This window comes from Hemitrygon akajei, unplaced genomic scaffold (assembly GCF_048418815.1).
Source record: "Hemitrygon akajei unplaced genomic scaffold, sHemAka1.3 Scf000126, whole genome shotgun sequence".
NCBI lineage: Eukaryota > Metazoa > Chordata > Chondrichthyes > Myliobatiformes > Dasyatidae > Hemitrygon > Hemitrygon akajei.
This window is the reverse complement of record NW_027332012.1, coordinates 1698696-1770784: the sequence shown is the minus strand read 5'-3', so window position 1 is coordinate 1770784 and position 72089 is coordinate 1698696. Positions and strand designations below refer to the sequence as shown.

Genomic DNA, 72089 nt, shown 5'->3' with positions numbered 1-72089 from the left:
CGGTGCGCACGGATCTGGTGATGCACACGGATTCGGGGGAGACCACTGAGTCTGCGTTAGCATACGGGTTTGCGGGTGTCCGCAGATTTGAAAGTGCACACAGATTTGCAGATATGCGCAGATTTGAAAAACCCGGTGGATCTGGAGGTGTGACGAATCTCAAGGTTTCTTCATTGATACATACTTTAATAATTATTGCAACTTGAACCTTGACTTCTGTTCTTGCTGTTATTTGGGGTGGAGGAAGATATTTTGTGATCTGCTCGAAATAATTCCTGCTCTGCGATAATCTAATGTGCCTGTGAGGGTGCCGGCAGGTTCGGGGGTGCACACCGATTTGGGGCTGCAGACGGATTTGAGGATTGCGTTGATTTAGGGGTGTTTTGGCGAATGTAGGGTTGTACAGTGAATTGCTGATGTGAACAGAAATGGGGATTTATCAGTGGATATGGGGGTGTCAGTGGATTTGGGGGCACCCATTGAAACGGGGTGAAGATGGGTTTGGGGAGGTGCCCAAATTTGGGGATGTCAGCGGATTTGGGGTTGCAAAGCTATTTTGATAGCTGTTGGATTTGGAGGTGTTCATGGATTTGGGGTGTGCACGCTTCTCTCGGTTCTCTGTATGTGGAGGTATGGCGAATCTAAAAGTGTTTCATTTTTAGATACTTTAGTAATAAACGCATCTTAAATTATTAAGGTGGAACTGCTTAAAATGACTCCTCCTCTGGGATACTCTGATGTGCATGTGGGTGGTGTTGTCATAGGGTGGGCGTTGGGAGCGGACCCAAATGCAAGACGCAGACACTGAGCTACCAGCAACAGGACTAGGCGTGAGGAAGAAACAAGGAAAGTGAGGAAGAAAGGACGCTGGACATGACACAGGCCCTGGACGAGACAAGGAGTCCGGGCCTGGGCAAGGACTTGACAAGGATAGCGGAACCAGCACATGGAACTGGGAACTAGGAGCCTGGGCTTGGACTCCGAGCCAGAGACTGGGCAAGGACCCAGAACCTGGGTCTTGACTCGGGGTCGGACTCCAGAACCAGGCGAGGGCAAGACGCGGCTACAGGACGAGGAATGCAACAGGACTGGACGTGACAATCCTGGACAAGACAAGAGAACCCCAGCACCTGTTTGGGCAAGGTACTCCTGGGCTGGCCGAGTAACACGGATAAGACGAGAACACAAAGCCGTGGCTTGGACTCGACAATGTTCTTGGATGTGGCTAGGACTGGACGAGACCCCGAAGCCTTGACTTGGTCGAGGAAGAGACAGGAATGCAGAGTCTTAGTCGAGGGAGAGACAGGAACATTGACCTCAGAGCCCGGACCCCTCCTTGGATACGGGATGCAGGGCCGGGACTCATTACACAGCATGCAGTATACGACGAGATGGTTCCCAACACAAGGTACCAGCAGACGGCCGGATTTACCTAGCGAAGGCGTGGACACAGAGAGTTCCCAACACTAGATAGCGGCAAACGGCCGGACCTATCTAGCGAAGGCGTGGACACAGAGACAGTTCAAAACAGCGAAAGACAGTTCCTATCTTTCTCCAGTGGTTGAACTTATCAGCGGTGAAGGCAAGGCTCCAGGCGAGCCTTCAAGCGAGGAGAGGCGAGGCAAGGCTCCAGGCGAGGCGAGGCAAGGCAAGGTAAGGGAAGGCTCCTGGCGAGGCGAGGCAAGGTAAGGCAAGGCTCCAGGCGAGCCTTCAAGCGAGGAGAGGCGAGGCAAGGTTCCAGGCGAGGCAAGGCGAGGCAAGGCAAGGTTCCAGGTAAGGCAAGGCAAGGTTCCAGGTGAGGCAAGGCAAGGTAAGGCAAGGCTCCAGGTGAGCCTTCAAGCGAGGAGAGGCGAGGCGAGGCGAGGCAAGGCAAAGTTCCAGGCGAGGCGAGGCGGGGCAAGGTTCCAGGCGAGGCGAGGCGAGGCAAGGTTCCAGGCGAGGCGAGGCAAGGCGAGGTTCCAGGCGAGGCGACGCGAGGCAAGGCTCCAGGTGAGGCGAGGCGAGGCGAGGTTCAAGGCGAGGCGAGGCGAGGCAAGGCAAGTTTCCAGGCGAGGCGAGGCGAGGCAAGGTTCCAGGCGAGGCGAGGCAAGGCAAGGTTCCAGGCGAGGCGAGGCGGGGCAATGTTACAGGCGAGGCGAGGCGGGGCAATGTTACAGGCGAGGCGAGGCGGGGCAAGGTTCAAGGCGAGGCGAGGCGGGGCAAGGTTCAAGGCGAGGCATGGCAAGGCAAGTCTCCACTTGGAAGGTGTATGGACAGACGGGGGTTAGGACAGGAACAATCCAGCTGGTTTGAGACCAGCCCAAACGAGAATCCGCTGCCTCAATAGAAACTGGGGAAAACCGGAAAATCTGGTATAAGGAACATGGACCAGACCGTGAACCGTAATGCGGATTTCACTGACCTGACCATGACAGGTGTTTAACGTGTGCACGAAATTGAGGTGCACACAGATTTACCGACGCATACGGATTTGGGGAATTGCGCTAATTTAGGCCGCTATTTTGTGAAGTGTTTGAAATGATTCCTGCTCTGGAATGGTGTAATGTGGAGGTCTATGCACGGATTTTGGTTGCGTCCGGATGTAAGTATGTGCGCAGAATTCGGGGTAAGTCAATGAATGTGTGAGTGCACTGGGAATTGTGGTGTGCGGATTTACAGATGTACGCAGATTTAGGGGTAAGTCAATGAATGTGTGAGTACACTGGGAATTGGGGTGTGCGGATTTACAGATGTACGCAGATTTAGGGGTATGTCAATGAATGTGTGAGTACACTGGGAATTGGGGTGTGCGGATTTACAGATGTACGCAGATTTAGTGGTATGTCAATGAATGTGTGAGTACACTGGGAATTGGGGTGTCTGTTTCTTGGCGGTGGACACTGGTTTGAGGGTTGAATGCGGGTTTGCCGGTGAGCACAGGTCTCTGGGTGAAGTCTGATTTACAGATATGTGCAGAGTTGGGTGTGTTTGCAGATTCTGAGGTGAAAGTGACTTCGGGGAGCCGGTGGATTTGTAGGTGAGCCGAATCGCAAGTTTATCCTGTTTATACAGATTTTAATGCAATATGATCTTTGACCCCCGTCCTCGTTTTATTTTATATGGACATAGCCATTTTGTGAACTGTTTGAAATGCTGTTGCTGTGGGGTAATTTAATGTGCATGTGGGAGGTTCAGCGGGTTTGGGTTTCACACGGATATGGAGGTGTAGACGGGTTTGGGAATATGCGCTGATTTAGGGGTGTTTCAGAGAACATGGGGTGCACAGGGATTTGGGGATGTGCACAGAAATGGCTTTTTTACGCGAAAATTGGTGCGCGCAGAGATTCTGGAATGTCTGCGGATTTGAGGGTGCACACGGATTTTGGGGAATCGGTGGTTCTGGAGCATGCTCATGGATTTGGGAGTGTGCACGCATTTCAGGCTTCTCAGGATATGGAGATGTGGTGAATCTCAGGATTGTTCCATTTGTACATACATTAGTAATAAATGCAGTTTCAATGCTGACCTCTGTGTCTGACAAATAGTTCCCTTGAAGTACATCTTTACATTGGAAGCACATTTAATTGATGAAACATCTCAGAAGGTTCAATCAAAGTTTTTTTGTGACAAGCTATCTCCCACAAATGTTCTAAATATTAAATCATTAATTTCATCACAATCTGACACCGCGGGGATTTCGCCTGTCTGACGTAATCGGTTTGTAAATAATTTAAAAACGTTTATTTTTAAATATCTGGAAATCAGTCCCCGTGGAGCCGCTGAATTGTATTTAGAAACCCCAGGCATGTGCTGCCTCAACAGTTCATTCCGAAAGATCGCCTGGAGCACAAAGGGACACATCCCTGGACAGAGAAAATGGCTGAAATGTTGGATAGGTACAAGAGTGTGGAGAGAATATTGTACGTGTTGATTGCTGTCGTTGGAGTTCCCGGTGAGTGAGCTGAAGAATTCATACTTGCTGTTTCTGTGCGTTAACCGGCGTGAAGCTATCTATGATCATTTGACAAGCTTCTATCTTGATCATTATTGTACAAATACCCGTCCGAGATATCGGTCCTGTCAGTTCAACACTCTGATATTTTTCATACTTCATGACAAGCGGAACTAAACTTCTGTCTCCCCCCTAACTAATGGGATCGACTCTAATTCATTTCCTTGAATGGGACCTTGTCCGGAGTTGCTCCAGGGCGGGGAACAAGCACCTCACCTGGGAGGATTTAAATGGGACCTTCTCCAGAGTTGTCCCAGCGTTGAGGGCAGGAGAGTCTCCGGGAAGGTGTGATTGGTAGAGTATTAATGGGAATTTGTCGAGATTTTTCCCGGTGTTGGGACAGGCAGCTCGCTGGGAAGGTGCGCCTGGGAAGGGTTTACATTTCAAAGTAAACTGGTTCTCAGTTATTGATCAGAGGGAACCCCTGGTCCTGCGGTTTTATGTCTCCCTCTGAAGTCTGTCACAGTCTGTTGGTCAATAACTGGGTCTGATCACCTGCACCCGTGTCCGCGGACCTGCTGCTGTGCATTATCGGACTGAACTGCGCTGTAGATTTAATCCATTAAAGGAACCACTCAGTCTCAGGTCACTAACTTGTTCCTGCTTTCCCCCTGAGACCCGTCGTAAATCGGGGCACCACCTCGTCCTGATGAAGGGTCTCGGTCCGAAACGGCGGCTTGTTGAAGGGGTGGCTGGGAGGGTTTTAATGGGAATTTATCCAGATCTGTTCCAGTACTGGGGATAGGCAGCTTTCCAGGAAGGGGTGACGGGAGGGTTTTAATGGAAATTTATCCAGATCTGTTCCAGTACTGGGGATAGGCAGCTTTCCAGGAAGGGGTGACGGGAGGGTTTTAATGGGAATTTATCCAGATCTGTTCCAGTACTGGGGATAGGCAGCTTTCCAGGAAGGGGTGACGGGAGGGTTTTAATGGGAATTTATCCAGATCTGTTCCAGTACTGGGGACAGGCAGCTTTCCAGGAAGGGGTGGCTGGGAGGGTTTTAATGGGAATTTTTCCAGATCTGTTCCAGTACTGGGGATAGGCAGCTTTCCAGGAAGGGGTGACTGGGAGGGTTTTAATGAGAATTTGTCCGGATCTGTTCCAGTACTGGGGACAGGCAGCTTTTCAGGAAGGGGTGACTGGGAGGCGTTTACATTGTAAAACTCTCTGTTTTTCAGTAATTGATCAGAGAGAATCCCTGGTCCTGTGTTTCACGTCTGCCTGTGGAGACTCTCACAGTCGGATTCCACTGTCTGTTGGTCAAATATTGGGACCGATCAGCCGAACCAATCTGCTGACGTGTGTTATTGATCTCACCTGTACGGAGCCGCTCAGCCTCAGGTTGCCAAGTTGTTCCTGCTTCCCCTCTGAGACCCGTCGTAAATCCGTGCACTGCTTCGCCCTCAATAAGGATCTGGCCCGAAAGGACAGTTTGTACAATTCCACGGATGCAGCCTGAACAGCTGAGTCCCTCCAGTATTTTATGTGCGTTGCCCCCGTCTGTGTCCATTCTCGGCCGCATCAGATGCTGAGTTTCCAGAGGCTTGCTCAATCAGTGAAACCGGCCCCATTAGCGACTGGAAACGGCATGATCGTTGTTGTTCATCCAGCTCGTTTTTATCGCCGATCATTGTTCACGCATCGTCTTATCCCAAAAAAACTGAGGAAAGCAGGTGACCCGTGTCTGATGTCGTAGACAGATAGCACTCCTGATCTTTACTTGAAACCAGATCCGCTGTTAATTACCGCAGAATATATGTTCAGTGATGCCCAGTGTCTGTTCTCTCTTTCTCTCTCTCTCTCTCCAGTGAATTTAGTGGCGATGTTGATCTTGTCCCGGGGAAAGTGCGGCCTCTCTACCTGCACCACTCGCTACCTGGTGGCCATGGCAGGGGCCGATTTATTGGCCGTTGTCACCAACGTAATTTTGAATCGAATCAGAACATTTTACTTCCCGTGGAGTTTTCTGAGCATCACCCCTGTGTGCAGTGTTATTGAGGTACTGATGTTGACAGCCACAGACTGTTCTGTCTGGTTCACCGTCACTTTCACCTTTGATCGGTTTGTCGCCATTTGCTGCCAGAAGCTGAAAACAAAATATTGCACCGGGAAAACTGCGGCTGTGGTTCTAACAACAACCGGCGTACTGTTCAGTCTGAAAAACGTTCCCCGATATTTCACTCGGGAACCCTGGATGATTATCGACAATGTTCAGTGGTTCTGTAGACCCGTGGACAATTATCTCACTGACCTCGGGTGGGTGGGATATGACTGGCTCAATACGGTTTTAACTCCATCTCTCCCTTTCGCTGGGATCCTGCTGCTCAACGCTCTGACAGTCCGGCACATTTTAGTGGCAAGTCAGGTCTGTAAGGGGCTGAAGGGTCTGAGCAAGGGGGAGAACCGCAGTGACCCGGAGATGGAGAGCAGGAGGAGGTCTGTGATTTTACTCTTCACCCTCTCCGGCAGCTTCATCCTCCTGTGGATGACGAACGTTGTAAATGTCATATATTATCAGGTCTTAGGATACGATTTCAGTGATTCTGAATGGATCTTTTACTACGTCGGTGTTTTGCTGAAGAATTTTAGCTGCTGTACAAACACATTTATTTACGCGGTGACTCAGTCGAAATTCAGGGAGCAGGCGATCAGCGCGGTGAAATATCCGGTCACCTCGGTGCTTCAGTTCAGTCATAAAGATTCGTGTTAGAACCATAGAAACATAAAACATTACAGCACAGTGTTACGTGCCCCGTAACTGGGTGTCTAACCAGCAGAAACAGAAGAATCCGTTGGAGTCTGGTGGTACTATTTCAAACGTGTTTATTAGTAAAATAAGCAAAACAATATCAATAATGCAAATATATAAATAACACACGTTAGCAATAATAAACCTAAAAGTGTAGGAATAATAATAAGCAATAATAAACAAGCTCTATAAATGTCTAGGGGTAAATAATTTGTCATAGAAAAGTATAAAATTCAGGTCAGTTCATGCACGCTAAGGTAGATATTGGTTGTTGTGTTGTAATCATGAAAGAGAGAGAGAGAGAGAGAGAGAGGAGAGAGAGAGAGAGAGAGAGAGAGAGAGAGAGAGAGAGAGAGAGAGAGAGAGAGAGAGAGAGAGAGAGAGAGGGGGAGAGAGAGAGAGAGAGAGAGAGTGGGCGAGCGAGGCGTTACAGCTGCAGTCAGGCAAACCTTGTATTCCTTGCTTAATCCGTCGTGTCGTTGTGGCCATTCAGTTATGACCCCTCTGTCATTCAGCTAGACCGTTCTTCTGTGGTGGACTCGTCACTCTGGCATGAGTGGACACGCAGCATTTTGAGGTCTATATTTGTTCAGCACAGAGACCACTAATTGTTTATACGGATCACAGCCCCTTGGTGTTTTTGGCAAACATAAAAAATAAAAATAGGAGGTTACTAAGTTGGCCCCGCTGTAACACTGTGAGTTTAACTGACCGGTCTCCTGGCTCGGTCTCCGATGGCCCCCACCTTCCTGTGAGGGTTACCAACACTCAAACAGTGTCCACTAGTGTGTCTCCCGGTGCGTCTGAAGGGTGTTCCTCCAGACCTGACTTTTATCCCCACTGACGGGGTCTCAACCATCAGTGCACTTTGAATGACTGTGTCCATCACCTGGCCACTCCTGCTGTCCTCTGAGGAATGTTACCGAGCAGAACAGCAGAAGACCCATAACCCTTGCAGGAGTCATAATACGGTAAATCAACAGTCTCTCTCCCCTCTCTTATCTGTAGCAGATGTTCTTGCATGTCTGCCATTTCATCTCTCTCCCATGAGCAACATAGCAACAGTAACAGTCCGTGTTCTCCCGGGGGTGGGGAGGGGAGATGGGTAACTCTGCACCCTATTGTCCATCAGAACTGTTCATCACTTATAAGACCCCCATCCTTCTGGGAATTTTCACCAAGGTGAAAATTAACTAATAAGGCATACTACAGAATTTCAGAGTTTAACAAAAGTACAGAAGTTGTCTTAACTACATTAATACAGGTACATGTTCAAATTACAAGCAAGATAAACAATCAGCGATTACATTGTCACTCCTCTTTACATGTTGTATTTTAATATCGAATTCCTGTAACAACAGACTCCAACTTAGTAACCTCCTATTTTTATTTTTCATGTTAGCCAAAAACACCAAGGGGTTGTGATCCGTATAAACAATTAGTGGTCTCTGTGCTGAACAAATATAGACCTCAAAATGCTGTATCGCCAAGATATGTGCCAACAATTCTTTCTCCACAGTGGAGTAATTTCGCTGATGCACATTGAACTTTCGAGAGAAATACGCCACTGGGTGTTCCACTCCATCCCCTGCCTTCTACAATAGGCCTGCCCCTGTAGCCACATCACTTGCATCAGTCGCCAGGGAGAAAGATTGTGAGAAATCAGGTGCTTTCAGCACAGGGTAATTGCATAACATGGTTTTCAACTTCTCAAAAGCTCCCTGACAAGAACTACACCACTCAAATTTTTCCTCCTTCCATAGGAGTTTTGTAAGCGGGAGGGCAGAATTACAGAATTTACGATGATAACCTACCATGCCCAAAAACCTTCTCAGTGCCCTCTGATTTGTTGGGACAGGAACCTCGGAAATAGCCTGTACCTTAGCCTGCACCAGAGCCAACTGCCCCTGTCCTACCACATACCCCAGGTACGTGATCGTGGCATGACCAAATTCACTCTTTGCGAGGTTCACTGTGAGATGGGCTGCAGACATTAGTTTAAACAGCCTCTCTACAGCCTCAATGTGCTCATCCCAAGTCTCACTCCAAACTACTACATCGTCAATGTAAACTTTTGTGTTTGGAAACCCTCTAATCACTGCATCGATCATTCTCTGAAATGTCCCTGGAGCGTTTTTCATCCCAAACGGCAACACATTGTGTTCATAGAACCCGGATGGGGTGACGAAGGCTGAAATTTCTCCAGCCCTGTCAGTTAAAGGAACACACCAGTATCCCTTTAGCAGGTCAATTTTAGTGATGTATCTCGCTTTACCCATTTTATCAATACAATCATCCACTCTAGGGATAGGAGAAGCATCTGTTTGTGTGACGACATTCACCTTTCTGTAATCCGTACAGAATCTTATAGTACCGTCCGGCTTCGGTACGACCACGCATGGAGATGCCCATGCAGAGGAAGATTCACGAATTATACTAGCAGCCAGCATATGCTCAATTTCTTTTTCCACTAGCTTTTTCTTTTCCAAATTCATCCGATAAGGTGATTGCTTAATAGGCTGGGTTGAAGTAACAATAACATCATTCTCTGTCCCTTTACATCTCCTTGGAACATCTGGGTATAAATCTACATGCCGTTTAATGAGCTGTGTCAGCTGCTCTCTTTGTTCAGGTTCCAAGTGACTAACTTTATCGGTAAATTAGCTAAAATAACAGAGTCCTCTAGTCTGGTAGGTATCATGCTTATCTTTTCAAAACGCACAGGCCCCTCCTTATCAATCCTTCCTACCTCCTCAATTCTCGTGACAGCACCGACCGCCGTGGGGGTCGCTTCATGATAACCCTTGCGCATGTTAACGTGAACCAACTGGCTCGGCTTTCGTCTATCAGGTGTTTCGATCACATAATTTAGAGAGTCTATTTTCTTTATCACTTTGTACGGGCCTTGAAATCTTGCTGTAGGACCAAAACCCTATCGCCCACTTGAAATTCTTGCTCTTGGGCTCGTTTATCATACCATTGTTTCATTTTAGTCTGGGAGTCTTTTAGATTTTGCTTTGCCAGGTCGCATACTTTATGGAGTCTTTCACGGAATTTCAAAACGTAGTCAATCACATTGACTTGAACGTTCGAACTAGACCATTTCTCTTTAAGTAAGGTTAAAGGTCCTCTGGGCCTATGACCAAAAACGAGTTCAAATGGACTAAACCCCAGAGACTCCTGAACCGTATCTCTCACTGCAAATAACAGAAGTGGTAATGCATCATCCCAGTCTCGAGTGTTTTCCTGACAGTAAGTTTTAATCTTGGTCTTTAAAGTCGCTGGAATCTTTCCAACGCTCCTTGAGATTCCGGGTGGTATGCAGAGGCTAAAATTTGTTTAACTTCTATCTGTGTTAAAATTTGCTGAAATGCACGGGATGTAAAGGTACTCCCCTGATCCGACTGTATCTCTTTAGGTAACCCTACCGTGGTGAAAAATTTAATGAGTGCCTTTACCACCGCAGGAGTCCTAATGTTTCCCAAGAGCACAGCCTCCGGGAATCGAATAGCCGCACACATCATGGTCATGACGTACTGTCGCTCGCTCGCAGTTCTAGGCAAAGGACCCACAAAATCCACGATGATTCGGGACAAAGGCTCCCCAAAGGCGGGTATCGGTCTGAGAGGTGCCTTAGGGATAATTTGATTCGGCTTTCCTACCACCTGACAAGTGTGGCATCTTTTACAATATTCAGCAATATCTTTCCTCATATTTGGCCAATAAAAATCTTTCATAACCCTATCCACTATCTTCCTTACTCCCAAATGTCCACCTAGAGGTCCCTTGTGCGCCAAGTTCAAAATTTCATCCCGATAAACTTTCGGAACCACCACTAGGTGTACCACCGCCCAGTCCTCATTGACTGGCACCGTGGTCGGCCTCCACTTCCTCATTAACACTCCCTCCTTCAGGTAGTAGCCCTCCGGTTCTTTATCAATCCCTACTTCAGAAAGAGCTGACACTCTCAATACCACAAGCACCTCATCACACCTCTGCTCCTTTACAAAGTTCCTCCTTGCTAAGGATAGATCTACCCCCTCTCCTTTACTCTCCTTCGCTCCACTATCGTCCGTTTTACCACCCTCTAACCCCTCGGTACAGGGTGGATAAAAACGTCACAGCTAAATCAACACTGGACTAATTTAAACTGGCTGTTTTTCCCAGCTGCCTTTCTAGACATGCTGCGGGTATTTGTGCATGCGGGATAGATCTTAGAATCTAGGGGCGGGTCCTCAGCACTCACAGGCTTGCTTGTTAATTTCAGTGCTGAACACACATCACCACCTGCCAAATCATTACCACGTAGAACATCCACAGCGTCCCTCGGTAACTTCATCCTTTCCACATCCACATCCCTTCCACGGTTTGATAAGTTTCAATGAGATCAGCCCTAATTCCTCTGCTGATACAGGCTCAGGCCCATTGAACACTCTTCATATGACAATCCATTCAATCCTGGAATCTGTTTTTGTGAACATACTTTGAACTTTCTCCAGCTTCAGCACATCCTTTCCAAGATAAGCGGCCCAAACCTGTATTCCAAGTGAGGCCTCACCAGTGATTACCAACTTCCCAAATTACATCCTTGCTTATATATTGTAGATCTCTGGAAATGAATGCTGACGTTGCATTTGCCTTCCACACCACAGACTCAACCTGCAAATTAGCTGTCAGGGAATCCTGAACATGGACTCCACGTGTCCCTTTGCACCTCAGTTGTTTGGTATTTTCTGCCCATTTCGAAGAAGTTAACAATTTCATTTCTTCTACCAAAATGCATGAACATACACTTCCCAGCACTGTATTCCATCTGCTGTTTTTTTCCCCATTCTCTAAATCTGTCTCAGTCCTTCTGTACCCTCTCTACCGAAAACTACCTGCCCCTCCTCATGTCTTCATATCGTCTGCAAACCTTGTAACAAAGCCAGCAATTCCGTCTTCCAAACTATTGGAATATAACACAAATCACCAGTCCGAACACAGAGCCCTGAGGAACACCACTAGTAACTGGCAGCCAACCAGAGATGGCTCCCTTTATTCCCAGTCTTTACCTCCTACCATTCAGCTTGTCATGGTCCGGTCCGTGACGTCTGCGTTCCAGTTCACGGTCCGGTCCGTGGACTCTGGACTCCGGGTCTTCTGGCTGTCCATTGTCTCATTTGGGCTTAATCACAGGCACCTGATTCTCAAATTGGGGCTGGAATATAAGTGGCCCTGGGTTCGAGTGTAGGTGCGGGTTGGTCTTGTCAGTATCCTGTCCTCGCCTTTGTGGGGTAGATCAGGCCGTCTTTGCCATTACCCTGCGGTTGATTCTGTCCCTCCCTGTCCTCGCCTCCGTTGGGTAAGATAGGCCGGCTTTGCCGTTACCCTGAGGCTGGAATGTTCCCTTCCCTTCAATCCCTTCCCCTTCTTTCAGCAAACCACGCCTGAAGCCTTGCCTGCGTCATCGCCTGTATCACCATCAAGTTTAACCGCTGGAGTGAGACTGGAGCCTGGCCCCGCCAACAGAAGAAACTATCTATCTAGGAGCTTGGAACTGTCTCTGTGTCCCCGTGTTTAGTGTCTGTGTATGAGGCCCGGCCCTACGTCCTGTCCCCAACGAGGGGTCCTGACTCTACGTAAAGCCCTGGCCCTATGTCCTGTCTCCAAGGAGGGGTCCTGACTCTACGTAAAGCCGCGGCCCTACGTCCTGTCCCCAAGGAGTGGTCCTGACTCTATGTAAAGCCCTGGCCCTATGTCCTGTCTCCAAGGAGGGGTCCTGACTCTACGTAAAGCCCCGGCCCTACGTCCTGTCCCCAAGGAGGGGTCCTGACCTTACGTAAAACCCTGGCCCTATGTCCTGTCTCCAAGGAGGGGTCCTGACTCTACGTAAAGCCCCGGCCCTACATCCTGTCCCCAAGGAGGGGTCCTGACTCTGTGTAAAGCCCCGGCCCTACGTCCTGTCTCCAAGGAGGGGTCCTGACTCCATGTAAAGCCCCGGCCCTACGTCCTGTCCCCAAGGAGGGGTCCTGACTCTATGTAAAGCCCCGGCCCTACTTCCTGTCCCCAAGGAGTGGTCCTGACTCTTTATGTAAAGCCCTGGCCCTACGTCCTGTCTCCAAGGAGGGATCCTGACTCTACGTAAAGCCCCGGCCCTACGTCCTGTCCCCAAGGAGTGGTCCTGACTCTACGTAAAGCCCCGGCCAGACGTCCTGTCCCCAAGGAGCGGTCCTGACTCTATGTAAAGCCCTGGCCCTATGTCCTGTCTCCAAGGATGGGTCGTGGCTCTGTGTAAAGCCTCGGCCCAACGTCCTGTCCCCAAGGAGGGGTCCTGACTCTATGTAAAGCCCCGGCCCTACATCCTGTCTCCAAGGAGGGGTCCTGACTCCATGTAAAGCCCCGGCCCTACGTCCTGTCCCCAAGGAGGGGTCCTGACTCTATGTAAAGCCCCGGCCCTACTTCCTGTCCTCAAGGAGTGGTCCTGACTCTATGTAAAGCCCTGGCCCTACGTCCTGTCCCCAAGGAGGTGTCCTGACTCTACGTAAAGCCCCGGCCCTACGTCCTGTCTCCAAGGAGGTGTCCTGACTCTATGTAAAGCCCTGGCCCTACGTCTTGTCCCCAAGGAGGTGTTCTGACTCTGTGTAAAGCCCCGGCCCTACGTCCTGTCCCCAAGGAGGGGTCCTGACTCTATGTAAACCCCGGCCCTACGTCCTGTCTCCAAGGAGGGGTCCTGACTCCATGTAAAGCCCCGGCCCTACGTCCTGTCCCCAAGGAGGGGTCCTGACTCTATGTAAAGCCCCGGCCCTACTTCCTGTCCCCAAGGAGTGGTCCTGACTCTTTATGTAAAGCCCTGGCCCTACGTCCTGTCTCCAAGGAGGGATCCTGACTCTACGTAAAGCCCCGGCCCTACGTCCTGTCCCCAAGGAGTGGTCCTGACTCTACGTAAAGCCCCGGCCCTACGTCCTGTCCCCAAGGAGTGGTCCTGACTCTATGTAAAACCCTGGCCCTATGTCCTGTCTCCAAGGAGGGGTCGTGGCTCTGTGTAAAGCCTCGGCCCAACGTCCTGTCCCCAAGGAGGGGTCCTGACTCTATGTAAAGCCCCGGCCCTACATCCTGTCTCCAAGGAGGGGTCCTGACTCCATGTAAAGCCCCGGCCCTACGTCCTGTCCCCAAGGAGGGGTCCTGACTCTATGTAAAGCCCCGGCCCTACGTCCTGTCCCCAAGGAGGGGTCCTGACTCTATGTAAAGCCCCGGCCCTACTTCCTGTCCCCAAGGAGTGGTCCTGACTCTATGTAAATCCCTGGCCCTACGTCCTGTCTCCAAGGAGGGATCCTGACTCTATGTAAAGCCCCGGCCCTACGTCCTGTCTCCAAGGAGGTGTCCTGACTCTATGTAAAGCCCTGGCCCTACGTCCTGTCCCCAAGGAGGTGTTCTGACTCTGTGTAAAGCCCCGGCCCTACGTCCTGTCCCCAAGGAGGGGTCCTGACTCTATGTTAACCCTGGCCCTACGTCCTGTCTCCAAGGAGGTGTCCTGACTCTATGTAAAGCCCCAGCCCTACGTCCTGCCCCCAAGGAGGGGTCCTGACTCTATGTAAAGCCCCGGCCCTACGTCTTGTCTCCAAGGAGGGGTCCTGACTCTATGTAAAGCCCTGGCCCTACGTCCTGTCTCCAAGGAGGGGTCCTGACTCTGTGTAAAGCCCCGGCCCTATGTCCTGTCCCCAAGGAGGGGTCCTGACTCTATGTAAAGCCCCGGCCCTACGTCCTGTCTCCAAGGAGTTGTCCTGGCTCTATGTAAAGCCCCGGCCCTACGTCCTGTCTCCAAGGAGGGGTCCTGGCTCTGTGTTCTGTGTTCCTGTGCTCGAGTCCAAGGCTCAGAAGGAAGACTGTTTGCCGCTACTCGAGTGGACTGTCGTTGTTCGTCGTTCCGTGTCCAAGTCCAGTCCAAGTCTCAGGCTTCGAGTCAAGTCCATTCCGGGTCAAAGTCTCCGAGGAGGTTTCCAGTCCATGTTCAAGGCTCCGAGGAGGTTCCCAGTCCTGTTACCTTGCCTCGTCCAGTCCTCATCTGGATCCGGAGTCCGAGCCCGAGTCAAGACCCAGGTTCCAGGTCCCCGTCCAGTCTCTGGCTCGGAATCCTTGTCCAGGTTCCTAGTTCCTAGTTCTTAGTTCCTCGTCCAGGTCACACCTTCCTACTCTAGTCCTAGCCCATGCCCTGTCTCCTAGTCTTGTCCAGGGCCTGTGTCATGTCCAGTGTCGTTTCTTCCCCACTTCTTTCCTGATACACCTAGTCCTCTCCCTAGTACTTCAGTGTCTGTGTCTTGTATTTGGGTCCGTTCCCAACGCCCACCTTATGGCACAGCCACTGTTTAATCCATGCTAGAGTCTCCACTGTAATACCGTGGGTTTATTCAGCAGCCTAGTGTGTTGCACCTTGTCAAAGGCCTTCTGAAAATCCAAGTATACAACATCTATTTCTTGATTCGGGTTGCTTTTCCAGCTTCACGAGTTTCACTTGAGGAAACAAATTCTCCTTTGTCGATCCTGCTTGTTGCTTCTTCCAAGAATGCCAACAGATTTGTCAGGCAAGATTTCCCCTTGAGGAAACTTTGCTGACGTTAGAGAAATAGAAGGCTCTAAGACAAATAGAGGGCTATGGGTAACCCGAGGTAATTTCTGAGGTAAGGGCATGTTCGGCACAGCCTGTATTGTGCTGTAGGTTTTCTATGTTTCTATGGCATATGGTCTTCAGTCGAAGATTAAAGGCGGAGCCTTGCAGCAGTTTTTTTCCGTTGGACCTTTGAGCAGCGGCCAGTCAGCATTTGGGTTTGCTCAGCAAGAACTGAAAGTTGTGCAGGAGCGTGTGGAGCGGTCAGTGTCAGAGTGAATGGAGTCCGAGTGGAGATTCTGAGGCTTTAGCTGTCAGTGATGGGAGCCTTCAGTCAGAGAAGGTGTAATTAAGCTGAAGGTAGAGATTTTTTGCCCCCTTCTTTTCAGTTGCTCAATGAGAACAGTAGAGATTACAGACGGGGTAGTGGAAAGCTCCTCTTGTGGGATGTGGGAAACCAGGGACACCTCACTCACTCATCCACCCTACAGAGACACCAGCTGGTTCACACTGGGGAGAGGCAGTTCACCTGCTCTGAATGTGGGAAGGGATTCACTCAGTCATCCAACCTTTTGTCACACCAGCGAAGCCACACTGGGGAGAGGCCGTTCACCTGCTCTGAATGTGGGAAGGGATTCGCTCACTCATCCACCCTTTTGACACATCAGCGAAACCACACTGGGGAGAGGCCATTCACCTGCCCTGAATGTGGGAAGGGATTCACTCGGTCATCCAAGCTGCAGAGACACCAGTTAGTTCATACCGGGGAGAAACCATTCACTTTCACAGATTGTGGGAAGGGATTCACTTGGTCATCTGACTTGAAGCTGCATCAGCGAGTTCACACTGGGGACAGACCGTCAGACCATAAGATATAAGACCAGAATGAGGCTGTTTACCCCATCGAGTCTGTTCTGTCATTTTATCGTGGCTGATCCAAATTTCCCCTCTGCTCCAATCACCTGTCTTGCCCCCGTATCCCTTCATGCCCGGATCAATCAAGATTCTATCCACCTCTGCCCTAAATGTACATAAAGAATTGGCCTCCACACACAGCTGCCTGTGGCACGGAATTCCGCAGATTCACCACTCTCTGTCTGTTCTCAGTCATCTCCGTTCTGAAAGGACACCCCTCTATTCTGATGCTCTGTTCCCTGGTCGTAGACTCTTCCACCACAGGAAGCATCCTTTCCACATCCACTCTATCAAGCCCTTCCACATTTTGATAAGTTTCAATGAGATCAGCCCTGATTCCTCTGCTATACGGGCTCAGGCCCATTAAACACTCCTCATATGACAATCCATTCAATCCTGGAATCTGTTTTTGTGAACATACTTTGAACCTTCTCCAGTTTCAGCACATCCTTTCCAAGATAAGCGGCCCAAACCTGTACTCCAAGTGAGGCCTCACCAGTGATTACCAACTTCCCAAATTACATCCTTGCTTATATATTGTAGATCTCTGGAAATGAATGCTAACGTTGCATTTGCCTTCCAGACCACAGACTCATTAGCTGTTAGGGAATCCTGAACATGGACTCCCCGTGTCCCTTTGCACCTCAGTTGTTTGGTATTTTCTGCCCAATTCGAAGAGGTTAACACTTTCATTTCTTCTACCAAAATGCATCAACATACACTTCCCAGCACTGTATTCCATCTGCTGTTTTTTTCCCATTCTCTAAATCTATCTCAGTCCTTCTGTACCCTCTCTACCGAAAACTACCTGCCCCTCCTCATGTCTTCATATCGTCTGCAAACCTTGTGACAAAGCCAGCAATTCCGTCTTCCAAACTATTGGAATATAACACAAATCACCAGTCCGAACACAGAGCCCTGAGGAACGCCACTAGTAACTGGCAGCCGACCAGAGATGGCTCCCTTTATCCCCAGTCTTTGCCTCCTACCATTCAGCTTGTCATGGTCCAGTCCGTGACGTCTGCGTTCCTGTTCACGGTCCGGTCCTTGAACTCTGGACTCCGGGTCTTCTGGCTGTCCATTGTTTCATTTGTGCTTAATCACAGGCACCTGATTCTCAAATTGGGGCTGGAATATAAGTGGCCCTGGGTTCAAGTGTGGTTGCTGGTTCATCTTGTCAGTATCCTGTTCTCTCGTCTGTGGGGTTCGTCTTGACAGCATGCTCTCCTTGCCTCCGTTGGGTAAGACAGGCCTGAGGCTGGACTGTTCCCTTCCCTTCCCCTTCTATCAACAACCCACGCCTGAAGCCTTGCCTGCAACCTCACCTGCGTCCTCCCCTGTTATCACTGTCAAGTTTAACCGCTGGAGTGAGACTGGAGCCTTGCCCCGCCAACAGAAGAAACTATCTATCTAGGAGCTTGGAACTGTCTCTTTGTGTCCCCGTGTTTTGTGTCCGTGTATGAGTCCCAGCCCTACGTCCTGTCTCCAAGGAGGGGTCCTGACTCTATGTAAAGCCCCGGCCCTACGTCCTGTCCCCAAGGAGGGGTCCTGACTCTATGTAAAGCCCCGGCCCTACGTCCTGTCCCCAAGGAGGGGTCCTGGCTCTATGTAAAGCCCCAGCCCTACATCCTATCTCCAAGGAGGGGTCCTGACTCTATGTAAAGCCCCGGCCCTACGTCCTGTCTCCAAGGAGGGGTCCTGGCTCTGTGTTCTGTGTTCCCATGCTCGAGTCCAAGGCTCAGTAGGAAGACAGTTTGCCGCTACTCGAGTGGACTGTCGTTGTTTGTTGCTCCGTGTCCAAGTCCAGTCCAAGTCTCAGGCTTCGAGTCAAGTCCAGTCCAGGTCAAAGTCTCCGAGGAGGTTTCCAGTCCATGTTCAAGGCTCCGAGGAGGGTCCCAGTCCTGTTACCTTACCACGTCCAGTCCTCGTCTGGATCCGGAGTCCGAGCCCGAGTCAAGACCCAGGTTCCAGGTCCCCGTCCAGTCTCTGGCTCGGAATCCTTGTCCAGGTTCCTAGTTCCCAGTTCTTAGTTCCTCATCTAGGTCTCACCTTCCTACTCTAGTCCTAGCCCATGCCCTGTCACCTAGTCTTGTCCAGGGCCTGTGTCATGTCCAGTGTCGTTTCTTCCCCACTTCTTTCCTGATACACCTAGTCCTCTCCCTAGTACTTCAGTGTCTGTGTCTTGTATTTGGGTCCGTTCCCAACGCCCACCTTATGGCACAGCCACTGTTTAATCCATGCTAGAGTCTCCACTGTAATACCGTGGGTTTATTCAGCAGCCTAGTGTGTTGCACTTTGTCAAAGGCCTTCTGAAAATCCAAGTATACAACATCTATTTCTTCATTCGGGTTGCTTTTCCAGCAGGAGTTTCACTTGAGGAAACAAATTCTCCTTTGTCGATCCTGCTTGTTGCTTCTTCCAAGAATGCTAACAGATTTGTCAGGCAAGATTTCCCCTTGAGGAAACTTTGCTGACGTTAGAGAAATAGAAGGCTCGAAGACAAATAGAGGGCTATGGGTAACCCTAGGTAATTTCTGAGGTAAGGGCATGTTCGGCACAGCCTGTATTGTGCTGTAGGTTTTCTATGTTTCTATGGCATATGGTCTTCAGTCGAAGATTAAAGGCAGAGCCTTGCAGCAGTTCTTTTCCGTTGGACCTTTGAGCAGCGGCCAGTCAGCATTTGGGTTTGCTCAGCAAGAACTGAAAGTTGTGCAGGAGCGAGTGGAGCGGTCAGTGTCAGAGTGAATGGAGTCCGAGTGGAGATTCTGAGGCTTTAGCTGTCAGTAATGGGAGCCTTCAGTCAGAGAAGGTATAATTAAGCTGAAGGTAGAGATTTTTTGCCCCCTTCTTTTCAGTTGCTCAATGAGAACAGTAGAGATTACAGACAGGGTAGTGGAAAGCTTCTCTTGTGGGATGTGGGAAACCAGGGACACCTCCAGTGCCCCCGATCACTACACCTTCGAGAAGTGGATCCGGCTGCAGCTTCTAACAACCTGCATTAAGAGGCTGGAACTGGATGAACACCAGATCATTCTGGAGGCTTCAGGGGTGATAGATGGGATGTTTAGAGAGGTGGTTACACCCAAAGTGCAGGACACAGGAAACTGGGTGACAGCCAGGGAAAGGAAAGGGGTGAAACAGCCATACAGAGTACCCCTGTAGTCATCCCCACAACAACTGGGGTATCGTTCTGGATACCGTTGCAGGGTGTGGGGGTGATCCAGCCAGGGAAAGTCACAGCCACTGGGTCTCTGTCTCTGTGACTCAGAAGGGAAGAGGGGAGAAGAGTCGAGCTGTGTGATAGGTGATGCATCCATTAAGGAAACGGACTGGATTCTGTGGGTGAGAACGAGATTTCAGGATGGTCCTGTGTGCCGTGGGTCCGGGACATCTCTGGTCGAGTGTTCAGCATTCTTAAGGAAGGGGAACAGTGAACGTGGTGGTCCATGTGGTTACCAATGATATGGGCAGGTGGAGTATTGAGTTTCAACAAAAGGGGTTCGGGGAGTGGGGTGCTAAGTTCAAGGGTTGTAATCTTAGGATTGCCACTGTGCCACGTGCCAGAAACAGGCGAACTAAGGAATCGGTGCAGGAGGGAAGGTGTAAGATTTTCAGATTATTTGAGCCAGCGAGGCTTGCGGTGTTGCATAATATGACTGCATTGGGGGAGAGGGTGGCATCGTTGATGGAGGGTGGAGCAGGCAGGTCTCTCTCTCTCACAAAAACATATGCAGTGTGGGTATGGAGCGTAAGGAAGAGCGGGTTGAGTGGGAGAAGAGTGAGAAGGGGAATGAGGAGGATGAGGTTAGGTCTCCTTCTCAAAGACCCAGACTCACCCACCCCTCCCCCTCTGGAATTGGTCCCATTCCGTACCCCAGGCTGGGGGTGAGCATTGAGTTGCCTTGCCAACCAGAAAATGAATGGTTCAACAACATCTGGTTAACACACTTTGATAATAGATTTACGTTGAGCTTGATCATTGAAATGTACTGTTTGTAAAACATGTACTGATGAGAAATGGTCTCAGTGAAGGTCCGAGAGTGGAAAATGAACCGGTGTTCAGCCCCACTGCTCCGTGCCGGACAAGAACCCCTATCTGAGTCTGTCCCATCTGTCTGTGCTTGACACATCTCCCTCTAATGTTTCCTCTCTCTGTACTTGTCCCAGAGTATTTTATTTCCCTTTTCAACCCCTTTCTCCTGTCTTCTCCCCATAACCTTTGACATCCTTAATAATCAAGCACTGATTAACTTATGTTTTAAATAAAACCTGTGATGAGCAAACCAAGCTGAAATGGGGTCGAAAGTTGACCCCCCTGTGAACTATGCTGCTAATGAGAGAGAGAGAGAGAGAGAGAGAGAGAAGAGGGGGGGGGGAGGCGCCCGGCACAGATGAGAGGCAGAGAGACATGATTTAATATTATGGCTCCTTGGCTGATTGTTTACCTTTGCTCCAAGGACACTTTTGCCTGCTTGTAAGATTCTTGCACAGTCAGCAAGGCGGAGCCGGTTTGATGGACAGCCGGTGTCCAGCAAGTGATGATAAAAAGCAGCTCTGCTGAGACACAGGCAGACACACCACGGGACACTGAAAGAGTGTTGTGCACCCATGTGAAGGTGGGGGTTTGGAGGATCGATCAGGGGCTCACTGTGTGTGAAAGGTGCGACCGGTGGGGGCTTGTTTGTGTGTCCACCCTTGCCTGGGTGACAGGTCCAACACTGAAGAACGGTCGTACATGGTCATAGTCGATGACCACAACAGGACAGGAAGCCAACGGACAGTTCGATGGTAACGTGTCTCTCTCCCTCCACCTAAACTGAACTGAACTCTTCACCATTGTAAGACTATCCATTTACCACTAAACTTTGAAAGAGCTTGGTTTTGATTCCTATTTCCACACTTCTGTACATATTGCTAACCTGTTTCACATATTTGCATTTTTATAGTACTGTATTGCTTAGTTTACTAATAAACACTATTAGCTGCAGTAATACCAGACTCCAAAGTGTGTTTCATTTCTGCCGGTTCGGTAACCCGGTCACGGGGTACGTGACAAACCGATGACTTGGCCTCCGAGCCGGCCATGACAATGAATTTCACAGGATCACTACCTGCAAATCATTGTGGGCAGGTGTTTTCAGGGAAATGCACGGCAGAAATGTCGCAAATGTTCAGGGAACACTGGCATGGCGTTCTGCACAGGTATGTTCCATTGAGGCAGGGAGCACACGGTGGGGTAGAAGAACCATAGTGTACAAAGGATGTAGAAAATCTAGTTGAGAAGAACAGAAAAGCTTATGAAAGCTCCAATAAACTGAGTGCAGATTGATTTCTAGAAAATTACAAGGTTACATGGAAGGAGTGTAAGTGTGAATTAGGAGAGCCAGAAGGGGCCATGAGAAGCCCTTGGTGAGCAGGATTAAGGAAAACACCAAGGCATTCTCCAAGTATGTGAAGAGCAAGAGGATGAGCAATGTGATCATAGGACCAAAAGGATACAATACCTGAGTTAGATCAGGTAGCGGAGGTACTTAATGAATAGTTTGCTTCAGTATTCACCAGGGAAGGGGACCTTCACAATTGTGGGGATGACTTACAGCGGATTGAAATGCTTGAGCATACAGACATTAAGAAGGAGGACGTGCTGGAGCACTGGAAAGATATTAAGTTAGACAAGTCGCTGGGGCCAGGTGAGATATACCCCAGGCTACTGTGGCAAGAGAGGGAGAAAATTGCAGAGCCTCTGGCGATGATCTTTGCATTATCAACCAGGACGGGAGAAGTACCAGAGGACTGCAAGTTAGCAAATTCTGTCTTCAAATTTGACCAACCAAATATTAATGGTGAAACTCTTGGCAGTGTCGAGGATCTGTGTCCAATAGGAGCTCAAAGCTGCTGCGCAGGTTGACCGTGTTGTTAGAAAGGCGTATGGTGTGTTGGACTTCATCAACTGTGGGATTGAATTCAAGAGCCATGAGGCAATGTTACAGGGATATAAACCCTTAGTTCCACACCACTTGGAGCACTCTGTTCATTTCTGGACACCTCACTACAGGAAGGATGTGGATACGACAGAGAGAGTGCAGAGCAGCGTTACAAAGATCTTGCCTGGATTGGAGAGCATGTCTTATGAGAATAGATTGAGTGAACTTGGCCTTTCCTTCTTGGAGTGACGGAGGACGAGAGGTTACTTGACAGAGGTGTATAAGATGACGAGGGGTTTGATAGTGTGGATAGCCAGAGGGTTTATCCCAGCGTTGAAATGGCTAACACAAGGGTGCATCGTTTTAAGGTGCTTGGAAATAGGTACAAGGGGAGATGTCAGAGGTGTGTTTTACACACAGAAGGGAGCATGGGACGCATTTCCAGTGAAGGTGGTAGAGGCGGATACAACAGGGTCTGTTAAGAGACTCTTATATAGGTACCGTACACGGAGCTTAGAAATAGAGAGCTATACGGTAGGGAAATTCTGAATTAGGATACATGGTCGACACAACATTGTGGGCAGAAGCGCCTGTAATGTGCTGTGGATTACTATGTTCTATGGTCACTCTCCCCTGCTATCAGATTTTTCTTCTCCAGCCCTTGACCTTTCCCACCCGCCTGGCTTCAACTATCACATTCTAGCTAATCCCTTTCCCCTCTGATTATACTGCACACCTTTTGATTCTGGCATTTCCCCCGGCCTTCTCAGTGCTGAAGAAGGGACTCGTCCCGAACCGCCGGCAGTTTATTCTTTTGCACAGATGCTGCCTGAGCTGCTGAGTTCCTTCAGCGTTTTGAGTGAGTGGCTTTGGATTTCCAACATTCGCAGACTCTCCCGTGTTCGCTCCGGGATTCGCCATGACCAGGAGATCACATAGGCAAGCGTAAGGGTCGAAACCTTCCCGAAAATCACGCCTGCGCTCGGTAAACGAAAGGCTGATTGACACGGTAGCATGTCGGAGCGGCGCCACGGGCGGAGATTTCCCGCGACTGAGGGACAATTACTGTGAGATGCCGACACACCATGGATCCGCATCCCGGGACAGTCCGGGTCCTTTCCCTCTCTCTCGGCCCCACGATCCGGATGAATGAATTCACTTTATTTCTGACATCCTTCTCATACATGAGGAGTAACATTCTTTTTGTTAAAGTAATAATAATAAATGAAATAAAAATAATAGTAATGAACAAATAAAACAATTACAGTATACAGATATTGAAGAGATTTTAAAAATGTGCAAAAACAGAAATGCATTATATTAAAGAAGTGAGGTAGTGTCCAAGGGTACAATGTCCATTCAGGAATCGGATGGCAGAGGGGAAGAAGCTGTTCCTGAATTGCCTAGTGTGTGTCTTCAGGCTCCTGTACCTCCTACCTGATAGTAACAGTAAGAAAAGGACATGCCCTGGGTGCTGGATGTACCCAGAAGAAGCCAGAATAAAAATATGGGGAGGGGAAAGAGGCTAGCTGGAAGGTGGCAGGTGAATCCAGGTGGGAAAGGTCAAGGGTTGGAGAAGAAATAATCTGGTCGGTGAGGAGAGTGCACCAGAGGGGTGAGAGAGAGGGTGGAGGGGACCCGGCGGATGTAGTAGGCAGGTGAGAAGTAAGAGTGTGGAATAGAGGAAGTCGGGGGTGGGGGTGGGTTTGGTCTATCAGAAGGCGAGATCAATATTCACGCATCAGGTTGGAGTACTCAGACCGAATATAAAATGTTGCACCTCCACCCGGACGGGGGATTTCATCCCGGCACAAGAGGAGGGCATCGAACGACATGTCAGAACAGGGATGGGAATCAGTATTGAAATGTTTGGCTCCGGGAGGTTCTGCTCGGGACGGATGGTGTGAAGCTGCTCCACGAATTGTTCCCCTAATTGATGAGCTGATGCTCAGGAGGGAGGAGCAACACCTTATATTCCTGGTTCCCTCCAACCTGATGAGCTGAACCATAGTGCACCAGTCTTGTCCGGTGAATCCAGAGCCCCAAGGGAAGCTGTCTCTCCATCTGAATGATGGTCTTTTTGACCTCCTGAAGACCTGATTTTGAGTAACAGTAATGTTCCGCTGCTCTCCTATGCCCACTTCCCCAGCTGGTCTCCATCCCACTGTAACCTCAGACAACCCCCACTTAGCCCACACACCAGTTCTGGTGTCATCCACAATCTCACCAATTGTTCGATCTGCATTCCCCTCCAAATCATTCACACACGTGACCAGCACCAGTTCACTGCAAGGAGACAGAAAGAAGTGAGAGTAGAGCTCAGCTCAAACAAAGAAGACAAACGAAACAAAGAGCAGGAGAGTAGTGGTGGAGGGGAACTCATTGGGTGTCCAGAAGGAAACGGAGAGCTCTGTGACTTTCCTGGTGGGAGGGGGAGGTGTACATGAACGGGGTATCCACAGTGACAGTAAGATGATCGCAGCCAGGGAACTTGAAATCGTCGAAAAAATTTCTCCTGTGTTGCTCGGATTTCCAGCATCTGCAGATTTTCACCTGTTTGTGACCGGGAAATTCCGTTTGTTGTGGACAGAGCAAAGGTACTTGACAAAGTGGACTCCCGATCTACATTGGGCCTCACTGACGTAGCGGAGGCTGAACCAGCAGCATCAGGTAGAGTAGATCAACCTGACAGACTCACAGGTGAAGTGTTGACTCACCTGGAAGGACGAATGGAGCTGAGAGGGAAAGAAAATGGGAGCCTGTAGAACTTCCCTCGCTTACAAGGATATGTTCCAGGAGGGAGATTAGTGGGAAGAGACGAATGGAATCCTTGTGGAAAGCAGAAAGTGAAGGGGGAAAGTAAAGATGGGAAGGTAGGAAGAGGTTTAGTGAAGATCACCATGCAAATCGATAGGTTTACTAAATCAGTCAGTGTGAATGTGTTTTGTGATCCCCTGCCACCTGCCACGGTCGGTGTCTTTCTCGGGCCAGCTGTCACCTGAATGTCTCAAGGTGGATTGTGGAGGGTTTTGTGAGCCCTGCCACCTGCCATGGTCGGTGTCTTTCTGGGGTCAGCTGTCACCTGAATGTCTCAATGTGGATTGTGGAGGGTTTTGTGAGCCCTGCCACCTGCCATGGTCGGTGCCTTTCTGGGGCCAGCTGTCACCTGAATGTCTCAAGGTGGATTGTGGAGGGTTTTGTGAGCCCTGCCACCTGCCATGGTCGGTGTCTTTCTCGGGTCAGCTGTCACCTGAATGTCTCAAGGTGGATTGTGGAGGGTTTTGTGAGCCCTGCCACCTGCCATGGTCGGTGTCTTTCTCGGGTCAGCTGTCACCTGAATGTCTCAAGGTGGATTGTGGAGGGTTTTACAGAGATGGGGAGTGGTGTAGGGTTCATGTGGTTTTACAGAATGGTGATGAGTGTACGGTCAGAGGGTTTTCACAGATGGTGGGGGCTGCAAGGATCGGAGGTGTTAACAGAAATGGGGAGTGGTGTCTGGGTTGGAATAGTTTTCACAGGGGGCAAGGGATGTAGGAATGCTACTCCACCTCTGTGGAAATATACTTCAGTACCAAAATGGTATTTTTGTCTGTAACGAGCTGGAACCTGTATTGTATCAGATTGCTTTGCTAATAATCTTCGTGCAACATTTTGCAGATGTTTAATGCCAAACACACTAATTCCACAAACAACAGAGTGCACCCTGTCCTTGAACTTTTGTATGAAGGAATGACCGTACTGTCTGTGTACCTTTTGGTCAAAGCTATTACCAGTTGTTTTGCACTGCTAATCGTCCCTTCTGCAAGGGAAAATAACAACACTTATGATTGATCCATTCTGAGTTAATTGTTGTTGGTTGGAAGACGTAGTGAAAAGCTGCTTAACACCATCTCCTACCTGGACACTCACTCTTACCTGCACCCGCAGCTTCCTCCGCATCGCTTCGCCATCTCACCGCTACACCGCTCGTCGTAGGAACTGAAATACTCATTCCGTCCATTGAGTCTTCTCCACCACTCGAATTTCCCTCTAAACTCCATACTGCTGCTTTCTCCACGTCAGCTTCGACACCCTTATTAATCAGCAACCCACCATTTATTGACTTAGAGTTCGGACAAACTTGGGCTGGTTTCTCTGGAGTGGACGAGGATCAGGGTGACCAGAAAGAGTTTGATTAGATTACGAGAGGTACAGACAGAGTAGATAGCTGCCATTTTTAACCTTCTGCGTCACAATGTCTAATTGCAGACAGCATGCATTTGGAGAGATGAGGGAGCTGTGGAATTCATTGCCACGGACGGCTCAGAGGCCAAGTCATCGGGTTTATTTAAAACAGAGTCTGATCAGTGCTTGATCAGTAAAGGTGTCAAAGGTCATGGGGAGAAGGCAGGGAACGGGGTTGAGAAGGAAGATAAAAGACACTGGGACAGGGACAGAAAGAGGAAACTCGAGAGTGAGACGTGTGAAGCTCAGACAGATGAGACACACTCCGATGGGGGTTCTTGTCTGACACAGAGCAGTGGGGCCGAACACCGGTTCATTTTCCACTCTCGGACCTTCACTGAGACCATTTCTCATCAGTACATGTTTTACAAACAATACAACTTCAACGTAAATTTATTATCGAAGTGTGTTAACCAGATGCTATCGAACAATTCCTTGTCTTCTTGACAAGACATCTCAATGCTCACCCCCAGCCTGGGGTAGGGAATGGGACCCATTCCAGAGAGGAGGGTTGGGTGAGTCTGGGACTTTGTGAAGGAGCCCTAACTCCATCCTCCTCATTCCCGTTCCCCTTCTCACTCCCCTCCCTCTCATTCCACTGCATGTGTTTGTGTGTCTGAGCGAGATAGAGAACTGCGTGCTCAGTCACACTCCAACAAAACACTCTCCCCCAACACATTCACACTCCTCTGTACGCAGCAATCCTCACCAGCTCAAATGATCCAAAAATCTTATACCCTCCCTCCTGCACCAACTCCTTCGCCACGTGTTAAACTGTATAATCTTCCTAATACTGGCAATTGGCACAGATGACAGTCCTGAGATCACAGGCCTGGAGGAGCTGCCCTTTAAATTAGCACCTCACTCCCTGAACTCCCTTTACAGAACCTCGTTACTCTACCGGCCCATCTCATTGTTACCCACATGGACCACAACCTTCACTGTCCACCCTCCTGAGGAACGCTGAGCACTCGACCGGAGATGTCACAGATGCTAGCATGCAGGAGGCAACATACCATCCTGGAATTTCATTCTCACCCACAGAACATCCAGTCAGTTCCCTGAGCTGCTGAATCACCTCTGACCACAGCTCACCTCGTCTCCTCCCTTCCCTTCTCAGTCTCAGAGCCAGACGAAGTGCCAGAGACCCTATTGCTGTGTCTTTCCTTTGCCAGGTCATCCTACCATCCCAGACAGGGTCATAAGGGGAGCATTTGGTTTGGACCCAAAAGCAAGACACAGACACTGAACTACCAGGAATAGAACTAGGCATGAGAAGGAAGCAAGGAAAATGGGGAAGAAAGGATACTGACCCTGGACAAGACAAGTATTCTGGGCCTGGGCTAGGAATTGACCAGGACAGCGGAACCAGGACATGGAACTGGGAACTAGAAGCCTGGACTTGGACTCCGAGCCAGAGACTGGACAAGGACCCAGAACCTGGGTCTTGACTCGGGCTCGGACTCCAGATCCAGGCGAGGACAAGACGAGGCTACAGGACGAGGAAAGGCACAGGAAGGAACGAGAGACTCCTGGACGGGACAAGGGAACCTCAGCACAGGACGAGGGAATCCTAGCACCGGGCTGGGCAAGGTACTCCTGTGCTGGGCGAGGCACATGGACATGACGAGAACCCAGAGCCTTAGTCGAGGGAGAGCCAACAGGACTGGACGTGAGTCTCCTGGACGAGGAAACCCCAGCACAGGATGAGGGAATCACAGCACCGGGCCGGACAAGGTACTCCTGTACTGGGCAAGGCACAAGAACATGACGAGAACCCAGAGCCTAGGATGAGGAAGGACAGGAACGCAGAACACAGGCCCGGGACACCTCCTTGGATACAGGATGTAGGGCCGGGACTCATAACACAGAACGCTGAACACGATGAGACAGTTCGCAACGCCGGGTAGCGGCAAAATGGTCAGAACTACATGGCGAAGGCATGGACACAGACAGACAGTTCCAAACAGGGCAAGGCTCCAGACAGAGGCAAGGCGAGGCGAGGCTCCAGGCAGACGCAAGGCTAGGCACAGCTTCAGGTAGAGGCGAGGTGAGGCAAGACTCCAGGCAGAGGCGAGGCAATGCGACGCACTAGACAGAGGCGAGGCAAGGCCCTAGGCAGAGATGAGGCGAGGCAAGGCTCCAGTCAGAGGCGAGGCAAGGCAAAGCTAGGCTAGGCTAGGTTCCAGGAGGAAGGTGAAGGGAAGGGATACAGACGGGGGTTTGGACAGGAACAATCAGCAGCCAGAGGCTGAATCCTGAAGCTATTTATGAGACCAGCCAAACAAGAATCAGCTACCTCAATAGAAACTGGGGAAACCCGATAAACCTGGAATAAGGAGCATGGACCAGACAGTGATCCGAAATGCAGACTTCATGGACTAGAACATGACAGACAGTATCTGAAATGAAATATATGTTGCTCAGGGAGATGAACACAGGGGTAAACTGCACTCTCTATTTCCACCTTTCTCTTTCCTCACTGTCACCCAGTTCCCTGAGCCGGGCACCTTGGGTGCAACTACCTCTCAAATGTCCTACCTATCACCCCTTCAGCATCCCGAATGATCTGGAGTTCATCCAGTTCCAGCTCCAACTCCGTAATGTGGATTGTTCGGAGCTGAAGCTGGAAGCCCTTCTCACAGGTGTAGTTATCAGGGACACAGGAGGGTCCCCTGCCTTCCCACATCCCGCAAAGGAGCTTTCCACTATCCTGCCTGGCATCTCCACTGTTCTAACTGAGAAAATGTAAAGAAGGGGCAAAAAACATTCTACCTCCATCATGATTTTGCCTTCTCTGACTGACTGCTCTCCCCACTGAAACCTCAAAGAATTAAAGCCTCAAAGTCTCCGCTCCAACTCTGTCCAGTCCAACAATGACCGCTCCACTTGCTCCTGCTAATGAAGGTTTTCTTGATAATCCATCCTGACTGTTGAGTAGCCACTGCTGAAAGCTCAAAAATAACCTGCCCTGAACCACTGCCTTTAATACCCCATTGGTGAACCTGAGTGAATTACGTCCTCTCAAGCTTCTGATCTCTCCAATTCACGATGGGTCAAAGCTCGGTAGGGCAACACAAGGATGAAGGACTGATTGAAACTCATCCCACATTCAGAGCAGGTGACCACGCTCCCCACAGTGTGAACCCACCACTGTCTCTGCAGTGTGGATCAGTGTGTGAATGACTTCCCACAGTCTGAGCAGGTGACCACTCTCACCACAGTGTGAACCCACCACTGTCTCTGCAGTGTGGATCAGTGTGTGAATGACTTCCCACAGTCTGAGCAGGTGACCACCCTCACCACAGTGTGAACCCACCACCGTCTCTGCAGTGTGGATCAGTGTGTGAATGCCATCCCACAGTCTGAGCAGGTGACCACCCTCCCCACAGTGTGAACCCACCACTGTCTCTGCAGTGTGGATCAGTGTGTGAATGCCATCCCACAGTCTGAGCAGGTGACCACCCTCCCCACAGTGTGAACCCACCACTGTCTCTGCAGTGTGGATCAGTGTGTGAATCCCTTCCCACAGTCTGAGCAGGTGACCACCCTCCCCACAGTGTGAACCCACCACTGTCTCTGCAGTGTGGATCAGTGTGTGAATGCCTTCCCACAGTCTGAGCAGGTGACCACCCTCCCCACAGTGTGAACCCACCACTGTCTCTGCAGTGTGGATCAGTGTGTGAATGCCTTCCCACAGTCTGAGCAGGTGACCACCCTCCCCACAGTGTGAACCCACCACTGTCTCTGCAGTGTGGATCAGTGTGTGAATCCCTTCCCACAGTCTGAGCAGGTGACCACCCTCCCCACAGTGTGAACCCACCACTGTCTCTGCAGTGTGGATCAGTGTGTGAATGCCATCCCACAGTCTGATCAGGTCTATGTCCTCTCACTGCTGAAAACAGTCTGGTGTGTCGTTAGCCGAGATGAATGTATGCATTAATTCCCACAGTCAGAGCAGATGAACAGCTTCTATACAGTGTGAACTCGCTGATGTTCGCTCAGTGATGTCTGAGTGAATTCCTTCCCGTAATCAGAACAGGTGACTGGCATTGCCCAGTGTGAACTCACTGATGTTCGCTCAGTGATGTCTGAGTGAATTCGTTCCCGTCTGAGCAGTTGATGTTCAGTCAGTTGAGATGTCTGAGTGAATTCATTCCCACAATCAGAACAGGTGACTGGCATCGCCCAGTGTGAACTCGCTGATGAACTTTCAAGCCTGATGACCGAGTGAATCCCTTTCCACAATCTGAGCAGGTGAACGGTTTCTCTCCAGTGTGAATTCGGCTGTGCCTCACCAGGTTGGACGATGCAGTGAATCCCTTCCCACATTCAGAGCATGTGAATGGCTTCTCCCCAGTGTGAATTCGGCTGTGCTTCACAAGGTGTGATGAGTCAGTGAATCCCTTCCCACATTCACAGCATGTAAATGGCTTCTCCCCAGTGTGAATTCGGCTGTGCTTCACAAGGGAGTATGAATCAGCGAATCCCTTCCCACATTCAGAGCAGCTGAACGGTTTCTCCCCAGTGTGAATTTGTTGGTGTACATTCAGATGAGATGACTGAGTGAATCCCTTCCCACATTCAGAGCACGTGAATGGCTTCTCCCCAGTGTGAATTCGGCTGTGCTTCACAAGGTGGGATGAGTCAGTGAATCCCTTCCCACATTCACAGCATGTGAATGGCTTCTCCCCAGTGTGAATTCGGCTGTGCTTCACAAGGGAGTATGAATCAGTGAATCCCTTCCCACATTCAGAGCAGCTGAACGGTTTCTCCCCAGTGTGAATTCGCTGATGTACTTTCAGATGAGATGACTGAGTGAACCCCTTGCCACATTGAAAGCAGCTGAACGGTTTCTCCCCAGTGTGAACTCGCTGATGTTCAGTCAGTTGAGATGACCGAGCAAATCCTTTCTCACATTCAGAGCAAGTGAACGGCCTCTCCCCAGTGTGAACTCGGTAGTGCCTCACAAGTTTGGATGAGTCAGTGAATCCCTTCCCACATTCAGAGCAAGTGAATGGCCTCTCCCCAGTGTGGACTCGCTGGTGTCTCTGTAGTGTGGATGAACGAGTGAATCCCTTCCCACAGTCTAAGCAGGTGAACGGCATCTTTTCAGTGTGAACTCACTGGTGTTCATTCAGTTGAGATGATTGAGTGAATCCTTTCCCATACGGAGCAGGTGATTGGCCTCTCCCCGGTGCGAACTCGTTGGTGTCACTGTGGCATGGTTGAGTGTGTGAATGCCTTCCCACCATGTAAACAGGTTACCATCCTCTCACTGGGGAATTTTCAGATGTATATTTAGCACCGACGGAAGAATGAATTACTTCCCGCTGTCAGAACAGGTGGAGCATCTCACTGTGGTGTGAACTTGCTGATGTATCTTCAGACTGGATGACTGAGTAGTTCCCCTCCCTCATACAGAGCAGGTGAACGGCCTCTCCCCACTGTGAACTCACTGGCGTGTCTGTGGGTAGGCTGTGAGTGAATCTCTTCCCACACTGAGAGAAGGAGAATGATATCTCACTGCGATCAATCATCTGGCAATTCAGAAAGTCAGACGTTAGAATCCCTTGTACAATCAATGCAGTTGAAGAACTGATCTCCAGTGAACAAATGCTTGTGTGTTCTCAGCTCCCCGGTTCCAGTGGATTTCACTGAGTTACAACAGAAAACTTCATTTCAGACACAAAACACATTTCCAGCTGGGATGAGATAATTCTTCATCTCCAAGGATTGACAACAGATGTGTCGGTCTTGCAAAGGAAATATTTGGCCAATCCTTGTATATCCGGAAAGAGACAGCCCATGCACAAGTGTTCTGCCGTTTCAAACCTGTACAAATATTTGAAAGGACATCAATAGGTGAAGGACAGTTTTTCAGGTGAGATTTTAGTCTGTGGTGAGAACATAAGAAAAAGGAGTAGGAGAACATCATCTGGCCTGTCTCCACCAACCTGCCTTTTCCCCATCGCCCTTCATTCCCCTACTTTGCAAACATCTATCCAACCTCATCTGAAATGCATTTACTGAGGTAGCCTCCACTGCGTCATTGGGCAGAGAAATCTATAGATTCCCAACTCTCGGGGGAAAACAGTTCTTCATCTCCATCCCAAATGCCCCGAATGTTAAAGTGATGTCCTCTAGTTCTACCCTCACCTACCAGTGGAAACAACTTTCCTGCCTCTATCTTAATTCTATCTGAATCATAACTTTACATGTTTCTGTAAGATCTTCTCTCAATGTGAGCTCTGGCATCAGAATATCACCCAGTTCATCTCAAGTTGAGATATACCACAGGTGACTGTGGGAAGCAGATGGAGATCAACCTGGTGGTTCATTTCGGTAGGTCCAATTTGAAGACAGAATACAATATTAATGATAGGACTCTTGGCAGTTTGGAGGATCAGCGATATCTTGGGATCTGTGTCAATAGTTCATGCAGAGCTGCTACGCAGCTGGACAATGTTTTTAAGAAGGCCTTCAAAGCGGTGAGGTACTACTACAGATATAAAAGGCCTTCGTTAGGCCCTACTTTTAGCACTGTGTTCAATTCTGATCACCTCACTACAGGAAAAAATACTCTAAATAGGGTGCAGAGGAGATTGACAAGGATGTTGCTTGGATTGGACAGCATGCCTTACAAGAGTAGGTTGAGTAAACTTTGGAGTGATGGAAGATGAGAGGTGACCTGAGAGAGTTGTATAAGATGATGAGAGGCATTGATCAAGTGGATAGCCAGAGGTTTCTTCCCAGGGCTGAACGAGCCAACATGAGGGGGCATAGCTTTAAGGTGCTTAGAAGTAGGTACAAGGGGTCTACCAGAGGTATGTTTTTCACACAGAGAGTGGCAGGTACTGCCAGCGACGGTGGTAGAGGTGGATACAATAAGGGTCTTTTCAGACACTGTTAGGTACGTACGTGGAGCTGGGAATAATAGAGGGCTATTTGGTAGTGAAACTCTAGGCAGATTCTAGAGTAGGTTATATGGTCGGCATGATGTTGTCCGAAGGGCCTGTAATGAATTGCAGACTTATGTTTCTGTGATTATATGTGAACTCCCCATCTTCTAACAAGGCACGGATCAGGCATCCTGACTGACCAACAAAATCTCTGACTGTATTCCTGTCTGTATGAGAATGGGCTATTTCTGCCTTCAATCAACCTGTGACTTGGCTCAATCTGTCTCTGTCCTTTGGTATATTTCAAGTTCAGGTCATGTTCCACAACACGACAAAGTGAACTTGTTACTACATGTCTGATCCTTGAGATTTTCTAATTACTGGGATTCCCTCCCCCCCAGCTGATTGAGTGATGAACCCATCGATGGCAATGCTAATGACTATGAAGGGGTAGGCAGTAGTTATTCTCATTGGAGTGTGGCACTTTTGTGATGTGAAAGCTACAAGTCACCTGTCATCGAGGACAAAGGTGTTTCATATCGTTATTTACTTAGAAAGAACTAAAGCTGACCGGCAGATTTTTTAATGCTATACAGTACTAATTGACATTTTCACTGACTGGGAGGTAGACTTCATCCGAGAGTAACTGGACACTACATTTTGTTCCGACGTACTGATCCTCGGATTTACATGGCTGGAGGTCGCTGCGTTAGGGACATTCTCTATGGGGACAACGCTGGCGCGTCAACCATGGCTGCCTCCTTACCCAGAAGACACCACGGAGGAGAAACCTGTCTATCCGCCATCCAAGGAAACAGCGATGCGCATGCGCCGGAGAAATGGCGGCGCCGCCTGCTCTCAACCGCCGCAAACTCCCCGTGGCTCGGGTAAATCGTGGGGCTGAGAGAGACGGAAAGTACTGGGACTGTCCTAAGGTGCAGGATCAGTGTGGACGGAGGGAGCTCATAGTATTTTTCCTTTAATCGCGGTTCAGACGCCGGTGATTAAGTTCCCACCCGCGGCCCCGCTCCTACCTGCGTCCGATCCCCGAGAGCCTCTCGTCTGCTGTGCGCATGCGCAATGTTCACGATTGGCTGTGTCGCCCACGCATGCGCATTGGTTTAAACAGGATAAAAAAATCTGCAGACGCGGAAATCCAAAGCAACACCTGGAGGAACTCAGGGGGACAGAAAGCAACTATGGAGAGGAGAGAACCGTCGGCGTTTCAGACCCACACCCTTCTTCAGGACTGGACAGGAAGGGAGGAAGTAAGAATGTGGGGGGAGATGAAGTGATAGGGTAAACCGGGAGACGGGGAGAGTTAAGAGCTGAGAAGTTAATGTATGAGAGAGATGAAGGGCTGGAGAATAATAATATTTTATTGATTCTGAGTGGGAAATTCATTCCGTTACAGCAGCAACATTTAGAAACACACTTAGCAGTGTGCAGACTTTACTAATAAGGAAGTAGAGAATAATAATATATACAGTAATACTGTACCAATGTGCAATAATATTGAATAAACTAATAATGCAGGGATTATTGAACTATGATGTGAGTTCACCTATCGCAGAAAGATGAACCCTTGCATTTGGTAAGAAACAATTTCTGTAACTATGCTTGAGAGGGCGGGGATGAGTGAGTCTGTTAGAAAGAGGGATGGGGACTCTGCTGCCTGTCGGGTAGGTCATGGAGAGAGTGTCCATAATCGGTAACAGTTTGTCAAAGGATGGATCCATGTTTTCTTCTTTTCAATCTCTTTATTATTAATAATAATATTATGAACAAAATACAATTGATATATTAACAAAGGGATTACAAACATATAAATTCCCATTACACATGAAAGAATACATAAGCAATGATTACAGTATAAATGAGTTTTCCCAAAACATGGACCACACAGTATATGTATGAACAAGGTAAATCCAGGTATTTCATAATATATGATATAAAAAAACAGAAAAAAGAAAAAAAAGATTGCAAAATTGACTAAACTACTAATCTAATAACTAATGAAGAAGAAAAAAGGAAAAAAAGGAAAAAAGAAAAACTAAAAAGGAAAAAAAGGGCTGTTTATAATATCTCACAAGAATACATAATCATCAGTGTCGTCAACTCCGATCCTCTCAACATAAATAAGATTAAAGCTGGAAAATCCAATATGCTTGGAACAGGGTCATATTACATCATATGAAAATATTGAATAAATGGTCTCCATATCTCTTCAAATTTAATAGAGGTATCAAATACACCACTTCTAATTTTTTTCTAAATTTAAACATAACATAGTTTGAGAAAGCCAATGAAATACAGTGGGAGGATTACTTTCCTTCCAATTCAACAAAATAGATCTTCTAGCCATCAAAGTGAGAAATGCAATCATTCAACAGGCGGAAGAAGATAAATGAAGTGAGTCCAACATTGGTAAACCAAAAATTGCGGTAATAGGATGTGTTTGTAAATCGATGTTCAATACCGCAGAGATAATATCAAAAATATCTTTCCAATATTTTTCAAAAGCGGACATGACCAAAACATATGAGTTAAAGACGCGATTTCAAATTGACATCTATCACAAATAGGGTTTATATAAGAATAAAAATGAGCTAATTTATCCTTGGACATATGGGCCCTATGTACGACCTTAAATTGTATTAATGATATATTAATGATATATAGATGATATATTAACTAATTGAAGAATTCTATCCCAATTCTCAATAGGAATAATAAGATTAAGCTCTCTTTCCCAATCATTTTTTGTCTTATAAAGGGACTCTGAACGTATCTTCATAATTATATTATAAAGTTTTGATATAAGCCCTTTTTGAAAAGGGTTTAATTCGAACAAACTCTCCAAAATATCTGAAGAGACAAAATTTGGAAACATAGGAAGTACCGTACTTAAAAAATGCCTAACCTGTAAATATCTAAAAAAATGAAATCTAGGCAAATTATATTTATTAGATAATTGCTCAAAAGACATAAAACAATTGTCCGAAAATAAATCAGAAAATCTTAGTAAACCCTTAGTTTTCCAAGCCAAAAAAGCTTGATCTATAATTGAAGGGTGGAAAAAACAATTACATACAATAGGAATATTTAAAACGAATTGAGTCAACCCGAAAAATTTCCGAAATTGAAACCATATACGTAAGGAATATTTAACTATCGGGTTGTCAATTCGTTTCGGCAATTTAGAAAGAGCAAAAGGAAGAGAACTCCCTAAAATAGAACCCAGATCATAACCTGGTACCGATTTAATTTCCAAACTCACCCAATGAGGGCTAAAAGATCCATCCCAGTCTTTCAACCAACATAACAAATATCTAATATTAACTGCCCAATAATAAAATCTGAAATTAGGTAATGCTAACCCACCTTCCTTCTTTGTCTTCTGTAAGTATATTTTACCTAACCTGGGATTTTTATTCTGCCATATATATGAGGAAATTTTTGAATCAACATTAGTAAAAAAAGATTTCGGAATAAAAATTGGTACCGCTTGAAAAATATATAAAAACTTAGGTAAAATAACCATCTTAATAGCATTAATCCTACCTATCAGAGATAAAGATAATGGTGACCACTTAGTAAACAAGCCTTTAATCTGATCAATTAAGGGTAAAAAAATTAAGCCTAAATAATTCTTTATGGTTTTTTGTGATTTTAATCCCTAAGTAAGTAAAAGAGTCATTAACTAATTTAAAGGGTAAATTTCCATAACTTGGGACCTGTCTATTCAAAGGAAACAATTCACTCTGATTAAGATTTAACTTATACCCAGAAAACTCACTAAATTGAGCCAACGATGATAGAACTGCTGGAATAGAATTCTCAGGGTTATAAATAAATAATAATAAATCATCTGCATACAAAGATACCTTATGAATATCAGTCCCACGATTAATACCCGAAATATCCTGTGATTCTCTGATAACAATTGCCAAAGGTTCTAAAGCAATGTTAAATAGTAATGGGCTAAGAGGACAACCTTGTCTAGTGCCCCGAAATAAACGAAAAAAGGGAGATCTTTGATTATTAGTAAACACCGAGGCTACTGGAGTGTGATAAATCAGTTTAATCCAAGAAATGAATGTCGGACTAAAATTAAACTTCTCCAACACATAAAAATAAGTAAGGCCATTCAAATCTATCAAATGCTTTCTCCGCATCTAATGAAATAACACATTCTGAAGTGCTATGTGAAGGAGTATAAACAATATTCAGTAATCTCCTAACATTGAAAAAAGAGTAGCGATTTTTAATAAAACCGGTTTGATCTTCCGAAATAATTTGGGGTAATACCTTCTCCAGCCTGGAAACCAGTAACTTGGAAAAGATCTTGGAGTCCACATTCAATAAAGATATTGGTCTATAGGATGCACAGTCAGTAGGGTCTTTATCTTTCTTCAGTATTAAAGAAATGGAAGCTCTATAAAAAGATTGTGGCAAATTCCCCAATCTAATTGCTTCTTCAAAAACCCTGCATAACCAAGAAGAAAGAGTAGCGGAAAAACATTTAAAAAATTCTACTGTATACCCATCTGGACCTGGTGCTTTCCCAGAATTCATTGAGGAAATAACCCCTTTAACTTCTGCATCCGTAATCGAAGTATCTAATATTGAAAGATCATCGGATGATAATTTTGGAAAATTCAATTTCCCAAGGAAATCACACATGGTATTATGATCCTGAGGGAATTCAGATTGATACAGGGAGGTATAAAAGTCTTGAAATGACTTATTTATCTCATCATGGTTAACTGACGAATCCCCATTCTGCTGACGAATCTTAGTGATTTGACGTTTAACCAAAACATTCTTCAACTGACTAGCTAACAGTTTACCCGATTTATCACTATGTATATAAAAATCAGATCTGGTTTTCATTAATTGATTTTCAATCGGAGATGTAAGTATTAAACTATGTTCCCTTTGAAGTTCAACCTTTTGTTTGTAAAGCTCCTTACTAGGAGTGATCGAATATTTCTTGTCAATCTCTTTAATTTTATCAACCAATAAAAGAGTTTCCTTCTTAATGCGTTTTCTCAGACCAACAGAGTAAGAGATAATCTGTCCACGTATATACGCTTTAAAAGTGTCCCAAAGTGTTCCGCAAGAAATATCATCCATGGAATTAGTTGAAAAGAAGAAATCGATCTGCTCCTTCATAAATTTAATAAAGTCCGGATCTTGCAATAAGGTAGAGTCAAATCGCTATTGTCTAGCATTAGAAGCTGTATCCATAAATTTAATAGAAAGTTTTAATGGAGCATGGTCAGAGATAGTTATAATATCATATTTACAACCAATTACCGAAGGAATAAAACAAGAGTCAATAAAAAAATAATCAATTCTCGAATAGGAATGATAAACATGTGAGAAAAAAGAAAACTCTTTGTCGTTAGGATGCCGAAATCTCCAAATATCAAAAATTCCATTATCAGTCAAAAAGGAGTTAATACAAGTGGCCGACTTATTGGGTAAAGTCTGAATAGATATAGATTTGTCCATCAAAGGATTTAAACAACAATTAAAGTCACCACCCATTATTAACTTATATTCATTTAGATTAGGTAAAGAAGTAAATAAGGACTTTAAAAAAATCAGGACAATCCACATTTGGAGCATAAACATTAACCATAGCAACCTTTTTATTACAAAGTAAACCCGTAATTAACAAAAATCTACCATTCGGATCCGAAAGGATATCGTGTTGAACAAATGCAATAGAGGAGTCAATAAAAATTGAAACCTCCTTAACTTTGGCATTCGAATTCGAATGATACTGTTGACCCCGCCAAGACCTAAAAAAGCTATATTTATCCTCCTTCCTCACATGAGTTTCTTGTACAAAAATGATATGAGCATTAAGTCTCTGGAATACTTTGAAAATCTTCTTCCGTTTAATCGGATGGTTTAAACCATTAGTATTCCAAGACACAAAATTAATGGTCTGAGCCATGCTTCTAAAGTCAACCCTTTGGTATAGAAAAGGTTAACCAAATTATAAACTCATGCACCCGGAAGAGGAACTAAAATAAAGAGCGGACCCGGAAGTGACGACATCGTAGACATATTTGTAGTTCAGAAACTGTCCAAATGAAAAAAACTAAAACAAACTGGTAAAAGAAAAATAAAATTAGAAAACAGACCATCCCCCACTCCCACAAGAAAAAGAAAAAAAGCCAAAATATGGCTAGAAAAAGGAAAAAATGAGACTAATTCTACCCCCATATCAGCGGAAGACCACTCCGTATATAAAGGATATATATATATAAAAAAAACCACCCCGACTTTAAAATTATAATCACTAAACTAAAAACCACGCTTCTTAATATACTTAGTTGTAAAAAAAAGAATATAATCACTAAAAGCTTATAAATCGGGTTATAACCCAAACAAGTCAAGAAATAGTTAAACTGTGATAAGCGATGCATTATAGGAAGAAGACGAGAAAAGAAAAAATAACGCCATCTTAAACAAAACCAAGAATATTTTTCCAAAAAACCACCATCTTAATAAAAAAGAATTTCCCTTCGAAAGGTTAAAAATATACCTTCGAGGGAACAAAAATAATAGTCAAAAATATAGTATAATTGTTAAAGTGTATAAAGCAGAGCGATTAATATAACAAAAACACACTTTAACTTAAATATAAAGTATAGGATAAACCTACACCAATAACCAGAGACTAACTCTGGTTTGAGGATTCGAAAACCATCTTACACGATCAGAATCACTCATTTATTAGGGATTAGTGTCTATGGCTGTAGGGAAGTTCTCCTCCAGATACTTTCTCGCTTTAGATGAAGAAAGGAAAACCTGGCGTGGAGCATTCGACGGAGAGATTCTAAGCTTTGCAGGGTATAAGAGCACAGGTTTTAGATTTTTCTCATAACATTCAGACATCAGAGGTTTAAAAAGAAGCCTTTTCTTCATAACTTCAGGACTAAAATCTTCAACCAAACGGAAGTGGTACTCTTGAAATTTAATCATTCCAGCCCGCCGAGCCTCACGAATAAGTTGTTCTTTGTCGTGTACATAGTGAAACCGGACAATTACCACCGGGGGTTTAGCTGCAGCACTCGGTGAACGACGCCAAATTCTATGTGCTCGATCAAATAACAGAGGGTTCTCTGGGAAAACCGACGGGAACGCATCTTTTAAAAGTTGAACAAAATATTTCGAAGGATCGCCTTTTTCTATGCCGTCTGGGAGACCAAGTATACGTAGGTTCTGTCTTCTGGACCGATTCTCAAAGTCGACACTCTAGGCTTTAAGTGTTTCCACCACTTTAATGGTCGAAATTAAATCCTGTTGCAATTTTTCAATTGTCAAATCTCGTTTCCGAGCTTCTTCTTGCAGAGACGCAATAAGAACTTGCTGCTGGTTAATTACTGAATCTGTCTTAACCATATAATCTTGAAAAGCCTTTATATCTTGTTTAAAAACTTGTTGTAGTTAATCAAATTTTTTATCCAAAACCTCCATAAACAGTTCATAAGTTCTCGTCCTTTAGATCTAAGAGCCATTTCTGTTTGCATATCTTCAAAAATTCACAATAAACTCTTAACGATAAGCCCAAGAAAATAGCAAGAATCTTTTGGTGTAGGTAAAAATAAGTTGGATAAGGGTGATCAAAGGTTAAAAAAAGTAAAGGTTATGGAGCGAATCTAAAACAGTACTCACTCCATGAGCGTCTCCCGCTGAATCCGGATCCATGTTTTCTGATGAGTTTATTTTGTCTTTTTGCACCGATGCTGCTCCCCCAACAGAAAGCAGCAAAGAAGACCGCACTCGCTACAACAGACTGGTAAACGATCTGCACCAACCCGCCTCACACATTCAAGCATCTCGGCTTCATAGAAGATAGAGTCTACTCATCCCCTTCTTGAAAACAACCTTTCTGTTACTTTTCCAGTCATGTCTATTGCCGAGGTGAACACCCAACTAATTGTGCTCCCCCACCACAGTGACCTCTTCTCCCAGAATGTATACAGGACACGTCACTGTCCTCTTCCTCCTAAAATCAATCACATTTCCCTGGTTTCGGCCACATTCAGGAGCAGGTGATTCCTCCCTCACTATTCCACAATCCTGTCCACCAGTCCTCTGTACCCCGACTCCTGCCCATCTCTGATGCACCCAACTACCGCAGAGTCATCAGAGAACTTCTGCAAGTGGCCAGACTCAGAGTGGTACTGAAAGTCTGAGATGAACAGTGTGAACAGAAACGGAAACAGGACAGTCCCTGGTGGGGCTCCAGTGACACTCACCTCCACCTCAGGCAGAGAACCACCCAGCGGTACAAACCGGGGTCTGTCTGCCATGAAGGCAGTGATCCAGGAGATAGTGGATTTGTCTACACCCATTCTTTGCAATTTCTTGCTCAGAAGACGCGGATGGATTACACTGAAAGCACTAGAGCGATCTAAAATTATGATTCTCACAATGCCACCAGCATCATTCCGGTGGGATTGAGCTCACTGCAACAGGTGGATGATAGAACCCGGAAGCAAAGAAAATCTGCAGCACAACACAAGCCCTCCGGTCCACAAAGCTGAGCCCAACATGTCCTTATCGTAGAACTGTCTAGGCTTGCCCATAGCTCCATGTACCTGTCCAGGAGTCTCTGAAAAGACCCTACCGTTTCCACCTCCACCACGGTCGCCGGCAGCCCGTTCCACGCACTCACTACTCTCTGTGTAAAAAACACAGGCCCCTGACGTCTCCTCTGTATCTACTTCCAAGCACCTTCAAAATATCTCCACTCGTGCTCGTCAGTTCAGCCCTGGGGAAAAGCCTCTGACTACCCACATGATCAATGCCTCTCATTATCTTGTACACCTCCATCAGGTCACCTCTCATCCTCCATCGTGAAAAGCCGGGTTCACTCAACCGATTCTCAGAAGGCATGCTCCCCAATCCAGGCAGCATCCTTGTAAATCTCCTTTGCACCCTTTCTATGTTTTTCGCGTCCTTCCTGTAGTGAGGCGACCAGAAATGAGCAGAGTAATCAGAGTGAGGTCTGACCAGGGTCATATATAGCTGCAACATTACGTCACAGCTCATAAACTCATGCACCGCGTGCCTTCTTTACCACAAATTCAACCTGCGTAGCAGCTTTGAGTTTCCTATGAACCCAGACCCTAAGATCCCTCTGATCCTCCACACTGCCTAGAGTCTTGCCATTAATAATACGTTCTGCTATCATATTTGACCTACCAGATGAACTACCTCACAGTTATCTGGGTTGAACTCCATCTGCCGCTTCTCAGCCCAGTTTTCCATCCGATCAATGTCCCGCTGTAACCTCGGATATTCCGGGGCTATCTCTACTCTCTTTCTTGAAAAAGGGAACAGCATCTGCATCCCTCCAATCCTCTGGAACCGCTCCCGTCCTCATTGATGATGCAAAGATCATCGCCAGAGGCTCAGCAATCTCCTCCCTCACTTCCCACAGTGTCCTGGGGTACATCCCATTGGGTGCCGGTGACTTATCCAACAGATGCTTTCCAAAAGCTCCAGCACATGGGATTGTCCACTCCTGACACACAGTGATACAGAATGACACGCAGAACACAGAAATAAACGGCAAAACGTAGGTGCTGCAGCAACAAGCTGTCACAAGCGCAGCGCCATCTTAGAGTGTGAGTAGCTGGGAGTGTCCCGTCTGACAGTGACTGCAGGTCAGGGTAGGAGACAGCCGGAGAGACTACATCTGCTGACCCGTCTGACAGTGACTGGTCAGGGTAGGAGACAGCCGGAGAGACTACATCTGCTGACCCGTCTGACAGTGACTGCAGGTCAGGGTAGGAGACAGCCGGAGAGACTACATCTGCTGACCCGTCTGACATTGACCGCAGGTCAGGGTAGGAGACAGCCGGAGAGACTACATCTGCTGTCCCGTCTGACAGTGACCGCAGGTCAGGGTAGGAGACAGCCGGAGAGACTACATCTGCTGTCCCGTCTGACAGTGACCGCAGGTCAGGGTAGGAGACAGCCGGAGAGACTACATCTGCTGACCCGTCTGACAGTGACTGCAGGTCAGGGTAGGAGACAGCCGGAGAGACTACATCTGCTGACCCGTCTGACAGTGACTGCAGGTCAGGGTAGGAGACAGCCGGAGAGACTACATCTGCTGACCCGTCTGACATTGACCGCAGGTCAGGGTAGGAGACAGCCGGAGAGACTACATCTGCTGTCCCGTCTGACAGTGACCGCAGGTCAGGGTAGGAGACAGCCGGAGAGACTACATCTGCTGACCCGTCTGACATTGACCGCAGGTCAGGGTAGGAGACAGCCGGAGAGACTACATCTGCTGTCCCGTCTGACAGTGACTGCAGGTCAGGATAGGAGACAGCCGGAGAGACTACATCTGCTGTCCCGTCTGACAGTGACCGCAGGTCAGGGTAGGAGACAGCCGGAGAGACTACATCTGCTGACCCGTCTGACAGTGACCGCAGGTCAGGGTAGGAGACAGCCGGAGAGACTACATCTGCTGTCCCGTCTGACAGTGACCGCAGGTCAGGGTAGGAGACAGCCGGAGAGACTACATCTGCTGACCCGTCTGACATTGACTGCAGGTCAGGGTAGGAGACAGCCGGAGAGACTACATCTGCTGACCCGTCTGACAGTGACTGGTCAGGGTAGGAGACAGCCGGAGAGACTACATCTGCTGTCCTGTCTGACAGTGACTGGTCAGGGTAGGAGACAGCCGGAGAGACTACATCTGCTGACCCGTCTCACAGTGACTGGTCAGGGTAGGAGACAGCCGGAGAGACTACATCTGCTGACCCGTCTGACAGTGACTGCAGGTCAGGGTAGGAGACAGCCGGAGAGACTACATCTGCTGACCCGTCTGACAGTGACTGGTCTGGGTAGGAGACAGCCGGAGAGACTACATCTGCTGACCCGTCTGACAGTGACTGCAGGTCAGGGTAGGAGACAGCCGGAGAGACTACATCTGCTGACCCGTCTGACAGTGACTGGTCAGGGTAGGAGACAGCCGGAGAGACTACATCTGCTGACCCGTCTGACAGTGACTGCAGGTCAGGGTAGGAGACAGCCGGAGAGACTACATCTGCTGACCCGTCTGACAGTGACTGCAGGTCAGGGTAGGAGACAGCCGGAGAGACTACATCTGCTGTCCCGTCTGACAGTGACTGCAGGTCAGGGTAGGAGACAGACGGAGAGACTACATCTGCTGTCCCGTCTGACAGTGACTGGTCAGGGTAGGAGACAGCCGGTGAGACTACATCTGCTGTCCCGTCTGACAGTGACTGGTCAGGGTAGGAGACAGCCGGAGAGACTACATCTGCTGACCCGTCTGACAGAGACTGCAGGTCAGTGTAGGAGTCAGCCGGAGAGACTACATCTGCTGAACCGTCTGACAGTGACTGGTCAGGGTAGGAGACAGCCGGAGAGACTACATCTGCTGACACGTCTGACAGTGACCGCAGGTCAGTGTAGGAGACAGCCGGAGAGACTACATCTGCTGAACCGTCTGACAGTGACTGGTCAGGGTAGGAGACAGCCGGAGAGACTACATCTGCTGACACGTCTGACAGTGACCGCAGGTCAGGGTAGGAGACAGCCGGAGAGACTACATCTGCTGTCCCGTCTGACAGTGACTGGTCAGTGTAGGAGACAGCCGGAGAGACTACATCTGCTGTCCCGTCTGAAAGTGACTGGTCAGGGTAGGAGACAGCCGGAGAGACTACATCTGCTGACCCGTCTGACAGTGACTGATCAGGGTAGGAGACAGCCGGAGAGACTACATCTGCTGACCCGTCTGACAGTGACTGGTCAGGGTAGGAGACAGCCGGAGAGACTACTTCTGCTGACCCGTCTGACAGTGACCGCAGGTCAGGGTAGGAGACAGCCGGACAGATTACATCTGCTGACCCGTCTGACAGTGACTGGTCAGGGTAGGAGACAGCCGGAGAGACTACAACTGCTGACCCGTCTGACATTGACCGCAGGTCAGGGTAGGAGACAGCCGGAGAGACTACTTCTGCTGACCCGTCTGACAGTGACTGGTCAGGGTAGGAGACAGCCGGAGAGACTACATCTGCTGACCCGTCTGAGAGTGAGTGCAGGACAGGGTAGGAGACAGACGGAGAGACTACATCTGCTGAGACGTCTGACAGTGACTGCAGGTCAGGGTAGGAGACAGCCGGAGAGACTACATCTGCTGAGACGTCTGACAGTGACTGGTCAGGGTAGGAGACAGCCGGAGAGGCTACATCTGCTGTCCCGTCTGACAGTGACTGGTCAGGGTAGGAGACAGCCGGAGAGACTACATCTGCTGTCCCGTCTGACAGTGACTGGTCAGGGTAGGAGACAGCCGGAGAGACTACATCTGCTGACCCGTCTGACAGTGACTGGTCAGGTTAGGAGACAGCCGGAGAGACTACATCTGCTGACCCGTCTGACAGTGACTGGTCAGGGTAGGAGACAGCCGGAGAGACTACATCTGCTGACCCGTCTGACAGTGACCGCAGGTCAGGGTAGGAGACAGCCGGAGAGACCACATCTGCTGACCCGTCTGACAGTGACCGCAGGTCAGGGTAGGAGACAGCCGGAGAGACTACATCTGCTGACCCGTCTGACAGTGACTGGTCAGGGTAGGAGACAGCCGGAGAGACTACATCTTCTGACCCGTCTGACAGTGACTGCAGGTCGTGGTAGGAGACAGCCGGAGAGACTACATCTGCTGACCCGTCTGACAGTTACTGCAGGTCAGGGTAGGAGACAGCCGGAGAGACTACATCTGCTGACCCGTCTGACAGTGACCGCAGGTCAGGGTAGGAGACAGCCGGAGAGACTACATCTGCTGACCCGTCTGACAGTGACTGGTCAGGGTAGGAGACAGCCTGGGAGATTACATCTGCTGACCCGTCTGACAGTGACCGCAGGTCGGGGTAGGAGACAGCCGGAGAGACTACATCTGCTGACCCGTCTGACAGTGACCGCAGGTCAGGGTAGGAGACAGCCGGAGAGACTACATCTGCTGACCCGTCTGACAGTGACCGCAGGTCAGGGTAGGAGACAGCCGGAGAGACTACATCTGCTGACCCGTCTGACAGTGACTGCAGGTCAGGGTAGGAGACAGCCGGAGAGACTACATCTGCTGACCCGTCTGACATTGACCGCAGGTCAGGGTAGGAGACAGCCGGAGAGACTACATCTGCTGTCCCGTCTGACAGTGACTGCAGGTCAGGGTAGGAGACAGCCGGAGAGACTACATCTGCTGAGACGTCTGACAGTGACTGGTCAGGGTAGGAGACAGCCGGAGAGGCTACATCTGCTGTCCCGTCTGACAGTGACTGGTCAGTGTAGGAGACAGCCGGAGAGACTACATCTGCTGTCCCGTCTGACAGTGACTGGTCAGGGTAGGAGACAGCCGGAGAGACTACATCTGCTGTCCCGTCTGACAGTGACTGGTCAGGGTAGGAGACAGCCGGAGAGACTACTTCTGCTGACCCGTCTGACAGTGACTGGTCAGGGTAGGAGACAGCCGGAGAGACTACATCTGCTGTCCCGTCTGACAGTGACTGGTCAGGGTAGGAGACAGCCGGAGAGACTACATCTGCTGAGACGTCTGACAGTGACTGGTCAGGGTAGGAGACAGCCGGAGAGACTACATCTGCTGACCCGTCTGACAGTGACCGCAGGTCAGGGTAGGAGACAGCCGGAGAGACTACATCTGCTGACCCGTCTGACAGTGACCGCAGGTCAGGGTAGGAGACAGCCGGAGAGACTACATCTGCTGAGACGTCTGACAGTGACTGCAGGTCAGGGTAGGAGACAGCCGGAGAGACTACATCTGCTGACCCGTCTGACAGTGACCGCAGGTCAGGGTAGGAGACAGCCGGAGAGACTACATCTGCTGTCCCGTCTGACAGTGACTGGTCAGGGTAGGAGACAGCCGGAGAGTCTACATCTGCTGACCCGTCTGACAGTGACTGGTCAGGGTAGGAGACAGCCGGAGAGTCTACATCTGCTGACCCGTCTGACAGTGACTGGTCAGGGTAGGACACAGCCGGAGAGACTACATCTGCTGACACGTCTGACAGTGACTGGTCAGGGTAGGACACAGCCGGAGAGACTACATCTGCTGTCCCGTCTGACAGTGACTGGTCAGGGTAGGAGACAGCCGGAGAGACTACATCTGCTGAGACGTCTGACAGTGACTGGTCAGGGTAGGAGACAGCCGGAGAGACTACATCTGCTGACCCGTCTGACAGTGACCGCAGGTCAGGGTAGGAGACAGCCGGAGAGACTACATCTGCTGACCCGTCTGACAGTGACCGCAGGTCAGGGTAGGAGACAGCCGGAGAGACTACATCTGCTGACCCGTCTGACAGTGACTGCAGGTCAGGGTAGGAGACAGCCGGAGAGACTACATCTGCTGAGACGTCTGACAGTGACTGGTCAGGGTAGGAGACAGCCGGAGAGGCTACATCTGCTGTCCCGTCTGACAGTGACTGGTCAGGGTAGGAGACAGCCGGAGAGACTACATCTGCTGACCCGTCTGACAGTGACTGCAGGTCAGGGTAGGAGACAGCCGGAGAGACTACATCTGCTGAGACGTCTGACAGTGACTGGTCAGGGTAGGAGACAGCCGGAGAGGCTACATCTGCTGTCCCGTCTGACAGTGACTGGTCAGGGTAGGAGACAGCCGGAGAGACTACATCTGCTGTCCCGTCTGACAGTGACTGGTCAGGGTAGGAGACAGCCGGAGAGACTACATCTGCTGACCCGTCTGACAGTGACTGGTCAGGGTAGGAGACAGCCGGAGAGACTACATCGGCTGACCCGTCTGACAGTGACTGCAGGTCAGGGTAGGAGACAGCCGGAGAGACTACATCTGCTGTCCCGACTGACAGTGACTGCAGGTCAGGGTAGGAGACAGCCGGAGAGACTACATCTGCTGAGACGTCTGACAGTGACTGGTCAGGGTAGGAGACAGCCGGAGAGACTACATCTGCTGTCCCGTCTGACAGTGACTGGTCAGGGTAAGAGACAGCCGGAGAGACTACTTCTGCTGACCCGTCTGACAGTGACTGGTCAGGGTAGGAGACAGCCGGAGAGACTACATCGGCTGACCCGTCTGACAGTGACTGCAGGTCAGGGTAGGAGACAGCCGGAGAGACTACATCTGCTGAGACGTCTGACAGTGACTGGTCAGGGTAGGAGACAGCCGGAGAGACTACATCTGCTGACCCGTCTGACAGTGTCTGCAGGTCAGGGTAGGAGACAGCCGGAGAGACTACATCTGCTGTCCCGTCTGACAGTGACCGCATCAGGGTAGGAGACAGCCGGAGAGACTACATCTGCTGTCCCGTCTGACAGTGACTGGTCAGGGTAAGAGACAGCCGGAGAGACTACTTCTGCTGACCCGTCTGACAGTGACTGGTCAGGGTAGGAGACAGCCGGAGAGACTACATCGGCTGACCCGTCTGACAGTGACCGCAGGTCAGGGTAGGAGACAGCCGGAGAGACTACATCTGCTGAGACGTCTGACAGTGACTGGTCAGGGTAGGAGACAGCCGGAGAGGCTACATCTGCTGTCCCGTCTGACAGTGACTGGTCAGGGTAGGAGACAGCCGGAGAGACTACATCTGCTGTCCCGTCTGACAGTGACTGGTCAGGGTAGGAGACAGCCGGAGAGACTACATCTGCTGACCCGTCTGACAGTGACCGCAGGTCAGGGTAGGAGACAGCCGGAGAGACTACATCTGCTGACCCGTCTGACAGTGACCGGTCAGGGTAGGAGACAGCCGGAGAGACTACATCTGCTGACCCGTCTGACAGTGACCGCAGGTCAGGGTAGGAGACAGCCGGAGAGACTACATCTGCTGACCCGTCTGACAGTGACCGCAGGTCAGGGTAGGAGACAGCCGGAGAGACTACATCTGCTGTCCCGTCTGACAGTGACTGGTCAGGGTAGGAGACAGCCGGAGAGACTACATCTGCTGTCCCGTCTGACATTGAGTGCAGGTCAGGGTAGGAGACAGCCGGAGAGACTACTTCTGCTGACCCGTCTGACAGTGACTGCAGGTCAGGGTAGGAGACAGCCGGAGAGACTACATCTGCTGAGACGTCTGACAGTGACTGGTCAGGGTAGGAGACAGCCGGAGAGACTGCATCTGCTGACCCGTCTGACAGTGACTGCAGGTCAGGGTAGGAGACAGCCGGAGAGACTACATCTGCTGAGACGTCTGACAGTGACTGGTCAGGGTAGGAGACAGCCGGAGAGACTACATCTGCTGACCCGTCTGACAGTGACTGGTCAGGGTAGGAGACAGCCGGAGAGACTACATCTGCTGACCCGTCTGACAGTGACTGGTCAGGGTAGGAGACAGCCGGAGAGACTACATCTGCTGACCCGTCTGACAGTGACTGGTCAGGGTAGGAGACAGCCCGACAGACTACATCTGCTGACCCTATCGGTATCAGCCCCAGGACACAGGAGAACACACATCGTAGTTCAATAGTCTCTGCGTTATTATTTAATATATAATTATTGTGTATATTGTTAATCTTTATTTTTAGTAAAGTCTGCACAGTGCTAAGTATGTTTTTAAATGTTGCTGCTGTAACGAAAGAATTCCCCACTCGGGATTAATAGTATTTAATAATAATAATTCTCCACCTCTTTATCACTCTCACCAATCAACTTCTCAGCTCTTCACTCCTCCCCGTCTCCGTTTACCCTATCACCTCACCTTCCCCCAGATTCTTACTCCCTCCCTTCCTATCCAGTCCTGAAGAAGGGTCTCGGTCTGAAACGCCGACTGTTCTCTCCTCTCCATAGTTGCTGCCGGCCCCTCTGATTTTCCTCCAGCATTTCCCGTGTGTTGCTTTGGATTTCCGCATCTGCAGATTTACTCCTGTTTGCTCAGATGCGCATGCGCAGCGGTCTGAGGCGTTCCGAACTATCGCGCATGCGCTCAGTAGACGAGAGGCTCACAAGGATCGGCTGCAGGTAGGAGGGGTCTTCGGGAGGAAATTAATCTCCGGTGTCTGAAACGCGATTGAAGGGTTATTACTGTGAGCTCCTGCCGCACTGGTCCTGCACCCCAGGACAGCCCCGGTCCGTTCCCTCTTCCTCAGCCCCACGATCCGTACCCGGGCCCCGGGAAGCTTTCAGTTGATAAGCGCTGGAGCCGCCGCCATCTCTGCGGCGCATGCGCATCGCTAGATCGTTCGGTGGCTGACAGACAGGTTTCTCGCTCGTGCGGCCTTTTGGGTAAAGAGGCAGCCATGCGTGACTCTGCCAGCGTTGTCCTGGTACAGTCGGAGGAAATGTGAGCGAATGTCTCTCTCATACACTGCAGAAACATCCTCATACAGACAGGAATACAGTCAGAGAATTTGATGGTCAGCCATGTATACATGCAAGGATTAGTAATTCGGAACAAAAATGAATTTCCTAGTTAATCTTGGATGAAAAGTCTACCTTCCAATCAATTAAATTGTCAATTAGTGCTGTATGGCAAAAAAAAAATCCTTCCGTCAGATTTAGTTCCCGCTGGGTAAGTAACTCCTTTGTCCTCGAGGACAAGTGACCTGTGGCTTTCACATCACAAAAGTGCCACACTCCAATGAGAATCACTGCTGCCCTCCCATTCAAGATTGCTGGCATTAACATTAATGGATTCATCACTGTCAATCAGCTGGGGTGGGGATCCGAGTAATTAGAAAATCTCCGGGATTCTATATGTTGTGACAATTGCTCTTTGTAGTGTTGTGGAGCATGGCCAGAACTTGAAATAATCCCAAAGGACAGAGACAAATTGAGCCAAGTCACAGGTTGATTGAATGCAGAAACATCCTCATACAGACAGGAATACAGTCAGAGAATTTGATGGTCAGCCAGGATGACTGATCCGTGCCTTGTTAGAAGATGAGGAGTTCATATAGAGACGGAAATCCACAGTGTAATTACAATTTCCCTACCACATAGCCGTCTATTTTTCTAAGCTCCATGTACCTATCTAAAAGTCTCTTAAAAGGTCCTATTGTACCCACCCTTTGTGTGAAAAACATACCTCTGACATCACCCTTGTACCTACTTCCAAGCACCATAAAACTATGCCCCCCTCCCTCCCCCCCCCCCCCATGTTAGCCATTTCAATCTTGGGAAAAAGCCTCTTGCTATCCACACGATCAATGCCCCTCATCATCTTATTCGCCTCTATCAGGTCACCTCTCATCTTCCGTCGCTCTGACGTTCACTCAACCTATTCACATGAGGCATGCTCTCCAATCCATACAACATCTTTGTAAACCTCCTCTGCCCTCTGTCTATAGTATCCACGTCCTTCCTGTATTGAGGGACCAGAACTGAACACAGTACCAAAAGTGAGGTCTAACTAAGCCCTTATATCTGTAAATCTCCTCTGCCCTCTGTCTATAGTATCCACGTCCTTCCTGTATTGAGGGACCAGAACTGAACACAGTACCAAAAGTGAGGTCTAACTAAGGCCTTATATCTGTAAATCTCCTCTGCCCTCTGTCGATAGTATCCATGTCCTTCCTGTATTGAGGGACCAGAACTGAACACAGTACCAAAAGTGAGGTCTAACTAAGGCCTTATATCTGTAAATCTCCTCTGCCCTCTGTCGATAGTATCCATGTCCTTCCTGTATTGTGGGACCAGAACTGAACACAGTACCAAAAGTGAGGTCTAACTAAGGCCTTATATCTGTAAAGTTAACTCAGGGCATTTGAACTAGGTCCCATTGTTGATGAAGGCCTTCTTAACAATACTGTCAACCTGCCCAGCAGCTTTGTGTGCACGATTGACACGGACCCCAAGATCTCGCTGATCCTCCACCCTGCCAAGACTCCTGACATTAATATTGTATTCTGTCTTCAAATGTGACCGACTGAAAGGAACCACTGGGTTGAACTCCATCTGTCACTTCTCAGCCCAGTTCTGCATCCTATTGATGTCCGGCTGTAACCTCCAGACTATCCACAACAACCCCAACATTTGTGTCATCGACAAACTTACAAACCCACCCTTCTAGAAACATAGGAAACCTACAGCACGATACAGGCTCTTTGGCCCACTTAGCCCTCTATTTTACTAAGCTCCATGTACCTATCCAAAAGTCTCTTCAAAGACACTATCATATCTGCCTCCACCACCGTTGCCAGCAGCCCATTCCACACACTCACCACTCTCTGAGGAAAAGACTTACCCCTGACATCTCCTCTGTACCTACTCCCCAGCACCTTAGACCTGTGTCCTCTTGTGGCAACCATTTCCGACCTGGGAAAAAGCCTCTGACTATCCACATGATCATGCCTCTCATCATCTTAAACACTACTTCCTCATCAAGGTCATTTGTAAAAGTTACAAAGAGGAGGGGTCCCAGAAAAGATCCCTGCTGAACGCCACTGGTCACCGTCCTTCATACAGCATCTACATGCACCCTTTGCCTTCTGTGGGCAAGCCAATTCTGGATCCACAAAGCAAGGTCACCTTGGATCCTTGCCTCATTAATTTCTCAATGAGCTTTGCTTGAGGAACCTTATCAAAAGTCTTACTGAAAGCCATGCCCACTACATCCAATGCTCTACCTTCATCACTGTGCTTTGTTGCATCTTCAAAGAATTCAATCCGGTTCGTAAGGCATGACCTGCCCTTAACAAAGCCATGCTGACTATCCCTGATCAGATTATGTCTCTCCAATTGTCTCAAGTCCTGCCTCCCAGGATCTTCTCCAACCACTTGCCCACCACTGAAGCAAGACTCCATAACATACAGGAGCAGAAGTAGGCCATTTGGCCCATCGAGACTGCACCGTCACTCAATCATGGGCTGATCCAATTCTTCCAGTCATCCGCATTCCCCTGCTTTCACCCAATACCCTTCGATGCCCTGGCTAATCAAGAAACTATCTATCTGTGCCTTAAATACACCCAATGACTTGGCCTCCACAGCCGCTCGTGGCAACAAATTCCACAGATTTACAACCCTCAGACTAAAGTAATTTCTCCGCTTCTCAGTTCCGAAAGGTCGTCCTTCAATCCTGAAGTTGTGCCCTCTTGTCCTAGACTCCCCTACCATGGGAAATAACTTTTCCATATCTAATCAGTTCAGGCCTTTTAATGTTCAGAGTGTTTCTGTGAGAACTCCCTCATTCTCCTGAACTCCAGGGAATACAGCTCAAGAGCTGCCGGACGTTCCTCATGCGGTAACTGTTACGAACACAAAAGTCTCAGCAGCAATGGAACGCCTGGAGTCTGGTTTTGCTGTTAACAAAACACTGTTTTATTAGTAACCACGTCATTTAGTAACTTAAACCAGGTAAATCAAGAGTTAATGCTGTTATGCGTATACAGGTGTAAATGTATAAATCCCCGAACTTCTTCAAGCTTAGGTGGGAAATGATACAGTCTTACGATGGTGTGGTAAGGAAATTCAATTCGGTCCACGGGATTGAAGTGAGAGAGAGAGAGAGATGTGTAATCCAAGTAAACAGATGTTGTCAATCCTCCTCGATGTCCTCCAAATCTTCCAAGTTAGCCAAACATGACCAGTTTAAGAGCGCCATCTTCAAGTGATAATCTACCAACCCAAGCAGGGGTGAGACACACCAGTAGAGGCCACAGGGTTGCCCTCAAACGCACTAATAGTCATGGGTCGATTCCTCTTAATCGATCCTCAGCCCCACCCTTGTGGGCACTGAAAAATTCAGTGGCAATTCCGCCACCAGCCTTTGTGCATCTGCGTGTCCCAGGAAAGAGACAGTGACGCTTGTTTAAATGCCGGTGTGCTGAACAGCAGCTGTCCATCATGTAGCGTTCTCGTTCTCTCTCTCTCATTCTCTCTCTCTCTCTCTCTCTCTCTCTCTCTCTCTCTCTCTCTTCCTCTCCCTCTCCCCCTCTCCCTCTCTCTCCCCCTCCCTTCCCCTCTCTCTCCCCCTCCCTCCCCCTCTCTCCTCCCTCTCCCTCTCCCTCCCTCCCCCCCTCTCTCCTCCCTCTCCCTCTCCTTGCACTGTACGTCTCTCTCTCTCTCTCTCTTACAGGCATGATTCTTAAAGGCACAGTCCATAATGAATATAACTTAAGATTTCATCGCAGTAACCATTTCATACCTGGAATCATTCTCGTGAATCTTCTCTGAGCCATCACCAATGTCAATATATCCTTTCCAAAATGAGGAGCCCAATCCTGTACACAATACTCCGTGTGGTCTCCCGAGTGCCTTATAAAGCCACAACATCACATCACTGCTCTTATATTCTATACCTCGAGAAATTCGCCTTATTCACATCTGGCTCAACCTGGAGGTTCACCTTTAGTGTATCTAGCACAAGGACTCCCAAGTCTCTTTGCATCTCTGCATTTTGAATTCTCTCCCCATCGAAATCATAGTCTGCCCATTTATTTCTTCCACCAAATTGCATCACCACACACTTTCCAACATTGTATTTCATTTACCACTTCTTTGCTATTCCCCTAAACTATCTAAGTCTCTTTGCAGGCTCTCTGTTTCCTCAACACTACCCGCTCCTCCACCTATCTTTTTATCATCAGCAAATGTAGCCATAAATCCTTTAATATCATAGTCAAAATCATTGACATGTATCGTAAAAAGCAGCAGTCCCGACTCTGACCCCTGTGGAACTCCACTGGTAACAGGAAGCCAGCCAGAATAGGATCCTTTATTCCCACTCTCTGTTTTCTGCCGACCAGCCAATGCTCCACCCACTTTAATAACTTCCCTGTCATACCATGGGCTTTTATCTTGCTGAGCAGCCTCATGCAGCACATTGTCAAAGGCCTTCTGAACATCCAAGTACACCACGTCTACTGCATCTCCTTTGTCTACCCTGCTTGTAATTTACTCAAAGAATTGCAGTAGGTTTGTCAGGCAGGATTTTCCTTTCAGGAAACCATGCTGGCTTTGGCCTATCTTGTCATACGCCTCCAGGTACTCCATAATCTCATCCCTAACAATCGATTCCATCAACTGCCAGCCATTGATGTCATGCTAACGGGTCTATAGTTCCCTTTCTGTTGCCACTGACCCTTCTTAAATAGCGGAGTAACATTTGCGATTTTCCAGTCATCTGGTATAATGCCAAAATTTATCGATTCTTGAAAGATCATTGTTAATGCCTCCGCAATCTCTCCAGCTATTTTCATCAGAACCCGAGGGTGCATTCCATCATGTCCTGGAAATTTATCCACCCTCAGACCATTAACTATCCAGAGCACCTTCTGAGTCGTAATTTGCACTGCACAAACTTCACTTCCCTGATACTCTTGAATGTCTGGTACGCATTCAGTTCCTCTTACTTCTCAGCAACTCTCATTACAGTAATTCCAGCGATATTTTGTATTGGTCCTAAATCTACCCTCGACTTTCTTTTACCCTTTATATACTTAAAAAAATGCTTTCCATATCTTCTTTTATATTAGTCACCAGCTTCTTCTCATAATTCATCTTTTCCTTCCGAATGACCTTCTGTTTTCTTCTGCAAGTTTTTAAAAGCTTCCCTATCTTCTATCTTCCCATTAGCTCAAGCTTCCTTGTATGTCCTCTTTTGCTTTTACTTTGGCTCTGACTTCACTTGTCAGCCACAGTAGTGTCCTTCTTCCCTTTGAAAGTTTCTTCTTATTTGGAATATATCTGCCTTGCATTTCCCTCATTTTTTGCAGAGACTCCACCCATTTCTACTGTGCTGTCCTTCCTGCAAATGTCCCTTTTCAGTCAACTGCAGCCAGTTCCCCTCTCGTCCATTGTAATTTCCTTTATTCCACTGAAATACTGACAAATTGGATTTTATTTTTTCCCTCTCAAATTTCAACGTGAATTTGATCATATTGTGATCACTGTTCCCTAAGGGTTCCTTAACCTTAAGCTGTCTTATCACCTCCAGATCATTGCACATGACCCAGTCCAGCACAGCCTATCCCCTAGTGGGCTCAACAACCAGCTGTTCTTAAAAACCATCCCTCAGACATTCTACAAATTCTTTCTCTTGAGGTCCTCCTAATTCACTTTCATGTTAAAATCGCCAATGATTATCATGACATTGCCTTTCTGACAGGCCTTTTCTATCTCCTGTAATCCACATCCCGACTGCTGTTTAGACAACTGCCATTAGGGTCCTTTTACCCTTGCCATTTAACTCAACCCATAGAGACTCATGACCCTATCATGTGGATAAGATGGTGAGGAAAGTTTTTGGTCTGCTGGCCTTTATAAATCAGAGCATTGAGTACAGGAATTGGGATGTAATGTTACAACTGTACAAGGCATTGGTGAGGTCGAATTTGGAGTATTGTGTACAGTTCTGGTCACCGAATTTTAGGAAAGATATCAACAAAATATACAGAGTACAGAGAAGATTTATCAGAATGTTTCCTGGGTTTCAGCACGTAAGTTACAGGGAAATGCTGAACAAGTTAGGTCTTTATTCTTTGGAGCGTAGAAGGTTGAGGGGGAACTTGATAGAGGTATTTAGAATAATGAGGGGGATAGATCGAGTTGACGTGGATAGACTTTTTCCATTGAGAGTAGGGGAGATTCAAACAAGAGGACCTGAGTTGAGAGTTAGGGGGCAAAAGTTTAAGGGTAACACGAGGGGGAATGTCATTACTCAGAGAGTGGTAGCTGTGTGAAAGGAGCATCCAGTAGAAGTGGTAGAGGCAAGTTTGGTATTGTCATTTAAAGTAAAATTGGATAGGTATATGGACAGGAAAGGAATGGAGGGTTATGGGCTGAGTGTGGGACGGTGGGACTAGGTGAGTGTAAGCGTCCGCATGGAGTAGAAGGGCTGAGATGGCCTGTTTCCGTGCTGTTATTGTTATATGGTTAGACGGTTACACCTTACAATCCTGTCATCTCTTTCCAATGATTTAATATTATTTTTATCCATAGAGCCACACCACCCTCTCTGCCCAGTAACCTATCATTATGATACACCGTGTAATCTTGGATGTTCAACTCCCAACGGCAGCCACCTTTTATCCAAGTTTCAGAGATTGTCCAATTTGCCAATCTGCAGCTGAATTTCAAGATCGTCCATTTTAATCCTCATGCTCTGTACATTCAAATAACACTCTCAGCCCAGGATTTGTTGCTTTCTGTTTTAGCTGCCCCACATCTCTATTGCCCTGTTCCTCATGCCACTGGCTTTGATTAAGCCTCATCTCCTGACTGTTCTTTCTACAATCTCTGTTGTACGCGATCTTCGATTTATTTCTGTTTCCCTTTTCCTCAGCCCCATCACTCCGATTCCCATCCCCACGCCAAATAAGTTTAAACCCTCCCTAACAGCTCTATTAAATGTGCTGGCTAGGATATTGGACCCCTTCGGGTTCAGGTGTAACCCGTCCTCTTTGTATAGGTCGTACCTCGCCCAGAAGAGGCCCCAGTGATCCAGGAATCTGAAGCCCTGCCCCTTACACCAGTCTCTCAGCCACACGTTAATACCCCTGATCATGCTATTCTTGCTCTCGCTAGCACGTAGCACAGGCAGCAATCCCGAGGTTACTACCCTAGAGGTCCTGCCTTTCAGCTTCCTACCGAACTCCCTGAATTCTCTCCTCACGCCCTCCTCCTTTTGTCTACCTGTGTCATTTATACCAACGTGTACCGAGACTTCTGGTTGGTCACCCTCTCCCTTCAGAATACTCTGCACCCGATCTGAGAGATCCCGTACCCAGGCACTTGGGAGGCAACACACCACGCGTGTATCTCTGTCAGGCTTGCAGAACCTCCTGTCCGTTCCCCTCACTATTGAATCCTGTGACTACCGCATTCCTCATCTTCCTCTTTCCCTTCTGCACCACGGAACCAGGCTCAGTGCCAGAGACCCGATCGTCATGGTCGTCCTCTGTCAGGTCATCCCCCCTCAACCGCATCCAAAGCGAGGTAACGATTACTGAGGGAGATGGCCACTGGGGCACTCTCCACTCACTGGTCTATAATTTCTGGGTTCCCTCTACTCCATTCCCTTAACAAGGGGACAATGTCTTCCAATCCTCTGCTACATCTCCCTTCCTGAGTGGTAATACAAAGGTCATTGCCAGAGGCTCAGCAATCTCCTACCTCGCTTCCCACAGTAGCCCGGGGTATATCTCAGGCTGAGTTGCTCCAGCTTGAGTTGATCTGGGTAAAATTGTGATGCCACAGCTCACATTGACAGGAGATCTTTCAGAAACATGCAAAATTATGAAAGGGGTAGATAAGCCAGAGGCAGGGAAGTTGCTTCCACTGGTAGGTGAGGCTGGTACGAGAGGACATTGCCTCAAGATTGGGGGATGTGGGATGGAGATGAGGAGGAACTGTTTTTCCCTGAGGGTGGTGAGTCTGTGGATTTCTCTGCCTAATGAAGCAGTGGAGGCGACCTCAGTAAATGTATTTGAGACAACGTTTTATAGATTTTTGCATCGTAGGGGAATTAAGGGTTATGGCGAAACGGCAGGTCGATGGAGATGAGTCCATGGCCAGATCTGCCATGATTAATTAAATGGCGGAGCAGGCTGGACCGGCTGTGTTTTCACCACAGACTAAAATCCCACCTGAAATATTCTCCTTCACCCATTGATGTATTTTGCGTTGTTGTTGATCCTTGGAGATAAAGATGTACCTCATTCCAGTTGGAATTGTATCTGTGTCTGAAATGAAGTTTTCTATTGTAACTCAGTGTTATCCACAGGAACCGGGGTGCTGAGAACACACCAGCATTTGTTCACTGGAGATCAGTTCTTCAACTGCATTGATTGTACAAGGGATTCAAACGTCTGACTGTCTGAATTGCCAGATGATTGATCGCAGTGAGATATCATTCTCCTTCTCTCAGTGTGGGAAGGGATTCACTCACAGCCTACCCACAGACAGGCCAGTGAGTTCACCGTGGGGAGATATCATTCTCCGTCTCTCAGTGTGGGAAGGGATTCACTCACAGCCTACCCACAGACACGCCGATGAGTTCACTGTGGGGAGAGGCCATTCACCTGCTCTGTTTGAGGGAGAGGAACTACTCAGTCATCCAGCCTGAAGATACATCAGCAAGTTCACACCAGAGTGAGATGCTCCGCCTGTTCTGACAGTGGGAAGCAATTCATTCTGTCATCGATGCTGAAGATATATCCAAAAATTCACCAGTGAGGAGACGTTTCTCAGAGTGTGGGAAGGCACTGACACAATCAACCACACTACAGAGACACCAGCAAGTTCACACGGTGCCATGGCCTTTCCCCACCTCTGAATGGCGAAACGGATTCATTTAGTCATCTCAACTGAACGAACGTCACCAGTTCACACTGAGAAGATGCCGTTCACCTGCTCAGACTGTGGGAAGGAGTTCACTTCGTCATCTCAACTGAAGGTACACGGGCGAGTTCACACTGAGAAGATGCCGTTCACCTGCTCAGACTGTTGGAAGGAGTTCACTTCGTCATCTCAACTGAAGGTACACAGGCGAGTTCACACTGGGGAGAGGCCGTTCACCTGCTCAGACTGTGGGAAGCGATTCACTCGGTCATCTCACCTACTGAGACACCAGCTGGTTCACACTGGGGAGAAACCATTCATCTGCTCAGAATGTGGGAAGGGATTCACTCGGCCATCTCAACTACAGGAACATCAGCAAACTCACACTGGGGAGAAACCCTTCAGCTGCTCAGAATGTGGGAAGGGATTCACCCGGTCATCTGACCTGAAGGTACATCAGCAAGTTCGTACTGGGGTGAGTCCGTTCACCTGCTCTGAATGTGGGAAAGGATTCACGCACTCATCCAAACTACAGAGACACTTGCTGGTTCACACTGGGGAGAGGCCGTTCACCTGCTCTGAATGTGGGAAGGGATTCACTCAGTCATCCAAACTACAGACACACTGGCTGGTTCACACTGGGGAGAAACCGTTTGCCTGCTCCGTATGTGAGAAAGGATTCACACGTTCATCTCAACTGAAGGAACATCAGCGAATTCACACTGGGGATAAACCATTCACTTGCTCAGACTGTGGGAAGGAGTTCGCTCGTGCAGCTCAGCTGAGCGTACATCAACGATTTCACACTGGGGAGAAACCGTTCAGCTGCTCTGAATGTGGGAAGAGATTCACTCTGTCATCTGACATGAAAATACATCAGCGAGTTCACACTGGGGAGAGGCCATTCACCTGCTCGGACTGTGGGAAACGATTCATTCGGTCATCTGAACTGAACACACATCAGTGCTTTCACACTGGGGAGAAACCGTTCATTTGCTCAGACTGTGGGAAAAGATTCACTCTGTCATTTCGTCTACTGAGGCACCAGTTAGTTCACACTGGGGAGAAACCGTTCATCTGCTCAGTCTGTGGGAAGGAGTTCGCTCGATCATCTGGCTTGAAAGTGCATCAGCGAGTTCACACTGGGCAGAGGCCGTTCACCTGCTCAGACTGTGGGAAGGAGTTTGCTGGGTCATCGGACTTGAAAATACATCTGCAAGTTCACATTGGGGAGAGGCCGTTCACCTGCTCTGTGTGTGGGAAGGGATTCACTCACTCATCCACCCTACAGAGACACCAGCTGGTTCACACTGGGGAGAGGCCGTTCACCTGCTCTGTGTGTGGGAAGGGATTCACTCACTCATCCACCCTACAGAGACACCAGCTGGTTCACACTGGGGAGAGGCCGTTCACCTGCTCTGTGTGTGGGAAGGGATTCACTCAGTCATCCAACCTTTTGTCACACCAGCGAATCCACACTGGGGAGAGGCCATTCACCTGCTCAGATTGTGGGAAGGCATTTGCTCACTCATCCACCCTTTTGTCACATCAGCGAATCCACACTGGGGAGAGGCCGTTCACCTGCCCTGAATGTGGGAAGGGATTCACTCGGTCATCCAAGCTGCAGAGACACCAGTTAGTTCATACTGGGGAGAAACCATTCACTTTCTCAGATTGTGGGAAGGGATTCACTTAGTCATCTGACTTGAAGCTGCATCAGCGAGTTCACACTGGGGACAGACCATCAGACTATAAGATATAAGACCAGAATGAGGCTGTTTACCCCATCGAGTCTGTTCTGTTATTTTATTGTGGCTGATCCAAATTCCCTCTCTGCTCCAATCACCTGTCTTGTCCCCGTATCCATTCATTCCCGGATCTATCAAGATTCTATCCACCTCTGCCCTAAATGTACATAAAGAATTGGCCTCCACAGCTGCCTGTGGCACGGAATTCCGCAGATTCACCACTCTCTGTCCGTTCTCTGTCATCTCCGTTCTGAAAGGACACCCCTCTATTCTGATGCTCTGTTCCCTGGTCGTAGACTCTTCCACCACAGGAAACATCCTTTCCACATCCACTCTATCAAGCCCTTCCACAGTTTGATAAGTTTCAATGAGATCAGCCCTAATTCCTCTGCTGATACAGGCTCAGGCCCAGTGAACACTCTTTATATGACAATCCATTCAATCCTGGAATCTGTTTTTGGGAACATACTTTGAACCTTCTCCAGTTTCAGCACATCCTTTCTAAGATAAGGGGCCCAAACCTGTTCTCCAAGTGAGGCCTCACCAGTGATTACCAACTTCCCAAATTACATCCTTGCTTATATATTGTAGATCTCTGGAAATGAATGCTAACGTTGCATTTGCCTTCCAGACCACAGACTCATTAGCTGTTAGGGAATCCTGAACATGGACTCCCCGTGTCCCTTTGCACCTCAGTTGTTTGGTATTTTCTGTCCATTTCGAAGAAGTTAACACTTTCATTTCTTCTACCAAAATGCATGAACATACACTTCCCAGCACTGCATTCCATCTGCTGTTTTTTCCCCATTCTCTAAATCTATCTCAGTCCTTCTGTACCCTCTCTACCGAAAACTACCTGCCCCTCCTCATGTCTTCATATCATCTGCAAACCTTGTAACAAAGCCAGCAATTCCGTCTTCCAAACTATTGGAATATAACACAAATCACCAGTCCGAACACAGAGCCCTGAGGAACACCACTAGTAACTGGCAGCCAACCAGAGATGGCTCCCTTTATTCCCAGTCTTTGCCTCCTACCATTCAGCTTGTCATGGTCCGGTCCGTGACGTCTGCGTTCCGGTTCACGGTCCGGTCCGTGGACTCTGGACTCCGGGTCTTCTGGCTGTCCATTGTTTCAGTTGGGCTTAATCACAGGCACCTGATTCTCAAATTGGGGCTGGAATATAAGTGGCCCTGGGTTCAAGTGTGGTTGCTGGTTCATCTTGTCAGTATCCTGTTCTTGCCTCTGTGGGGTTTGTCTTGACAGTATCCTCTCCTTGCCTCCGTTGGGTAAGACAGGCCTGAGGCTGGACTGTTCCCTTCCCTTCCCCTACTATCAGCAACCCACGCCTGAAGCCTTGCCTGCAACCTCACCTGCGTCCTCCCCTGTTATCACTGTCAAGTTTAACCGCTGGAGTGAGACTGGAGCCTTGCCCCGCCACCAGAAGAAACTATCTATCTAGGAGCTTGGAACTGTCTCTTTGTGTCCCCGTGTTTAGTGTCCGTGTATGAGTCCCGGCCCTACGTCCTGTCCCCAAGGAGGGGTCCTGACTCTATGTAAAGCCCCAGCCCTACGTCCTGTCCCCAAGGAGGGGTCCTGACTCTGTGTAAAGCCCCGGCCCTACGTCCTGTCTCCAAGGAGGGGTCCTGGCTCTGTGTTCTGTGTTCCTGTGCTCGGGTCCAAGGCTCAGTAGGAAGACTGTTTGCCGCTACTCGAGTGGACTGTCATTGTTTGTCGTTCCGTGTACAAGTCCAGTCCAAGTCTCAGGCTCAGTGTCAAGTCCAGTCCGGGTCAAAGTCTCCGAGGAGGTTTCCAGTCCATGTTCAAGGCTCCGAGGAGGTTCCCAGTCCTGTTATCTTGCCACGTCCAGTCCTCGTCTGGATCCGGAGTCCGAGCCCGAGTCAAGACCCAGGTTCCGGGTAACCGTCCAGTCTCTGGCTCGGAATCCTTGTCCAGGTTCCTAGTTCCCAGTTCTTAGTTCCTCATCTAGGTCTCACCTTCCTACTCTGGTCCTAGCCCATGCCCTGTCACCTAGTCTTGTCCAGGGCCTGTGTCATGTCCAGTGTCGTTTCATCCCCACTTCTTTCCTGATACACCTAGTCCTCTCCCTAGTACTTCAGTGTCTGTGTCTTGCATTTGGGTCCGTTCCCAACGCCCACCTTATGGCACAGCCACTGTTTAATCCATGCTAGAGTCTCCACTGTAATACCGTGGGTTTATTCAGCAGCCTAGTGTGTTGCACCTTGTCAAAGGCCTTCTGAAAACCCAAGTATACAACATCTATTTCTTCATTCGGGTTGCTTTTCCAGCAGGAGTTTCACTTGAGGAAACCAATTCTCCTTTGTCGATCCTGCTTGTTGCTTCTTCCAAGAATGCCAACAGATTTGTCAGGCAAGACTTCCCCTTGAGGAAACTTTGCTGACGTTAGAGAAATAGAAGGCTTGAAGACAAATAGAGGGCTATGGGTAACCCTAGGTAATTTCTGAGGTAAGGGCATGTTCGGCACAGCCTGTATTGTGCTGTAGGATTTCTATGTTTCTATGGCATATGGTCTTCAGTGGAAGATTAAAGGCACAGCCTTGCAGCAGTTTTTTTTCGTTGGACCTTTGGGCAGCGGCCAGTCAGCATTTGGGTTTGCTCAGCAAGAACTGAAAGTTGTGCAGGAGCGAGTGGAGCGGTCAGTGTCAGAGTGAATGGAGTCCGAGTGGAGATTCTGAGGCTTTAGCTGTCAGTGATGGGAGCCTTCAGTCAGAGAAGGTATAATTAAGCTGAAGGTAGAGATTTTTTGCCCCCTTCTTTTCAGTTGCTCAGTGAGAACAGTAGAGATTACAGACGGGGTAGTGGAAAGCTTCTCTTGTGGGATGCGGGAAACCAGGGACACCTCCAGTGCCCCCGATCAGTACACCTTCGAGAAGTGGATCCGGCTGCAGCTTCTAACAACCTGCATTAAGAGGCTGGAACCGGATGAACACCAAATCATTCTAGAGGCTTCAGGGGTGATAGATGGGATGTTTAGAGAGGTGGTTACACCCAAAGTGCAGGACACAGGAAACTGGGGGACAGCCAGGGAAAGGAAAGGGGTGAAACAGCCATACAGAGTACCCCTGTGGTCATCCCCTCAACAACTGGGGTATCGTTCTGGATACTGTTGCGGGGTGTGGGGGTGATCCAGCCAGGGAAAGGAAAGGGATGAAACAGCCATACAGAGTACCCCTGTGGTCATCCCCTCGTCAACTGGGGTATCGTTCTGGATACTGTTGCGGGGTTTGGGGGTGATCCAGCCAGGGAAAGTCACAGCCACTGGGTCTCTGTCTCTGTGACTCAGAAGGGAAGAGGGGAGAAGAGTCGAGCTGTGTGATAGGTGATGCATCCATTAAGGAAACGGACTGGATTCTGTGGGTGAGAACGAGATTTCAGGATGGTCCTATGTGCCGTGGGTCCGGGACATCTCTGGTCGAGTGTTCAGCATTCTTAAGGAAAGGGAATAGTGAACGTCGTGGTCCATGTGGTTACCAATGATATGGGCAGGTGGAGTATTGAGGTTCAACAAAAGGGGTTCAGGGAGTGTGGTGCTAAGTTCAAGGGTTGTAATCTTAGGATTGCCACTTTGCCACGTGCCAGAAACGGGAAGGCTAAGGAAACGGTGCAGGAGGGAAGGTATAAGATTTTAAGATTATTTGAGCCAGCGAGGATTGTGGTGTTGCGTTGGGGGAGAGGGTGGCATCGTTGATGGAGGGTGGAGCAGGCCGTTTTCTCCCTCTCTCACACAAACATATGCAGTGTGGGTATGGAGTGTAAGGAAGAGCGGGTTGAGTGGGAGAAGAGTGAGAAGGGGAATGAGGAGGATGAGGTTAGGGCTCCTTCTCAAAGACCCAGACTCACCCACCCCTCCCCCTCTGGAATTGGTCCCATTCCGTACCCCAGGCTGGGGGTGAGCATTGAGTTGCCTTGCCAACCAGAAAATGAATGGTTCAACAACATCTGGTTAACACACCTTGATAATAAATTTACGTTGAGCTTGATTATTGAAATGTACTGTTTGTAAAACATGAACTGATGAGAAATGGTCTCAGTGAAGGTCCGAGAGTGGAAAACGAACCGGTGTTCAACCCCACTGCTCCGTGCCAGACAAGAACCCCTATCGGAGTCTGTCTCATCTGTCTGAGCTTGACACATCTCCCTCTAATGTTTCCTCTCTCTGTACCTGTCCCAGTGTCTTTCATTTCCCTTTTCAACCACTTTCTCCCGTCTTCTCCCCATAACCTTTGACATCCTTAATAATCATGCACTGATTAACATGTTTTAAATAAAACCTGTGACGAGCAAATCAAGATGAAATGGGGTCGAGAGTTGACCCCCCTGTGAACTATGCTGCTAATGAGAGAGAGAGAGAGAGAGAAGAGGGGTGGGGGGGGGATGCGCCCAGCGCCGATGAGAGACATGATTTAATATTATGGCTCCTTGGCTGATTGTTTACCTTTGCTCCAAGGACACTTTTGCCTGCTTGTAAGATTCTTGCAGAGACAGCAAGGCGGAGCCGGTTTGATGGACAGCCGGTGTCCAGCAAGTGATGATAAAAAGCAGCTCTGCTGAGACACAGGCAGACACACCACGGGACACTGAAAGAGCGTTGTGCACCCATGTGAAGGTGGGGGTTTGGAGGATCGATCAGAGGCTCACAGTGCGTGAAAGGTGCGACCGGTGGGGGCTTGTTTGTGTGTCCACCCTTGCCTGGGTGACAGGTCCACCACTGAAGAACGGTCGTACATGGTCAGAGTCGAGGACCACAACAGGACAGGAAGCCAACTGACAGTTCGATGGTAACGTGTCTCTCTCTCTCTCCCTCCCTCCCTCTCTCCCTCCCTCTCTCTCTCTCCCTCCCCCTCTCTCTCCCCTCCCTCCCTCTCTCTCTCCTTCCCTCCCTCTCTCCCTCCACCTAAACTGAACTGAACTCTTCACCATCGTAAGACTATCCATTTACCCCGAGACTTTGAAAGAGCTTGGTTTTAATTCCTATTTCCACACTTCTGTACATATCATTGCTAACCTGTTTCACATATTTGCATTTTTATAAGACTGTATTGCTTAGTTTACTAATAAACACTATTAGCTGCAGTAATACCAGACTCCAAAGTGTGTTCCATTTCTGCCGGTTCGGTAACCCGGTCACGGGGTACGTGACAAACCGATGGCTTGGCCTCCGAGCCGGCCATGACAATGAATTTCACAGGATCACTACCTGCAAATCATTGTGGGCAGGTGTTTTCAGGGAAATGCACGGCAGAAATGTCGCAAATGTTCAGGGAACACTGGCATGGCGTTCTGCACAGGTATGTTCCATTGAGGCAGGGAGCACACGGTGGGGTAGATGAACCATAGTGTACAAAGGATGTAGAAAATCTAGTTGAGAAGAACAGAAAAGCTTATGAAAGCTCCAATAAACTGAGTACAGATGGATTTCTAGAGAATTACAAGGTTATGGAAGGAGTGTAAGTGTGAATTAGGAGAGCCAGAAGGGGCCATGAGAAGCCCTTGATGAGCAGGATTGAGGAAAACACCAAGGCATTCTCCAAGTATGTGAAGAGCAAGAGGATGAGCAATGTGATCGTAGGACCAATAGAGTGCAATACCTGAGTTAGATCAGGTAGCGTTGGTACTTAATGAATAGTTTGCTTCAGTATTCACCAGGGAAGGGGGCCTTCACAATTGTGGGGATGACTTACAGCGGATTGAAATGCTTGAGCATATAGACATTGAGAAGGAGGACGTGCTGGAGCACTGGAAAGATATTAAGTTAGACAAGTCGCTGGGGCCAGGTGAGATCTACCCCAGGCTACTGTGGGAAGAGAGGGAAAAAACTGCAGAGCCTCTGCCGATGATCTTTGCATTATCAACCAGGATGGGAGAAGTACCAGAGGACTGCAAGTTAGCAAATTCTGTCTTCAAATTTGACCAACCAAATATTAATACTGAAACTCTTGGCAGTGTCGAGGATCTGTGTCCAATAGGAGCTCAAAGCTGCTCCGCAGGTTGACCGTGTTGTTAGAAAGGCGTATGGTGTGTTGGACTTCATCAACTGTGGGGTTGAATTCAAGAGCCATGAGGCAATGTTACAGGGATATAAACCCTTAGTTCCACACCACTTGGAGCACTCTGTTCATTTCTGGACACCTCACTACAGGAAGGATGTGGATACTATAGAGAGAGTGCAGAGCAGCGTTACAAAGATCTTGCCTGCATTGGAGAGCATGTCTTATGAGAATAGATTGAGTGAACTTGGCCTTGCCTTCTTGGAGTGACGGAGGCCGAGAGGTGACCTGACAGAGGTGTATAAGATGACGAGGGGTTTGATAGTGTGGATAGCCAGAGGCTTTTTCCCAGTGTTGAAATGGGTAACACGAGGGGGCATCGTTTTAAGGTGCTTGGAAATAGGTAGAAGGGGAGATGTCAGAGGTACGTTTTACACACAGAAGGGAGCATGGGACGCATTTCCAGTGAAGGTGGTAGAGGCGGATACAACAGGGTCTGTTAAGAGACTCTTATATAGGTACCGTACACGGAGCTTAAAAATAGAGGGCTATACGGTAGGGAAATTCTGAATTAGGATACATGGTGGACACAACATTGTGGGCAGAAGCGCCTGTAATGTGCTGTGGATTACTATGTTCTATGGTCACTCTCCCCTGCTATCAGATTTTCCTTCTCCAGCCCTTGACCTTTCCCACCCGCCTGGCTTCAACTATCACATTCTAGCTAATCCCTTTCCCCTCTGATTATACTGCACACCTTTTGATTCTGGCATTTCCCCCGTCCTTCTCAGTGCTGAAGAAGGGACTCGTCCCGAATCGCCGGCAGTTTATTCTTTTGCACAGATGCTGCCTGAGCTGCTGAGTTCCTTCAGCGTTTTGAGTGAGTGGCTTTGGATTTCCAACATTCACAGACTCTCCCGTGTTCGCTCCAGGATTCGCCGTGACCAAGAGATCACATAGGCAAGCGTAAGGGTCGAAACCTTCCCGAAAATCACGCCTGCGCTCGGTAAACGAAAGGCTCATTGACCTGGCAGCATGTCGGAGCGGCGCTACGGGCGGAGATTTCCCGCGACTGAGGGACAATTACTGTGAGATGCCGACACACCATGGATCCGCATCCCGGGACAGTCCGGGTCCTTTCCCTCTCTCTCGGCCCCACGATCCGGATGAATGAATTCACTTTACTTCTGACATCCTTCTCATACATGAGGAGTAACATTCTTTTTGTTAAAGTAATAATAATAAATGAAATAAAAATAATAGTAATGAATAAATAAACCAATTACACTATGCTTATATTGAACAGATTTTAAAAACGTACAAAAACAGAAATACATTATATTAAAAATGTGAGGTAGTGTCCAAGGGTACAATGTCCATTCAGGAATCGGATGGCAGAGGGGAAGAAGCTGTTCCTGAACCGCCTAGTGTGTGCCTTCAGGCTCCTGTACCTCCTCCCTGATAGTAACAGTAAGAAAAGGACATGCCCTGGGTGCTGGATGTACCCAGAAGAAGCCAGAATAAAAATATGGGGAGGGGAAAGAGGCTAGCTGGAAGGTGGCAGGTGGGTGGGAAGGGTCAAGGGTTGGAGAAGAAATAATCTGGTCGGTGAGGAGAGTGCACCAGAGGGGAGAGAGGGGGAGGACGGGACCCGGTGGATGTAATAGGCAGGTGAGAAGTAAGAGTGTGGAATAGAGGAAGACGGGGGTGGGCGTGGGTTTGCTCTATCCGAAGGCGAGATCAATATTCGCGCAAGGGTTTGGAGTACTTCAGATGTTGCACCTCCACCCTGACAGGGGAATTCATCCCGGCACAAGAAGAGGCCATCGATCGACATGTCAGAACAGGGATGGGAATCAGTATTGAAATGTTTGGCACTGGGAGGTTCTGCTCGGGACAGATGGTGCGAAGCTGCTCCACGAATTGTTCCCCTAATTGATGAGCTGATGCTCAGGAGGGAGGAGCAACACCTTATATTCCTGGTTCCCTCCAACCTGATGAACTGAACCACAGTGCACCAGTCTTGTCTGCTGAATCCAGAGCCCCAAGGGAAGCTGTCTCTCCATCTGAATGATGGTCTTTTTGACCTCCTGAAGACCTGTTTTTGAGTAACAGTAATGTTCCGCTGCTCTCCTATGCCCACTTCCCCAGCTGGTCTCCATCCCACTGTAACCTCAGACAACCCTCACTTCCCCAGCTGGTCTCCATCCCACTGTAACCTCAGACAACACTCACTTCCCCAGCTGGTCTCCATCCCACTGTAACCTCAGACAACCCTCACTTCCCCAGCTGGTCTCCATCCCACTGTAACCTCAGACAACCCCCACTTCCCCCACACACCAGTTCTGGTCCCATCCACAATCTCACTAATTGTTCGATCTGCATTCCCCTCCAAATCATTCACACACGTGACCAGCACCAGTTCACTGCAAGGTGACAGAAAGAAGTGAGAGTAGAGCTCAGCTCAAACAAAGAAGACAAGCGAAACAAAGAGCAGGAGAGTGGTGGTGGAGGGGAACTCGTTGGGTCTGGTGTCCAGAAGGAAACGGAGAGCTCTGTGACTTTCCTGGTGGGAGGGGGAGGTGTACATGAACGGGGTATCCACAGTGACAGTAAGATGAACGTGGCCAGGGAACATGAAATCGTTGAAAAAATTTCTCCTGTGTTGCTCGGATTTCCAGCATCTGCAGAGTTTCGCCTGTTTGTGACCGGGAAATTCCGTTTGTTGTGGACAGAGCAAAGCTACTTGACAAAGTGGACTCCCGATCTACATTGGGCCTCACAGGGAGATTAGTGGGAAGAGACGAATGGAATCCTTGTGGAAAGCAGAAAGTGGAGGGGGAAAGTAAAGTTGGGAAGGTAGGAAGAGGTTTAGTGAAGATCACCATGCAAATCGATAGGTTTACTAAATCAGCCAGTGCGAATGTGTTTTGTGATCCCCTGCCACCTGCCACGGTCGATGTCTTTCTTGGGTCAGCTGGCACCTGAATGAGCCGGGGTGGACAGTGCAGGGTTTTACAGAGATGGCGAGTGGCGTAGAGGTGAGGTGGGTTTACAGAATGGTGATGGGTGTACTGTTAGAAGGGTTTTCACAGATGGTGGGGGCTGCAATGATCAGAGGTGTTAACAGAAATGGGGAGTGGTGTCTGGGTTGGAATCGTTTTCACAGGGGGCAAGGGGTGTAGGAATGCTACTCCACCTCTGTGGAAATGTACTTCAGTACCAAAATGGTATTTTTGTCTGTAACGAGCTGGAACCTGTATTGTATCAGATTGCTTTGCTAATAATCTTCGTGCAACATTTTGCAGATGTTTAATGCCAAACACACTAATTCCACAAACAACAGAGTGCATCCTGTCCTTGAACTTGTGTATGAAGGAATGACCGTACTGTCTGTGTACCTTTTGGTCAAAGCTATTACCAGTTGTTTTGCACTGCTAATCGTCCCTTCTGCAAGGGAAAATAACAACACTTATGATTGATCCACTCTGAGTTAATTGTTGTTGGTTGGAAGACGTAGTGAAAAGCTGCTTAACACCATCTCGTACCTGGACACTCACACTTACCTGCATCCGCAGCTTCCTCCGCATCGCTTCGCCATCTCACCACTATACCGCTCGTCGTAGGAACTGAAATACTCATTCCGTCCATTGAGTCTTCACCATTCGAATTTCCCTCTAAACTCCAGACTGCTGCTTTCTACACGTCAGCTTCGACACCTTTATTAATCAACAACCCACCATTTATTGACAGAGTTCGGACAAACTTGGGCTATTTTCTCTGGAGTGGAGGAGGATCAGGGTGACCAGAAAGAGTTTGATTAGATTACGAGAGGTATAGACAGAGTAGATAGCTGCCATTTTTAACCTTCTGCGTCACAATGTCTAATTCCAGACAGCATGCATTTGGAGAGATGAGGGAGCTGTGGAATTCATTGCCACGGACGGCTCAGAGGCCAAGTCATCGGGTTTATTTAAAACAGAGGCTGATCAGTGCTTGATCAGTAAAGGTGTCAAAGGTCATGGGGAGAAGGCAGGGAACGGGGTTGAGAAGGAAGATAAAAGACACTGGGACAGGGACAGAAAGAGGAAACTTTAGAGTGAGACGTGTCAAGCTCAGACAGATGAGACAGACACCAATAGGGTTCTTGTCCGGCACGGAGCAGTGGGGCCGAACACCGGTTCGTTTTCCACTCTCGGACCTTCACTGAGACCATTTCTCATCAGTACATGTTTTACAAACAATACAACTTCAAAGTAAATTTATTATCGAAGTGTGTTAACCAGATGCTATTGAACAATTCTTTGTCTTCTTGACAAGGCAACTCAATGCTCACCCCCAGCCTGGGGTAGGGAATGGGACCCATTCCAGAGGGGGAGGGTTGGGTGAGTCTGGGACTTTATGAAGGAGCCCTAACTCCATCCTCCTCATTCCCGTCCCCCTTCTCACTCCCCTCCCTCTCATTCCACTGCATGTGTTTGTGTGTGTGAGAGACAGAGACCTGCGTGCCCAGTCACACTCCAACAACGCTCTCTCCCCCAACACACTCACACTCCTCTGTACGCAGCAATCCTCACCAGCTCAAATGATCCAAAAATCTTATCCCCTCCCTCCTGCACCAACTCCTTCGCCACGTGTTAAACTGTATAATCTTCCTAATACTGGCAATTGGCACAGATGACAGTCCTGAGATCACAGGCCTGGAGGAGCTGCCCTTTAAATTAGCACCTCACTCCCTGAACTCCCTTTACAGAACC

General features: G+C 48.4%; 2 protein-coding genes across 2 annotated transcripts; one reads left to right on the top strand and one right to left on the bottom strand.

The window, feature by feature from the left end:
• Positions 1 to 30250: 30250 nt before the first annotated feature.
• On the bottom strand, positions 30251 to 34348 carry LOC140723683 (uncharacterized). The gene is made up of 2 exons (XM_073038245.1): positions 34324 to 34348; positions 30251 to 32222 (listed from the first exon to the last, which is right to left on the bottom strand). Exon 2 carries the CDS (start codon positions 31493 to 31495, stop codon positions 30518 to 30520), a length of 978 nt encoding a protein of 325 aa, XP_072894346.1. The 5' UTR covers positions 31496 to 32222; positions 34324 to 34348; the 3' UTR covers positions 30251 to 30517.
• A 24411-nt stretch (positions 34349 to 58759) lies between these two features.
• LOC140723696 (uncharacterized) lies at positions 58760 to 62916 on the top strand. Its single transcript, XM_073038254.1, has one exon. The coding sequence runs from the start codon at positions 59551 to 59553 to the stop codon at positions 61249 to 61251; it is 1701 nt and encodes a 566-aa protein (XP_072894355.1). The 5' UTR covers positions 58760 to 59550; the 3' UTR covers positions 61252 to 62916.
• Positions 62917 to 72089: the final 9173 nt, after the last annotated feature.

Coding starts and splice junctions, on each gene's coding strand:
- LOC140723696 (XM_073038254.1), top strand. CDS start 59,551: ATGGCGAAACGGATTCATTTAGTCATCTCAACTGAACGAACGTCACCA.
- LOC140723683 (XM_073038245.1), bottom strand. CDS start 31,495: ATGCCGTTCACCTGCTTAGACTGTGGGAAGGGATTCACTCGTTCATCC.